Source organism: Phocoena phocoena, chromosome 1 (genome assembly GCF_963924675.1).
Source record: "Phocoena phocoena chromosome 1, mPhoPho1.1, whole genome shotgun sequence".
NCBI classification, from domain to species: Eukaryota; Metazoa; Chordata; class Mammalia; order Artiodactyla; family Phocoenidae; genus Phocoena; species Phocoena phocoena.
Window position 1 is genome coordinate 114,613,750 of NC_089219.1, and position 60,948 is coordinate 114,674,697.

Genomic DNA, 60,948 nt, shown 5'->3' on the forward strand with positions numbered 1-60,948 from the left:
GGCTAGAAGCAGGGAGGGGTGCAGAATATGGCACGTTCAAATTTCTATTTTTGAGCCATTTTCCAAGTTCTCCATTTTGAGTGTTAAATAAGTTAGAAGGAGAGTTCCAGCATCCTTTGCACACAGTACATGCACACCTAGATGTTGAATAAATGAACCAACACATAAATGTGGACTAGACACAAAGGCCTCACCTGTGGGGGTCGGCACCAGAACCTGCTCCTGTGAGGCAGAGAAGAACTAGTGTTTGCCAAGGGGAAGCTCTCTCTAGGATGGATTTGGCATAAAAGGAGTCCACTTATTTCACATATCAGTAGATGATGGTCTGGAAGGCCTCTTGCTGGGAAGTTTACAGTCAGAATAAGCATCCCACATTCTACGTGACCCCCTGCTCCTGGCATTGAATTAGTGCTTTATATATGTTAGTGGAATGAATAAAAAATGTGAAATGCCTGTCTTCCCAGGGGCAGACAGCAGGTGCTTTACACCTGGAACATTTAGAGATTTGGCTACTGGCTGTGTAACCTAAGTGAATCACTTAGCTTCTGTAGACCTTGGCGTGCTCTTTATGAGTATAGTGTAGTGCATTAAACATGAGCTCTGGGGCCGCACTTCTTCAGCCACCCTGTAGTTGGGTCACTTTAGGGTTAGTCATCATTCCTGTACCTCTTGTTTCCGTATTTGTGAAATGGGAAAAACAGTAATAATAATAATACCTCTCAAATGAAGATTAAATTAGTCAATGCATGCTAAAGTGATGGTAACAGCATTTGACCCACGGTGAAGATATTTGCTGCTATTGTTTTTATTAATATTATTTTGTTAGTTTTACGAATTAGCCTAAACCTGGCTGTGCTTTTGAGTTACTCAAGAAATTAAATAAATACCATTTCTTTTTTTTTTTTTTTTTTTTTTTGCGGTACGCGGGCCTCTCACTGTTGCGGCCTCTCCCGTTGTGGAGCACAGGCTCCGGAGGCGCAGGCTCAGTGGTCATGGCTCACGGGCCCAGCCGCTCCGCGGCACGTGGGATCTTCCCGGACCGGGGCACGAACCTGTGTCCCCTGCATCGGCAGGCGGACTCTCAACCACTGCGCCACCAGGGAAGCCCTAAATACCATTTCTTGATCCTCATTTCCAAAAATTCAGATTCAGTAAGTCTGGGCTGGGATCAGATATTTGTTGATTCTATGGCTGATTCTGTTGTGCAGCCAGACTTATTGACTCCAGCGCTGTGCTGCTTAATCCTATGGGATGCTGTCTCTGTAGACTACAATGTGAATGGCGTCCCCTGGAGTTGTACTGCGTGGTGACTCTGACCTGGTTTCTTCCAGTCTTAAGAGGCTGTGATGCTGTTCTGTGTCCCACATAGGCACAGTTCAGGGTAATCCTATAGCATATATTCAGGACATACTTGATTTTGAAATTAAAGGACCCACAATTTTGAATTCTTGAGGATTTTAATTATTTGGCCATCACTGATTTGCTTTGCACAAGTAATATACAGTCTTGCCTGGAAGGTTTAAAAAGTGAATATCTAAATGAAATAAACATGAACTTTAACAGGTACCCTTAGCCGGCAGGGTAGTCTTCATCCTGCTGGAGTCTATATTCTTCCTTCCTCTGTCCTGAAAATAAGGCACTTTAAAACACTCTAAATACCCTTCAATGCCATGGAGATCTGCAACCACTTGTTTGGTGTGTGCCAGGCTCCCTTCTGTCCCTCTGGTTAGTATCTTCATGGGGACATTTCGCTCTGAAGGTCTTCTGCAGTCTCTTGGCACAGGGCATTTTAATAGGCTCCTTTTGTGACTGGGGATATTAAGTGAGTGCCGGGGTCCTTTTCCTTCCCTGTGTTAGTTAGGATTTTCTCTACTTTTGACATTGTCTTTATGTGAGCTTGCTTGATATCTGGAGGGCTTCTAAGGATGAAAGTGCTGTCCTTGGCACCAATATGCTGGGCGTCCCTAATCCATCTAGTAAGTGCATTATGGCATAATATTACAAGAGCCTTTTTTTAAAAAGGTAAAAGTAGTGGAAAGACTCCCCAGAGAAAAACATCAAAAGTCTGTCCCGGGGGCTTCCCTGGTGGCGCAGTCGTTGAGGGTCCGCCTGCTGATGCAGGGGACACAGGTTCGTGCCCCGGTCCAGGAAGATCCCACATGCTGCAGAGTGGCTGGGCCCGTGAGCCATGGCCGCTGAGCCCGTGCGTCCAGAGCCTGTGCTCCGCAACGGGAGAGGCCACAACAGTGAGAGGCCCGTGTATCGAAAAAAAAAAAAAAAAAAGCCTCTCTTGGGATTAACAGCTCTTCTTAGGGCATAAGAATTGAAAAAGGTGATGGAAGGGGGCTGAATTGGGAGAGGAAATGTGATTATTCTATTGTGGGTAAAGGACCTAGCCTATATTAATTTTGGAACAAGTGACTTCTTGGAGTCAAGGTAGTGATATCTGATTGTCTATTGTCAAGATTTTAGCTGGCTTTGTGTATCCAATAAAGTCTTCTTTGAGGGGGGGCACCCCTCACCTATTAGATGACAATTGTGCTTGGTTCATGAGATTTGGGTGAGGTTGCCTCCTCCTTCCTTACTCCTGTGAAGGGTGGGACATGTGCCATTCATGCTCCAGGCTGGCTCGTCCCAAGTTCTCCTTGAGACTTCTGCAGGAGCCATCTGGATCCTGAGCATTAAACAAGAGGCAGGCTTGGAGCAGCCAGCACCCTCCTGCTACCAAGAGGGCAGCCTAGGACCTGTGTCTGTGTGAGTACAAGCTGAGGTAAGCAAGCTGTGGCTGACTTCCATCTATTTATGTTTTCCACGGGCTTGATTCTCTCTTTGACATTCTTCTCTAATTGTCAATGTTTTTGTCACAAGCTTTCTCAAGTCCTTCATGGGATGAATTAGAGGTAGAACTAAATGAGTAAATGAAGTAAGACATTTTATATAAAATGATTCTGTACTTCATGTTATCCTCAGAATGCCTCTATGAGGGCAAGGAGAGGATGCATTAATATCCCCATTTTCAGAGAAAGAAAATGGTCAGAGAGATAAAACCATTGTCTTGGTAGGTTTTTAATATATCCCACCCAGCAAGTGGCAGAACTGTGGCTACAACTCATCTCTTTACTTCCAATCCAAGGCTCTTTCTATTATATTATACATTATCATATATAAGTATGCATAATACAGTATATTATAATATATTATAATTAGTATGCCAGTTATACTGTACTTAATATACCCATTGTATTATATTCTATAGTACTTAGAATACTCAGATTATTTCTTTTCAAATCTAGTTCCCTGTTGTATTTCTCTTGTCTATGCATCTTCATGGAGATTGTTTCTAACCCCTAGCTATTTTGTCAGAGTTCTATTGAATAAACAAATGTAAATGGGCAATCAGTCTCACTTGAACTCACATATGTAAAGCACTTTCTTGGAGGGTTGAATTACTTTAACTGACAGCCTCACCCGCTGGGTGGTAGCTTCCAGACTACGTGCATGCCACCTGCTGCACCCAAGCAGTGTTTTTGGTGATAATCAGTGATAGAGCAACAAAGAGTAAAAGCAGAAGTTACAAACCTGACTTCCTCTGGAACCTTAGGTAAAAAACAGAGCAGCAGTTGTCAGGAAACCAAGCAGTGACTCCCCCCACCTCCCCGCCATCACTGCAGCCAGAAGGTGGCTCTTGTCCTCTGCAGGTTCTGAGGAGAGAGGCCTGGGACTCAAGCTGGACATCTGCGGATACTGCGGGGGAGGGGGTGTGAGGTCAGGGATGGGGCAGGGTTCCCAGTGAGTTTTGCCTTAGTTTGAAATGGATAAGTGGATGTTCAGTTATTTGTCCAATGACCTGGAGTGTAATCCACTCTTCTCAGGCTAGTGTGAGACTGGCTGCTAACTTTCACAATTTCTAGTAGTCTCTATTTCCAGTATGAGTCACTGAGGAACCCCAATTTTTTTTCTTTTGGCTGTGGCACATGGCTTGTGGGATCTCAGTTGCCTGACCAGGGACTGAACCTGGGCCATGGCAGTGAAAGTGTGGAGGCCTAACCACTGGACCACCAGGGAATTCCTGAGGAACCCCAATCTTAACCAAATGCCCTTTCTCGTCGACCGGCATGCTTACAGTCTTTCCTCTGGAAGGGAAGCGTGTAACCCAAGCTCAAGCAACACACAAATGACATTGAATAGCAGTGCCTCACTGCGCTGGGCCCCCAGGCCATTGACAGCCTCACATAGTAGTTTCCAGCATGTTCTGTGGTCAGAGAGAGAATGAAGGATGCTCCTCCTCCAAATGGGGCCAAGCTGGTCCCCAGGCTGACATCCTCATGATAAAACCAGTACAGGATCGGGGAGAGCCTCTCTGGGCCTCACAGAGAAGCTCCATCACGTTCCCCACCACAGCCTGGGCTCCGGGATCCCTGAGAGTGAGGACAGGGCAACACACAGGACCTGAGGGGGACCCCGGGCTGTCAGAGAGGGTCTCTTCCTCTTGACAGTTCACCATCTACCCCTGCCTCTGTTCCCACATTCCAGATTTAATCCTTAGATCAGGGCTGTCCAACAGAACGTCCTGCAATAGTGGGAATGCTCTATAGCCCTGCTGCTCAGTATGGCAGCCACTACACGCATATGGCTGTTGTGCACTTGAAATGTGACTAGTGTGAATAAAAGAGACAATTTTTAATTTTAATTAATTTAAATGTAAACAGCCAAATGTGACGAGCGGCCACTGTATTGAACAGCACAGCTGTAGAGGCATTTACCCCAGAGCTGTGAGGATGAATTCGAGGAAGCCTTTCTCCAGCTGGCTGACAGCAACAGTGTTCTTTCATCTCTTTCATCTTACTATCTTATTTTTTCTACCGAATTTGTAGTTCTCCTAAAGCAGCTATTTATTTTGGAAGGTCTGCCTCTATCAGAAAAGAATTAGCTCTTCATAGCTCTTGTCCTTATGATTACCTTAAAATGTTCTCATGACGCAAAAGTTCCCTGAGCCCACTTTGGGTACCTCTGACTGAACTGTGGGTGGATGGAACTCACTTCTCACAGTGATATTTACTGCCTCACTCTGGATGAAACCATAGCTGTTGTCAGCTGTAGAGTAGTATCCCTCAGCTTGGCCCTCCGTGATAACAAGGATTTCCAGCTCTGCTCCCTGGAAATGCCAAGTTTTGGTCCCCAGACTCTCCTTCACGTCCCCTCTGTGTCAGGAAAAGGTGATGTCACCTGCGCCTTCAGACACAGAGCAGACAAGGACCAGTGTCTTCCTTTCAATCACCTTCCCTCTGCGGGCAGAGTTTCCACGGAGACACAAGACACAGGGCTCCCTGTGTGAACAGGAGACAGCAGGTGAGGCTTGACTCTTGGGAACATCAGGGCTGAAGTGGTTGGTATCACCCTAAAAGTGACAGCAGATGGAGTTGGAAATTTTGAGTAAGATCAGAAAACAGAGATCTTTGTAGAGTACGAATTGGGGATGCTGGGTGTCAACCCTGAATATATTTCTGTGGGAGGCAAGATTCTCACTTCTCAGCCTTCGGTCACATGAGGTTCCTTATCTCATAATGTACTCACTTCAGGAGCTTATTTCCCCTAGGGGGCCAGGATGGGCAGCGCCAGGGGAAAATCTTTGGGCTTGTGCTTGGTGACAATAGGCAGAAGTCTTGTGTTGAGAGCTAGGAAGAATAATGGAAAATATTAGCCCTGCTTTAAAGGGACATCATGCAAGATGATAAACTGCTTCTATCCCTTCTTTTCAGACCTACCTCAAGACCCTCTGCTTCAATACTATCTTCTCTAATTGCTCCGATATAAAATGGGTCTCTCTGTTCTCTCAAATCCTATTGTGTTGGATTTGGTACTAGGCCACTCTCTAGCTGACTGTCAGCTCCCTGCAAAGCCTCTATAGCATAATAATAGGCACCCAGTATGTATCTGATTATATTACAATAAGAAAGGTGAAGTTAAAAGGACTGTGGAGGACATTCTGAAGTTTTATGACTTTTTTTTTTTTTTAGTCGTACGCGGGCCTCTCACTATCGTGGTCTCTCCCGTTGCGGAGCACAGGCTCCGGACGCGCAGGCTCAGCGGCCATGGCTCACGGGCCCAGCCGCTCCGCGACATGTGGGATCTTACCGGACTGGGACACAAACCCGTGTCCCCTGCATCGGCAGGCGGACTCTCAACCACTGTGCCACCAGGGAAGCCCATGAAGTTTTATGATTCTTGAAGCCTCTCGGTAACCATTCCAGTCCTAAAGCATTGTTAGAAATGAGAGGAGCTCAGGATAGCCTCAGGATCTCTCTGGAACAGATCCCCATCCCCATCTTATGGGAAAAGAAGGAACTAAGGTCTGAATAACGCCCTGCCCTACCTCCCTTTTTCCAGCCCCAGTGGCCCTTCTCACCAAAACTCACTGTGCACATAAATTTGGAATCTCTGGCTCAGTTTCCAGACACAGGAAGTAACTTCCGTACCTTGTACCAGGAAGACCCTGAGTCTTCTCTCCACCTGTCAGCTGTCTGGAGCTTTGGGGAGTTGCCCCAGCATGACCCCAGGTCCTAGACATCTCTGAAGAGGTGAAATTGAAGTTGGGCATCTGACTCTGTGGAGAGAGCAGAGTCTCACAGGTTAGGGTTACTAGACTCTCCTTGGTGGGCCAGACGGTGTTAGCTGTCAGCACAGGAGGTGGAAACAGCTCTAAAGAGAAGAACAAACATAATCCCAGGGCAGCGAGGCTCAGAGCACCTGGAGAGACTCATCTATGTTCTCAGCACTATCAAATAGGTCTTACAAAACCAAGCCAATAGAATCACCACCCAACTCCCTGGCACAACTGAAGTACCATAATTTCTACCCATGGCTTTCTAGGGAAGCTTGATGAGCACACCCTCCACCTCCCCGCTCCTTGACGAGCCTGGTTTGCACCCAACCCTGCTATACCTGGAGTGTAGTCGTTACCTTGAATTTTGACCCTTACAAGGTTTGAAGTTCTTTGCCACAGAGATACATAACCTTTCTCAGAAAGCAGCGCAATTATATAAGCCATCGTATCTGGAGACCGCTTTTGGTATGCTGAAGCTTGAGTTCCTTGTAAAAACAGCAAGTTTTTTCTTTTTTTTTTTTAACATCTTTATTGGTATAATTGTTTTACAATGGTGTGTTAGTTTCTGCTTTATAACAAACTGAATCAGCTATACATATATGTATACCCCCATATCTCCTCCCTCTTGAGCCTCCCTCCCACCCTCCCTATCCCACCCCTCTAGGTGGTCACAAAGCACTGAGCTGATCTCCCTGTGCTATGCGGCTGCTTCCCACTAGCTATCTATTTTACGTTTGGTAGTGTCTATATGTCCTTACCACTCTCTCACTTCGTCCCAGCTTACCCTTCCCCCTCCCCGCATCCTCAAGTCCATTCTCTACATCAAGCAACAAGTTTTTTCCCATCCTTGTAGTAACTAATTTCATTCAATTCCCCTCCCTCCCTTCCCCAGCAGCTCAGAATCACTCTATCTCCTTCAAAGATAGAGTGTGGGACCTGGAGAATCAGCCAGTCTGCAATAGACAGTAGACATTCAATTCACTCCTTGATATTCCATCCTCTGGGTGCCTGTTGATATCTTGCACTCACTTTCCCCACAAAACCTATCCATTCATAGTTTCTTCAATGACAGTTTTGCTTTTTCCTCATGAATTTTACCCTTCATTCAGGAGCAGATGATTTCTGAAGCCTGACCCTCCTCTCCCTCACCTGAAGAGACCACCAGGTACACAGGGTCACTGGGACTCAAGTTCAGGGTACAGCACTGGTGCTTTCCAGGATGTGTCTTAAATAGCATTTGAAATGAACTTGTAGTCCATATTCTTTCATAGGCTCATCATGCTCTCTCTGTTCCTGGGTAGAGGGATGCTTTGCATGTCATTGTTACCACTGTGCCTTGGAAGATGGTGGTCCTTGGAGGACGGAAGAGAGCACAGCTTTTGGTTGGGCAGCAGATGGAACGAACCTGTCATGAATCAAGTTTCCACTGGGTGCGAGGCACCTAGTTATACTCTTTACATGAGGTAACTGAATCCTCACGAATACCCATGGGGTCATTATCATCATGTCTAATTTGTAAACATGTAAGTCAGTGGGGGATCAGGCCATTTTGCCCATGGTCACAGAGCTAGAGTGTAGCAAAGATAGGATTTGAACCTCATTCGCTGAATTTTGAGGCCATAGTCTTTCTACTAAACCATGCTCTCTGCTTGAGAAAGAAAGAGAAAGAGAAAGAAGAGACCCTAAGTTTGGATTGGTTGCCAAAACCCTCAACCCTTGCTTGGCTGGTGCCAAGGAAGTAAGGAGTCCACATTGCTCTGGGGTAGTTATGGGACGTCCTCGTATGATTCTTTTTTTTTTTTTTAATTTTATTTATTTATTTATTTATTTATGGCTGTGTTGGGTCTTCGTTTCTGTGCGAAGGCTTTCTCTAGTTGCGGCGAGTGGGGTTCACTCTTCATGGCGGTGCGCGGGCCTCTCACTATCGTGGCCTCTCCTGTTGCGGAGCACAGGCTCCAGACGCGCAGGCTCAGCAATTGCAGCTCACGGGGCTAGTTGCTCCCCGGCATGTGGGATCTTCCTAGACCAGGGCTCGAACCCGTGTCCCCTGAATTGGCAGGCAGATTCTCAACCACTGCGCCACCAGGGAAGCCCCTTCGTATGATTCTTTATGAGTATCAGGGCCTGAAATGAATCAGACAAATGAGTGAACAGTTTCTCCTCCCACACCCCAAAACAGCTCTGACTGTTGCTCAGACCAGGAAATAACAAGTTGAAACAGGGTCAATATGAAATATCGAGTTTGTAGGTAAAAAGGATGGAAATGACAGGAGTTTGTTCTGAGCCTGGATCAAAGATTTCGGTGAGACAGTTCCTGTGAATATTTCTGGCAGAGCTGCCTCCCTGTTCCTAAAATGGATTTCCAGCTGGGGTGCTCCCAGGAGACTTCGTGCACCTGCAACCAGGTGAAGACACTGTCTCCTCACCTGTCTTTCCTTTGTCAGGTGCGTCCTCCTCCTTTTGCAGAAGAGGTCAGAAAGTCAACTCTTGAGCAGAGCAGAGCGGGAAGGTGCCAGGAACGGAGAGGTAGATAGGACTAGAATGACTGGGCCTAGGGGAAAGGGGGACCCTTCCCTGCAGCTGTGGGGAGAAGGATTGGTACAAGTTTCCCCAGGCTCCTGTGCCGGGCACTATAACTCCAAGGTGATGAAGAAGAAACAAAGAGGAACTTACAGGACTCTCCTCAGCCAGGAACTGCAAGAGAGAGAGACATGAGAGATTAGCCCAGTACAGGGATCCCGTCCTCAGCTGTACACTCACACTTTATCTGCCTTTCTTTGCCTTCGCTATGTTGCCCTGTCCCTACCCAAGCAGCTGATGGACACTTCTCCAGCTCATCATCAGGGCCTATTGGCTACTCAGCAGTTCTCTTGGTCCCAGACATTAGTGTGGAATAGCCCAGAGGCAAGAAGAACAGTGGAGAAAGACGTCTAGCCCTTCCCTTTTCTCGGCACTGGTCTCCCTCACCTGCTCTCTGTTTTGACTTTGGTGTCCAGAGAAGGGTTTAGCAGAAGTCTGATCTCACCAAGTTCTCATCTGGGGGATTGTCCCTTTATAAGGGCACTCAGTGGAAGCAACTTCCTTGTTCACGCACTCATTTATTCAACAAGCGTTTGGTAACTACTTACTGTGCCAGGAGTGGGTCTAAATATTAGAGTTACCAAGAACAAGACACTGCCCCTACCCTCAAGAAAATTACAGTCTAGTGGAGGAGATGCTAAGTTGATAAGAAATTACAATACAGTGTAATAAGGCTATGACAGTGGGAAGAGAGAGAATTGTTAAGAACACAGAAGTGGGTATCAAACTTCTTCTTTTTACTGGATAAAAGAAGACCATTTATGTAGTTTTGCAATGTAACAGGGACACATCAAAGTAAAAATGCTAAGCCTACTGTCAGAATTGAAGTTTGAAACTCTTATTTTTCAAATATTTTAAATATTATTTATATTAAAAAAATATAACTTCCCATGTATATTTTCAATTCCACAGCTCATCAGATTTCACTATTTCCTTCCAAACATTTCTCTTGTATGTGTATTACCTTAACCTAATTTTAGCGCTTGTTAAGATACAGTTTAGAATTCTGCTTTCATTTCTTTGATATTATCATATTATAATAAATACAGTGAACATCATGGTACATATTCTCTTCTCCATGCTCACCCCTTTATTTTAGATTCTCAGAACTGGGATTCCTAGGTCAACATACATGCCATTTTTTAACTGGCTTTCCAGATATGCTTTACCACTTCCACTGCCAGGAGCAATGTGACTGCATCTGCTTCACTCAATCTTCCTGCACTGGGAAACTAGCATGTGGCCTTCTGGGATTATTGTTGCTGTTGCAAATTTATTGACTGTAAACTGTACCGCCATGTTTTAATCTGTGTTTCTTGAATGGATTTACTCATTCATACAAGAAATATTAACTGAGTGCAGCTACGTGCCAGGCACTCTGCTAGGTTTTAGGGATAAACGATGGTTTTTGTGAAGCGGGGGATCCAGTAAGCAGCTGCTGCAGGAAGTGTCTTTTTGTAGATCATCATGATCTTTATCCATTTACCCAAAACATTTTCAAGTTTTTTTGCCAATTTATATGAATTCTTTGCATCATATCTCAGCTCTTTGCCTTATTAGCTGTAAATATTTTCCAAAGGTAATACTCATTTTTATTATAGTTGTATTATTATCATATTACAGACATATCAAATGTTTATTTTAGAAAATCTTCTCTGAATTTTCTACTACTTCAATATTTAGGAAGACATAATCTGTATAAAAATCCAATACAGTCTTAATGCATTTTCCATGTTTTTGAGAATTAAAAAAATACACTTATTTCTTAATTATCTGGTTTATTTTAAAATTTACAGTGGAATCTGTAAATATCTATTGTGTGATGATGTCTATTTACCATAAATTAAGCTAATATGTAATTGAATGTATTTCTAGATTTCTATTACTTTCCATTGATCTATATTTATATCTTGTACCCATAATATCATCTTTTTATATTTTTCTAGAATCTGTTTTTTAAATATATGAATTAGATTTCCGATGTTACTCTTTTTTTAAAAAAAAATCTATTCTTTGATACTCTCACCAATAGATTTTTCCAGATAAGTTTTTGAACATTTTATTGAGTTCCAAGGAAAATTCTTCAGGTAGTTTGATTGAAATTATATAGAATCTATAAATCAACGTGGGGAGAACTGACATCCTTATAACACTTCTACCTTAGTGTTCCTATCCAGACTAATGACATGTCTTCATTCATTGAAGTTTTCTTTGTACAGTTTTATAGATTTCCTTTTATAAGTCAAAAAACATTTTTATCACTCCTATTTTTTCACTTTTATGGCTATTTTAGATGGAATTCCTTTGCTATAATCTCAAACTAATATTTGATAATATTCAAGGAGGTCACTGTTTTGGTTGTTTATCTTGAATCTTCCTAATTAATTCATATTCATGTACTTCAAACTATACCACATAGGTGATATAATCAAGAATAGAGGCTGCATAGTTCATAACACAATAGCAAACAAGCAAGTGCCAAATAAGTGTGGTGGGAATGAGTAAAGAATGAATAATATATTTTAAATCTTGCCTTCCAATGTGTATGCTTCTTACTTTTGCTACTAATGTTAGCGTACTGGCAAAATTTAAAAACTATGACAAATGATAATGATAGCAAGACTCTTGGTTCTAGCTCCAATTTGAATGGCAATTTTAGTCTTGTTCTGTTATGTATAATATTGGCTGTCAATCTAGAACAGGTATTCTTTGTTATGTTAGGTAGGTAGTCTTCAGTTCTGTGATACTTATTTTAGGAATAGATATTGATTTTTTTATGCCTATTCTAATACCTTTGGCACCTGTTGTCACCATAATTTTTCTCCTATTTAGCATTTTGATGTGGTTAATTATATACTAACTGTTGATTTATCTATTCTTCAATTCTGACACAAATTCTACTCGGTAGTAGTTAGTGTAAGATGAAAATACTTAACACAAGCAAATTGCTAGAGAGCACTCAAAAAATATTAACATTTCTATTGTCATCATTTTTATTTTGACACACTGCTAAATTCTTATTTAAGATGATAGGGGCCCACATTCCAAGGAAAGCTTTCCCAGTCCATTTTACCCCTAGAGAATGCCTGAGGGCAGAGCCCAAGGGAATTTTTATGGGCATCTGAGACTAGTGCTCTGGGGAGGCTGAACAATCCATCCCATCCAGGTCCTGCTCTGTGGTGCCCACTCACCTAGAACCAGAAGCAAATCCACAGCAGCATGGAGTCTTGTTCCAGGAGACTCAGAAGCAGTTCCTCTTGGAAATTGATGGTTGCACTTGGATCTGAGGACAGAGGCTGTCCACAGTGGCACCAATAAGCGTGGCCCAGAGATTTTGAAAAGGGGAAGCCAAGGACACTGCTATTTGCTAATTGCCATTTCCTCTGTTGTAGGTCCTAAGAAAGTGAAATTGTTCTCTTGTTTATATATCTGCTTAAATATAGGTCAACAACGTAGCTAAAATAGTCAATGAGTCATCCAGGAACTGTAAGACTTGGTATCCCATTATAACAGTTCAAGTCTCCCTAGTTTCTGTGTCTGGGGGATTTCATTCATTCCTTTAACAATTATCTATTGTTTATTTACTGTGTCTTATGGGCTGAGTTATATAGGTGACCTATGCGGCGAGCCGCTTCTGACCAGCAGAAAGACGAGTCACCACACGCTAGATTCTTCTCGTATCACACTTTATTGGAGTGCAGCTTGGTTATAGACAGATGGAAGGAAGACCCCGAGCTTTGTTCACACTGGCTTTTTATAATGCACTAGAACCTGTGGCAACCTGTGGTTGGCTGTTTAACTCAACCTGTGGTTGGCTGGTTAACTCAACCTGTGGTTGGCTGGTTAACTCAACAAGATATGTGCTGTTCACAATTTATTGGTTGCAATTCTGAGCCTTTATTAGCATATTGGCTCGTCGTGGCGCATGTGTGGCACATAGCCTGGCACATAGCCTTGGGGCTACTCCCTGATAAGCATTATCTGCAACATGGCAGAACAACGGCTTCCACGTTATCTGCAGCATGGCAGAACAACGGCTTCCCACATCTCCCCCTTTTTGTTTTCTTAGACCCAGGAGCTGAACTCGAACAATGCCCGCACAAGCGCTCATCCCATGGGATGCTCGCTGAGCAAGAGTTAGTTCGAGAAGCTGGCTCATCACCCTCCCCGTCGTGCAATGTCCATACAGACCGCGGAGTGCAGGGGCTGATGTTGCCTCGTGATTCCCATCAAAAGTGCAATGGTCATAAACCTTTTTGTGCAAGGGCAATCACTACGGGTCGTTCAAGATGGAGATCCAGGCGCCAGGGGAGTCGCCTTTACTAATGGCCACCAATGCCTGCGTGAACAACATCTTATCTCGCTTTGTCCGAGTTCGCAAACGACATATCAACCACAGGCACACCACAAGTCCCGCCATGCAACACACTGCAAACATCCCTACACCGACCCACTCCTTAAAGAAGGTAAAGGCAGAAGACAGCCAGGTAGTAAAGTCCCCAAGCGTAACGGGGTAAAAATTGGAGGCGTATTGACAATGGCAGCGCAGTAAGGAGCAATCCTGGTCCGGTTAGACTCAGTGCAATTTTTTGTATTGTTCGGTAGGGGGACCACGCCCTCATGTTTCAAAAGTAAGGTGGTAACATTCACTGCATTCTGGCTAGAGTTCCCTGTACCAGAGCCAGAATGTTGACCCTGTGATATTTTGAGCAAGGCTTCATTTAGCATAGGCAGAGGAACCTGATTTCCCGTAAGTGGGTTATTCCAGGCAGTCAAGGTTTTTCGAGCTAAATGAATGCAGTCCACAGAGGCATTCCAACTAAAACAAAGGGTATTATTTAAAACAAAATTTGTAGCATTATATTGTACCCATTTATCGTCTAACAATACAGTGCAGGCTGTATTCATCTCACAACTGGTGGAATAAAATATTGGAAGCACTCTGCTATGGGAATGGACCGGTAGAGGAACTGGCCAGGATCGGCTAATTCCCCAAAACATCTTGTCCTCCGCCTTGAGTAGGGAAAGGCCCGTCAACACCATCCAGCCCAGCATCATCCCTTGAGCGCCCTGCATCGCCCTTGGGATCCTCTTCCACGACTCTTGTTAATCTTGTTGGGACCCAAATTGGATCTTGATCCTGCGGAAAAACACAAAGAGATCCCCTGGATCGCATGACAACGCGATCCGGGCCCTTCCATTGATTAGACAATACATCTTTCCACATCACTATACCATGTTCCTTTTGTTCATGCATAGTATGGTGTTCAGCAGAAGTTTCTTTCTCATCATGTAAATTCAAAAAATTAAGAGTAAATAAGGCAAGCGACAATTTCTGCTTCGGGGTGCAATTCTCCGCTATTCCCCCTTTTTGTTTTAAAAGCAATTCTTTAAGTGTGCGATGAGTTCGCTCTATTATACCTTGGCCTTGTGGATTGTAAGGCAGGCCCGTAACATGTTCTATTTGCATTTTTTGACAGAAGAGAGCAAAGCTCTTGGAACCATAAGCTGGGCCGTTATCTGTCTTTAGTTTAGCAGGCTTGCCCCAGACTGCCCAGGCTTCAAGGCAATGAGTAATAACATGTTGAACCCGTTCTCCAGAGAGAGGGGTAGCATGTACCACCCCGGAATAGGTATCCACAGACACATGAACATACTGGAGCTTCCCAAAGGAGGGAACATGAGCGACATCCATCTGCCACAGCTCGTTTGGGGACAAACCTCTGGGATTTACACCAGTCTTTTGGGCCGGCAAAAATTGGGCACAAGTGGAACAAGACTTAACAATATGTCTGGCCTCGGCTCTAGTAATGAAGAACTTCTTTCTCAACACTGCAGATGATACATGATATAGCTCATGAAATTCTTGTGCTTGTTGCTTTTGATCCAAGGATAAGAAAACACGCGTTGCCATATCAACTTGTTCATTGGCTTTTGCCATTGGACCAGGCAACAGGGAATGAGCCCGTATATGGGTAACATAAAAAGGGTGTTGGCGGCGCAATATCTGAAACCTTATCCCGGCCAACAAGGATGCCACTGTGCTGGATGATCGAGTATGGGGGGTCACTTCGAGATGTTTCACTGCATTAACCACGTACAATGAATCAGAGATCAAATTAAAAGGTTCTTGAAAGCGTTGAAAAACTTCCAAAACCACATGACATTCCACCACTTGAGGAGCATCAGGTCGATAGTCTATAACGACAGGATGCTGACCCTGAATCATATAAGCCCCTTTTCCGGATTTTGATCCGTCCGTATAAATAGTCAGGGCATCATTTAGTGGTCGCTCTACAGTGACCCTTGGAAAAATGACAGGTTGCTGGATAATGAATTTCAAAATTTCACTCTTGGGCAAATGGTTATCAATAATTCCAGAAAAGGTATACATAAGTATAGACCACTCAGAGGTAGTGGCAGTTAATATTGCTATTTGATCTTTAGTATAGGGAACTACAAGTTTTTCCGGCAACATTGCAAAGGCGGAAACACATTGTTTAATACCCAAGAAGGCAACCTCAGCAACCATAGATGGATAGTGAGACAGCGTCTTCATCCCCAGAGACTTGGTATGAATCCAAAGCAAAGGCCCATCTTGCCAAAGAACACCTGTTGGAAATCCTAAGGTTGGAAGAACACACATCCAAATAGGCAAGGCATTGTTATAACGCTGTAATTGTGCTTTCATAAGAGCCTGTTCCACCTTCTGAAGAGCTGTTTGGGCCTCGGGGGTCATCTGACGCGGGGAATTAAGATCAGGATTACCTTCCAATACAGCAAACAAAGGCTGTAATTCAAAGCGAGTCAGACTCAAATACGGTCGAAGCCAATTAATATCCCCGAGCAATTTCTGAAAATCATTCAAAGTTGTTAAATGATTAGTTCTAATTTCAATTTTCTGAGGTATTATTGTGGTCTTATTTATAACGACTCCCAAAAAACTAATAGAATCTCCCTTTTGAATTTTTTCAGGGGCCAAATATAAACCTCTAGTCTCCAAATTCATTGATAAATCTCCTAAAACCTGCTCAAGCAGTGTCATGCTAGGGGCTGACAGCAAAACATCATCCATATAATGAATGATTTTAACATCCGGGAACTTCTCCCGTACTGGCTGTAAGGCAGTGTCAACATAAAGCTGGCACATGGTGGGGCTATTGGCCATACCCTGAGGAAGCACGACCCATTGATACCTTTTATCCGGCCTTTCATGATTAATTGAGGGTAATGTAAAGGCAAACCTCTCCTTGTCTTTCTTATTCAATGGGATAGAGAAAAAACAATCTTTTATATCAACAGCTATAACAGGCCACCCTTGCGGGATGGCTGTCAAGGCCGGTAGACCGCGCTGTATGGGTCCCATAACTTGCATTTGTTGATTTATTGCTTTCAAATCATGGAGCAAGCGCCACTTCCCCGACTTCTTTTTAATAACAAAAATAGGAGTATTCCAGGGTGATTGAGAGGGTTCCAAGTGTCCCAATTGTAATTGTTCCTCCACAAGTTGCGACGCTGCTTCCAATTTCTCCTTAGACAATGGCCACTGAGGAATCCACACGGGCATCGTGGTCTTCCATGTAATAGGAATCATAAACTCAGTGACCCCTGAGAAAAACCCAACCCCCTGCGATTGGGGTTTCCCTGAGCTTCTATAGGAGCAGCAATACCTTGTAAATTTTTCTTTATCCCTCTGCCTGGTATAAAACCAGACCTAAGCAGCATTTGCTGTGCAGTCTTGGAATAATCATTAGTAAGTTTTAATTTCATCTGGCTTTGCACATCCCTTCCCCACAGATTAAGCGGCAATCCCTCAACCACAAAGGGTTGAAACTTCCCTTTCTGATCTTCAAAAATCCAGGTCAGTGTTTTAGAGCTAATTTGGGGTGCTTTGGCATATCCTAAACCCTGTAAGGTCTGAGAGGAGGTCTGTAAAGGCCAGGATTTTGGCCAGTAGGTGGCAGTAATAATACTGCGATCAGCTCCGGTATCAACCAGACCGGAAAATACCTTTCCTTCTATAATTAAATCCAGCATAGCTTCCAGATCCGCCTCCTCCTTGGGATTCAACTCATCCTGAGACAAATAAAGCGCTTTAAATTCATCTAAAAGTGGATACAATCCTGGCGTTGCATCCGATTTTTCTGTTTGTTTTTCTCTTGGATCCGATTTTTCTGTTTGTTTTTCTCTCCTTTTCCTAGGAGTCTTAGGCCTATCTACTGTAGTCCCTATATTTTCACTTTCCTAAACAAACATCTTACTAAAGTGAAAAAAACATACCTGGACTACTCACCGACGGTCCACTCCGTGTGTCGAGTTCTGAATCGGTCTCCCACGCGGGGTGCGAAGTTCCCGGGTTTCGGCACCACTTGCGGCGAGCCGCTTCTGACCAGCAGAAAGACGAGTCACCACACGCTAGATTCTTCTCGTATCACACTTTATTGGAGTGCAGCTTGGTTATAGACAGATGGAAGGAAGACCCCGAGCTTTGTTCACACTGGCTTTTTATAATGCACTAGAACCTGTGGCAACCTGTGGTTGGCTGTTTAACTCAACCTGTGGTTGGCTGGTTAACTCAACCTGTGGTTGGCTGGTTAACTCAACAAGATATGTGCTGTTCACAATTTATTGGTTGCAATTCTGAGCCTTTATTAGCATATTGGCTCGTCGTGGCGCATGTGTGGCACATAGCCTGGCACATAGCCTTGGGGCTACTCCCTGATAAGCATTATCTGCAACATGGCAGAACAACGGCTTCCACGTTATCTGCGGCATGGCAGAACAACGGCTTCCCACAGACCTATATCTCCCTGGCCATGTTGTGTTGAACGAAGCTAATGATCCCTGCCCTCATGTAGTTTCTAGTCTAATGAGGGGAGAAAGCCTTGATAGAGAATGACATATCATCTATTTTCCTGTTAGGATCAAAAAACTTACTTGATGTCTTTCAACAGAATGCTTCTCATCTATCACTTGTTTATACTTCATGTGGTTCCTTATACGTAGTTTCTACTCTGCTCACACCCTGCAAACACACTCATGTGCTCTAGGGCCTATTGGCTCTCACCTTGAGCAGAAATCTCAACTTCTCCATTAAATGTTACTATGTGAAAACACTTAAACTAGCACCTGACACATACAAGAAATAAACGAATGAAAGGGGAATATCTGTCTGTCCCATACTCGTTGTGCACCAAATTGTTTCAGTTCACCTCCAGAGTATATGTGTTACTGAATTAGGTCTGGCGGCTCTCCACTCAAAACTCAAACTCAAGAAAGACAAATGTTGGTAAAAAAGAAAGTTGCTTTTAATCAGAATGCCGGCAATCTGGGGAGATGGTAGACTCAGCTTCCCCAAAAAATTACCTTCGAAGACTCTGCTAGACCATGAACGTTTTAAAGGAAAAAAAGGAAATAATCTCAGTTAATCTTTGAGATGGGGGTCAGGGTCATGGCTATCCCCCATGGCATGCAGGCCCATTTACTTCTTGTGATCTTCCTCTAGATGTTATCTTGTTTACACAGTTTGGTCATAAAGTTTGTTCATGATATTACTGAAGACAAAGCTAAGGAAGAGATATGGTCATCTATTAATTATTTATTCTTTGTTTCTACTTCTTTGATCTAGGAAAGAACCAAAGAAGTATTGTGTGATCAAAAGATTTGAAAGGTCTGCTAGAGCCAGAGATGAGTAGAGCAAGGGGGTGCTTGGTTTAAAAGTTAGTAACAGGGCTTCCCTGGTGGCGCAGTGGTTGAGAGTCTGCCTGCCGATGCAGGGGACACGGGTTCGTGCCCTGGTCCGGGAAGATCCCACATGCTGCAGAGCCCGTGAGCCATGGCCACTGAGCCTGTGCATCCGGAGCCTGTGCTCCACAACGGGAGAGGCCACAACAGTGAGAGGCCCGTGTACCACAAAAAAAAAAAAAAAAAAAGTTAGTAAAAATATAGCTTTGCTAAAGTGACAAGAAAAGGGGTTTCCTGCTGAGGGCAGTTTACTGCAAAGAGCTGCTTACATATGCACTCCAACTCTTCCACCCAGTGGGTCTTAGTGATCACATAGATCTTACAAGTCCTTACAGTTCCACAGTAAGTGGTGTTCAGTACACTGAAGCCCGTGAGTGACAATGTTATCACTCATGTGGTAGGAGGGCTTCCTTGGAAAGAGTACCTCTGGGATGGGTCCTCTGTTTTAGCCACCACTGCTGGACACTTTCAAGATGTCCCTCCCAGTAGTAGAGCCTATAGTTGATTGACCCTGGGACTTCCTGGGACACAGACAGATCCTGAAAACAGTGTGAGGGGTGCCACTCAGGAGCTCCATCTGTTCAGGAGCAGATGACTACCTCTTTCCTGGACCCAAAGCCTCTGTTTCTTTTCCTTCCCCTTATTCTCATACCAGGTCTACAACTGCCTTTGCCTTTTGAACTCAAAGTATCCATTTCCTTCTTGAAAGTAAAAATTGAATTGTCTGTTAGAAAGGTCTTAGCCCACACAAACCCAGGAAGACCTGTTTATTCTTTCTGGGATTATGGAGGGTTTGGTACTTAGGAACCCGAAGGCCTGTTATCCTCCTGGGGGTGGAGGTCACTGTACCCGCCCCCTGTCCTTCCCCACACCCCTGTCCTGATGCACATTCACACAAACATACACAGCAAGTATGGACCAAGGATACTTCTTGTCACTTTCTTGCTAAAAACTGTAAAAAAATAATTGTCTAGGACTTCACTGGAATATAACTATATATAAAATGACTTAGCCACACAACAGCTGTTTGTACTGTTGACCTGAAAGAAATAGACTGCCAGGTATTTCTCCAGCAAAGGTGGGATTATTTGGGATCAGCAGAGAATTACAATTCAGGGTCTGCAACCACGGTTAGCCATATGCAAGTCCCCACACAGCGAGGGAAGGAGAATGCTTTTCTAGAGGGAAAAGGAAGCTGAGAGGGCTGCAGTAAAAAGAGTCCACGACTTCATTAACTGCTGAGTCCTTGCTAAAAGAGGTCTTTCTTCTTCCTGGTCGGCTGTGCTGCCATCACAGGGTGTGAGAGCTCCCCCTGCTGGTCTTCTGACTCTATTTAATGGCAGTTCCCGTTCATTAACTTTTTACAGTAGAGATCTAAGCTGGCTTCTTGAATTTGATAGCTGCTTTTTATAATAGATATGAATACAGTTATGGCTACTTCAAATGTCATCTCTATCCTTTTCTGACTCTGCTGATTGCGGTGTGCAGTGGTGAGGATGGGAAGAAGGAAAAAGGTTTTAAAAGTCTGAAAAGGCATTCTCTATGCAGTCTTGCTGAGATAATAAACAGAATCATCATCACCCCCATCATCCTCTGAGCTAATACTTACTAAGGACTTACTAAATACCATACATTGTGCCAGGTATCTCATGTTCTCCTCCCGAAACCTCTGTAAGTTAGATGATATTGTTACCCCCCATTTCAGGACATCGCCAAAGCCAATTATTGCACCTAACACCCCCTTATCACTAAAGAAGAGGCAAAATCCTTGGTAGATTTTCTTTTTTATTTTGGAGGCAACGTATTCCTCATTTAAGTGTACTGCTGTGACCCAATCACTGAGGAGGCCAGACGACTGTCAGTTTTGAGTGAGGTCCAGGGCAAAAGACGAGTCTGCAACAAGTCCACGTTGCCATGGAAGCTGCTCAACCATGGGAGGGGTACAGTCTTGCAAATCTGATGTTGCCTGAGATGACTGTGGCAAGTATGGATGTTGCATGGGGCATCCGAGGAGCCAGGAGAGGAGAATTACAGCATAGCGTCCTAAGATTTTAGACAAAAACTATGTAATCTCTTCTAGAGATAACTCCTGAGATAACTCTTCTTTTGAGAAGTAGCATCTGATTTCTTACTGAGTCTTACTGGAAATTGAATGCTTAACCGTGGGACATCAAGTGACCACAAAATAGTGAGATAGATTTTAGATAATCATACTGTATATGCACAGCAGCAATCCATCCTCAAGAGTAAAAACAAACAAAACAAAACCAAAACAAAACTAGGCTCAAACAGGCATAAGTAAGTTGTGTGACGTGTGAGCAGGTAGCTCAGGCTGCTATGGCACCAACTTTTGCCTCATTTCCTCCTCTCTCTCAGCCCACATGTAGAGTTCCTTATAACCGGTTAACTAAAGAAGAAAAACTAGGGCTTGTTTCATGACGATTTTGCACAAAATACTGAAATTAATTGGAAGTGAACTGCTACAACATTACCACTCCAACTAGGATTGTTCCTGAAAAAAAGTGATGAAGGGAATCTTTACAAGGGACAGAACTTCAAGCATTATAAATGGTCCTCTTCTCAGTCTGACTTGAAACCAAATGAATTCTGATTAATTCATCTTTAGAGTTGAGGCTCAAGGACCTCCCCTCCTTGGGGTAGGAAGTCCAGCATTTAGCTAGGGAGACAGAACCAGCCCTGGGGATGAGACACTGTTACAGTTTCCAGAGTACAAGTCTGGGTAAGAAACAAGCTGATAGTTCTCAGCACCAGCAAACAGGGCACACAGCAGGACACCCACTGTCCTTGAGGTTGTGAAGAAACTTACATACTAGCAGAGAAGGCAAATATACCAATAAACGATTATGTAAATGAGATAGTTTCAGATAGTGGGTCTTTCTATGAAAGAAACAAAATAGAAATCAAAATATGTGGTTAGATAAAATGAAGCAAGCAACAGCAATAGCAACAGCAACAACAGCTACTATTTGAGTGTTTAGTAAATTTCAGACATAGCTCTAAGCCCTTGGCACAAGTTAACTCATTTCATCCTCACAAAATATTGTTATTCTCATTTTAATATGAGAAAACTGAGGCATAAGGAAGTTGACTATTTGTCCAAGAACACATGGGGGCTGGTGGACGAGTCTGCCTGGTTTCAGGGGCAGGTTAGTGCTGAGGTTCCCACAGCATCCCACTTTCTGATTCCAATTTGTTTCTGACCTTTCTGATCAGTATTCTAAAAGCAGTTGTTTTTTAATAATAATTTCCCACTTCTATTTAAGGTCACATAAGTTGGTCCACATTCCCTGATACCAGAAGAGTCCTATCGATATTTTATGAGTAAAGAGCTATTTCCACTTTCAGTAGATTGAAACCTGTGTGGAGAGCAAGGTTCTCCTCTTTACCATATTAGTGTTAGGGGCCTTTCTTTCCATTAGGTACTGAGGGACCAAAAAAAAAAAAAGTTTGTATGAAGAACTAGTTGAGGCACCTGGTTAATGGGAAGCTAAAGCTAAATGGCTGGGTTGACTATTGAAAGCAGATGATAATCACAAGGATACTACTTTATTCTGGACATGGATCATGGATTTTTCTACAAGATTCCCTTTGTTTTCAGGATCCATCTCACCGAAGTCTGTCATTTGCCAAATCCCAAAGAGATTGATGGCACAGACATTTTTCCATCAATAGCCACTTGTAAAACCTGCCCTTCTCTTTGAAGAGGTCTTATCCCTCCCTCATTAGCATTCCTCAGCAGATAGGGTTACATTTTAGGGCAGGCCCTGCTCACACAGAATGACAGGCAGGAGACTGGGGTGCAGATGGGTGTAACCACAGAAGTCTCTTGGCCTCAAGTGATGGGAGCCTCACTCTTGTAGCTGTTAGAGAGAAGGGGCTTAGCTAGATATATATGAGTTTTCTGGGTGCTGATAAAGGGAGTGGACCTTGCCTGGAGACCATAAAGCAGGAACGGAAGTCACAGATTTTTTTTTTTTCCTTCTGCCTGGAACTGCCAAAGAAAAGAAACCAGACACTTGCACAGAATTTCTCATTTTCCAATCTTTTCAATCTGCAAATTTCTGAGAACTTTCTCAGCAACCTGCTAACCACTACTTCTTCCTTTTGTGCTTACTTCCCTCTATTCCTTTTTTACCCCTCACACCATATGTAAAGCAGCCCAGTCCTAGCTGAAAGGCTGAAGAAATTAGCAGTTGTTGAAGCAGAATCACATTAATTATCCATCGATAGAGAAGAGGGGAGAGATTTATTTTAAGAGTGGCTTGTGTAGATAGATCCATTCAACTTCCTTCAAACCAAGGAAGGGAGAGAGAAGAATTTACAGTTGTCAGAGAGAGTAATGTGTAAATATGATTTCATCTACTAGAAGGACAGTACTGGGAGGAAACTGAAATGTCAAAGGGACCTGTGAGAGGCTATTTCATTGTAAGTTATAATCCTTGATATAAATGTCTCTTTATTTACCAACAAGGCACTGTTTTTGGCTTGCATCTTAAGAGTATGTCCCCTGTAAGTGCGTAGCACAGACAAAAGTGGATGCTCCAATATATATTCCACCATACTTGCTTTTGGAAAAATGAAGCTGTTCTCTAGACTGAATGACCCAAGGATTATGGTTCTTTTAAGCAGTAACCCTAGTCCATGATTCTGAAATCATCCTTTGCTGTTAGGTTGTTTGCAGTTAGGGGGTTGTATCCTTAATTCTTTCTGTCTGACACCTAATTTTCAGAGATTTTTGAGCATCAAGATACCCTGCTTTGGAGAATGCAATTCAAGAAGTGGCATGTCTTCCACATTACACATGGGTATTTCCTCTCTTCAGACCAAGTTTTGAGAAATTTAGAGAAGTGTCAGCAGATGTCCTGTCTCTTCACCCATGGCTGGAAGAGGGCATTTTCATAAATGAATGTATCTTTATATTCTATTAGATAACTTTGGCATATTAAAATACCATGAACAAAAGTATAAGGCAAAAGACACACCATGAATATCTACATCACAGATAATAAGTAAAGGATTAGTATCATTAGTTCATAAAGTAATCACACAGTTCACTAGGAAAAGACAGTTCCAACTGCTAAAAAAAATATAAAAATATTATCACAAACTGACTATTGGTTTAAAAAAAAGAACACTACCCCACACACATAAAATGATATTCAACTTCGCTAATAACCAAATAAAATGTAAACCATCAAATATAGCTTCTGTTATCATATTTGTAAAAAAAAATAAATACACCAACCAGTGTTGGAACACATACATGTTTCTGGAACAATAAAATATAAAGTTGTACCCGATTAAGAGCTTTAACATTCTTTATACTCCATTTCCCAATAAGAATTTATTGTGAGAAAATAATCAGAGATACAGACAAAAGTTACACCTCAAAGTTTTTACAAAAGTAGAAAAAAAATGAAATATACTAAAATGGGAGAATCTATATCTATATCATGCTATATAGCTATTAAATTCATGTTTTAGAAGGATACTTAACAGCATGAAAAATGTCCAAATATATTGAGTACTGAAGGAAAATCATATCAGAGGGCAAATTGGATCTTCAGGAAAAGTTAAGAACATTGAAATATCTGGAGAAAGATAAAAGATTACAATTTTCTACTTAAGTTATTTAAAATATGTGTGACTACTTAAAATATAAATTACAACGACTTATGTGATTTTTTTACATGTATGTAAATTTAGTACCTATGACAAATATCACATAAAGAATTCAAGGAGCAGGGATATAAAGATACCTATATGGTTTCATTTCTCCATTTTCTAAGGAGAAGTAGAATACTAATTTCAAGCAGTTCAGGAAAGGTTAAGAATGTATATTGTAATCTCTAGATCAGTCTTTAAAAATAATTTAAAGACATATAGCTAAAAAGATAATAAAATTGCCATATTTAACACACTAAAATAGGCTACTAAAAATATTCAAATAATTAGAAAGAGGGAAAGGGAAAAACAAAGGAACAGAAAAACAGTAGAGAAAAATAGGAAGCAAAAACCAAAGTTAATAAGTCCAACCATATCAATAATTATCTGAAATGTTATTGGTCTAAACACTAATGAAATGAAAGAAATTATCTGAATACTTAAAAAAGTGAGACTCAACTATACACTGCTTACAAGAAACACACTTGGAATACAAAGACACTGATTGAAAGTAAATGGATAGACACATATACATTATTCAAACAATAGCATAAGAGAACTGGAGTGTTTACACTAATATTGGATAAAATAGATTTCAAGACAGATTATTATTAGAGATAAAATGGAATTTCATGATGAAAGAGACAACTTCAGGAATCCATAATTATTAATGTGAATACATCTAGTACCAGAACCTCAAATACATGACACAAAAATTGATGATAAAAAGGGAAAAATACATAATTCCACAATTGTAGTAGGAAATTTTTAACATTCTTCTCTCAGCTCTTGAAAGAACGTTAGACAAAAACTCAATAAAGACACAGAAAATTTGAACAACACTCTCAACTTCCTCGACTTAATTGATATTTATAGAATAGGACACTCCAAAATTGCAGAATATATATTATTTTCAAGTGCACATGGTATATTCATCGAGACAGATTATATACTGGGTCATAAAACTAGTCCCAATAGGTCTGAAATGACTGAAATAACAGAATGTTCTCCAATAATAATGTAATTAAATTAGAAATCAGTATTGAAATCATGTACATACCCCTGTGACCTTGTCATTTGAAGTAAAATGCTGACTCAAGAGTTAATGATTGGGAAATGTGAATATGTAGAAACAAGGAATAGCTGTTGGGCTGGGGAACTGGTAACGATTTAGACTATAAATCCACCACATCAAATTAAAAATGTTTGCTTTTGAAAGGTACAGTTAAGAAAATGTAAAGGCAAGTCATGTATTAGGAGAAAATATTTGCTAAGCATTTCTGACAAAGGTATACATATCCCAAATACATAAAGAACTCCAGTAACTCAGTAATAAGAAGACAAAGAACTCAAATTATAAAGAGGCAAAAGAAAGTTTACTCAGCAAATAGTGCTGGAACAACTGGATATTCACAAGAAAAAACTGAACATTTTTCCTCACACAATGCACACACAAAAATTTTCACTCTAAATGGCTCTTAGGTTTATATGTAAGAGTTAAACTATAAAATTTCTAGAAAACGAAATAGGAAAGAATCTTTTGACCTTGGGGTATACTTTCTTATATAAAAAACACAAAGCTTACCCATAAAATGAAAAAGTAGATAAATTGGATTTTATCAAAAATAAAAGAATATCTTCTCTTCAAAAGACACCATTAAGAAAATGAAGGGCAAGTTACAGACATGGAGAAAACACTTGCAACACATAAATCAGACCAGCATATATAAACAAACAAACAAAAAAACCTCTTGCAACTCAATCATAAAAAAGACTAACCAGTAGGGCTTCCCTGGTGGCGCAGTTGTTGAAAGTCTGCCTGCCGATGCAGGGGACGTGGGTTCGTGCCCTGGTCCAGGAAGATCCCACATGCCGTGGAGCAGCTGGGCCCGTGAGCCATGGCCACTGAGCCTGTGCATCCGGAGCCTGTGCTCCGCAACGGGAGAGGCCTCAACAGTGAGAGGCCCACATACTGCAAAAAAAAAAAAGACGCTCCAATAAAGAAGAGGTAAAATGTGTGAATAGACACTTCACAAAAGAAGACCTACAAAGTGCTAATAGGGAATTGAGAAGATAGTCAACATCATTGATTATCAGTGAAATCAAAACCACAATGAGATAACACTATACCACACTACAAACTCTTTAGAGTGACCAAAATTAAAAACTGAAAATGCCAAGTGTTGGCAAGGATGTGGAGCAACTGTAACTATCAAGCACTGTTTGTGGGAATGTAAAATGGTACAGCCATTTTGGAAAAGAGTATTGCAGCCTCTTAAAATGTGAAGCATCAATCTACTATGTGACCCAGCAATTATACTCCAGAGTGTTTACAAGGGAGCGAAGGAAACATATGTCCACACGAAGAATTGTCATGAATTTTCATAGCAGCTTTATTTTTAATAATGACAAATGAAACAATCCAAATGTCCATTAACAGGTAAATGGATAACAAAAGTGGTATATACATATAATGGTATATTTACTCAGCAATAAAAAGTATATATATACTATGGATTCATGAAGCAATGTGAATGAATCTCAAAATCTTTCTGCTTGGTGAAAGAAGTCAGGCACAAAAGAGTATATACTCTATGGTTCTATTTATATAAAATCTTACAGCATACACTGTAATCTACGGTGACAGAAAGCATATCAATGACTGCATAAGATAAAGGTGGAGGGAAAGAAGTATTACGTACAGGATAAGGAAACTTTGGGGGGTGATGGAGATATTTGGGATCTTGATTGTGGTAGTGTCTTCATGGATGCATATATTTGTCAAAATTCATCAAATTGTATACTTTAAATCCATGCAGTTTACTCTGCATAAATTATTCAATTATTTGTAAAAATAAAATAAAATAAATGTAAAGAAAGTAATTATAGTAATGTCTTGAATCTTAATGCCTCAACTGTTACCTTCCTGACTAGTTGGGAAAATAATTGCCTCATGAATCTTCTCTCAAATATTCCTTCGACTCTCCCTGACTGCTTACAGGTACTACTATTTGCCCTTAGTTTGAAGATCTGCATAAGGGGTTTGGGGAGCGCGGTCCTCCATACACTCGGAACTATTCTGTAGGCTGTACAGCCCCTCTGGTGTCCCCATTTCTTGCTGGCATTTCCTGATTCTGTCCCTCTTATAGGTTGCTGTCCTTGGTGCTGCTTGCACCTCTTGCATGCACTCCTGGAGAGTGGCTCTCACTGTCTGTGGGAAGCTACCTCAATCCTGTCTTTCTCCCTTAAGGATTTTTTTTCTCTCTGAAGTCAAGAGAGAAAACTTGCCTTTTGTCACAACTCTTTTAGATGGTTTTCCCACAGCTGGATCTAGTGTCATGTTCCCCTTCTCCTGTATACCTTATTCGTTCTGGAGCTCAAGGTGGGGAGGCATTTGGAGCAAAATTTAAGGACAGACACAGACTACACCTGGATTCCTTCCTCCCTCTAAAGGCCAGGCATACATTATGAATTGCATATTGTACCTACTAATATGGAAACTAGAATGGTAAGTCCCTCTTTCATAATAAAAATATGTATTTCCTCTTTAAGAAGGCAATCATTTTTTCCCTTGGCAAATGATCTTGTTAGTTGAATTCATTAGTCAAGGCTAAAAGCCTCAAATCAGATTGCATTTTGATATATGTTATACTTCCTGATGTCTAAGCTTCTGACACCCAAGGGGGAAAACATAAAATTTGAAATACAAAATACTTTTATGCTTGAGTTGTTTTCAAGGTTTGCAAAGCATCATTTCATTATTTACTTAATGTTATCAACAATGGCTGGTGTAAAATCAATGATGTCCATAAATTGTATCAGTTGAGGTGCATCAGTCCTCAGTGGACTTCTAGCTTCTTTCCTTAAGGTCTATTGTTTTCAAAGCTAAAAATGGTCAGTGTAACACTAGGTGATAGAGGCTAACAATTTCAATTATTCCTTTTCTGCCTCAGCAGAAATTATGAATAAAACTGCTTCTAACATTTTTGCTGGCATACTTAAAAAAATGTTTTTTCTTCATTGGTAGACACCCAATATCTGTCAGTCAATTGAGGAATTGATTAGGAGTCACTGAACAATGGAAGGGGATGTCTTCCTTTGAGCCTACTAATTGCCTTGCATCTCTACACCCACTGCCAGCTCAGGTCATGAGGGCTCCTGAGTGACACTAAGCTTTACCATCTGAGTCATGTAAATCATTGGCTCTACTGACCTTCCAAGATTGATGTTGATGCTTCTGTAGCCATCAAATAGTGGATATTGAATAATTAAACAGTAAAACTGAGCTGCAACTTGTAGGAGGAATGTTTGATCTTATGAAAGATGAAGTATCTTGAAGACTACAAACTCTGTGTGGGCTGGGGTGTGTATGTGTGTGTGTGTCATATACCTGCATCTATCTTTATCTATCTATCTATCTATCATCATCATCATCGTCATCAATCATTTGTCATCTATGTATCTATGTATAAATTTGTGTTAGTCTGCTCTGGCTGCCATAACAAAATACCACAGACTAGGTGGCTTAAACATCAGATATCTATTTTCTCACAGTTCTAGAAGTCCAAGATCAAGGTGCTGGCAGAGTTGGTTTCTGGCGAGACCTCTCTTCTTGCCACCTTCAGGCTTTGCAGATATCTTTCTTGCTGTGTCTTCACATGGCTTTTCCTCTGTGTGCATGAAGAAAGATACAGAGGGCTCTGGTGTCTCCTCTTCTTCTTAGAAAGACACCAGTCCAATTCAATTAGGGGCCACCCTTATGACCTCATTTAACCATAATTATCTCCTTAAAGGTCCTATCTCCAAGTATAGTCACATTGAATTTTGAGAGAATACAATTCAGTCCATTATACTATCTAATCAGACAATTTGGAAGCTCTCTCCCATTAAATAGAATGTGTTATTTTTAAAAATCTTAATACTGATGTATAGTTCATGAAGAAATAGTATATATGTGGATAGAACAAAGCTTTTTGGTTGTTTCCAATTTGGCAGCTGGAACAAAGCATGTACAACAGAACATCAGCCATGCCACTATCAACCCCACAAAAATGAAAACAAGATGTTTAGAACAAACTGTTTATGCAGAGATAGTATATAAAAAGATTTTGATCCCACTTAGATCAACTGGTCACGATTGCAACCTCGTGATCCTGGCTAGACCATTTCTCCTTTCTCATCAACAGGCCTGGGAACTGAAGGCCCAACTGCCCTGCCTTCACATGTGTCTCTACTGTGAAAAGAATGCAGAATTTACTCAAATGCTGCTCACTGTGTTCCTAGATAATACACAGACTCAGGCACAGAGGAAGTTGGCAGAACTTTCACCCAGCCTGATGTCCCCTATAGCCCAGCCTCTTGGGATGCTGAGCCCTGGGGGGAAGGAGGTAGCATGGCTGGAGATAACAGAGATAATGACACAGGCTGCTTCTCAGGGTCTCTGTGAGCCACTATGGGTACAGAGCTAGTTGTCTATGGCTGACAATGCACATGGGACATTCTCATAGTTTTCTGCAGCATCTTCAAGGTCCCTGTCTTGATTGATGGCCAGCCCTGCAGAATCATCTAGATGTGCCTTCTTCAACTCTGAATAGATGACTTCAGGCTCCTAGTGGAAAACAAAACAAAACAAAACACAAATAGTACCTAAATGTAGGTGAGGAAGAGCAGAGGGGAAAGAAAGCCAGGAAATATGACCCACCTTATGCTCCCAGTGTTTCTTTGGTGAATTTGCTATTGGATGGGAAGAGGAAAGAAAAGTATTAAACCGTGGGTAATACATTGTAACTTACAACCTACTCACAGTGCATTCCAAGCCAATCTTTCCTCTGCTGACTCATTTCCTGTCTCCTCTGCTGAATTCTTCCAAAGCCCTCACAGAGCAAGAATCTCATCCTCACACAAACAATAAAGCCTTTCCTCTGCCCATAAAATGCCCAGAATGACTTTCTTGAAAATATCTTCCTTTTTCCACAGCTCATCACAACCCCAGTAGAGCAACTCTGTTATTCCCACCTCCCTACTACTATTTAGGGTCTCTATGGCTACATTGATCATCTGGGAGAAGGAAGTAAATATGATTCACTTCACTTTGCACAGAGAAATTGGAGGAGGCAGCTCCAATAAGGACTTGGCATTCTAAGGCCAAACAGAAAATGCCCAGTAAGCCAAAGATATGCAGTGCTAACATTGAGAAAATTCAGTGTGTGTATTTCTCCTAACCTTCCAAGGGAGTCTTTGGATCTCTTTCATTTAGTTATTCAGCCAATAAGCATTCAGTGAACAATGACCTTCTATTAAGCATTGGTAAGCCATAAAGTGGGGGAAATGACATAAGCTCAGTCCATACAATTAAGAATCTTATCTTTTTAAGGAAAGAAATAGAGAAATAGACATGGAAACAAATGCAAGAAGTATTATGAGCACCAAGATAAAAATACATATTAAACTATGCTGTTGCCACAAAGGGTAATCAGTTCCTCCCAGGTTAGGAGATAGGGAGGGCTGGTGGGAATTACTGAGTTTTACGATGGTAACTGAATTATTTCTTGAAATGTGAGCAAGGGTCACAGACAAACTAGAGGCAAGAAGATTACAAGACAAATAAGAAGCACGAGCACCAAAGCACAAAACAACCCAGTTTGATGAAAGAAATGTTAAGAGTTCAATATGGTTAAAGTAAGGACATAAGGCAGAGCTTAGAGGAGGGACAAAATCACAGGGGAAGTCAAGGGTCATGCTTTAAAATGGAGAATCACTGAGGGCAGTTAACCTAGACAATGATGTGATCAATTGTGCATCTAAGAGGGATCACGCTGGAAACAGGTCGTTACAAGGTTTGAAGGAGAATGAGATTAGAAATAAAGAGACCAGTTAAGAGAATTACAATTGTCTACACATCAGATAATTAAAGGCTTAATTTATTATGCCTTTGTTCATTTATTATGTTCATTTATTGTTCATTTATTATGCCTATGTTCATTCATTCATTAAAGAAAAATTTGAGGGGGCCTAACATTTTCTAAGCATAACACTATATGCTACTGATATATTAGCAAAGAAATAAGGTGTCTGTCCTTAAAGAGTTTATGAGGTAATGGTGGCAGTGTAGACAGGTAAGAGGGAATGGATATGATTATAGGATTGGTAATATAAGAGGAGCAGTTAATGCCTCTCATGTTGGATTCATATTGAGATGACTCTTTGATCAAAAACCCCTTGCTGGATTTGATAAAACACTGCCACCTTACCTCTACTTGTGTCTCACCTGAATTTTCTTTTGTATCTTGGATGCTGCAGATCTGGGAATAAACCAGGTTACTCTCACCAAGATCCACTGCAAAACAATAGATCACAGTTGGCTGCAGTCAAGAGCTCACACTATAAACTCTTCTTCCCAGTCACCAAGTTTATAACCACCTTCTAACCTTGACATAGTGCCAGAAATGACATTTTTATATTGAATATGACTGAACCATGGACTGTTGCTCTATCTCTCTTCCCTCCCTGGTTCCTCCCTGGAGCCTTCTGTTCCTTAGGAAGTTCTCACCATTGCTGCACACTGGCTGCTGTTCCATTGGGTCTGGTGGTTCAGAGTAAGTGGGTTCTTGGGGGTCTGTGTTGGAGGTTCTAGAAGGTTCCTTAAACTCCCTGGGACTGTAACTGTGACAGAAGGGGAGAGAGACAAAAAGGAGAAAAGTATTTGTGGACTACACAGAATCTCAGGAAAATCAATATCCAGGAAGAGCTCAGCATGGTTCATGTGAAAATATCATGGCTGCTACTCTGAGTCTTCATGCTTCTTTTGAGAAAACGTCAGAAGTATGGCACAAGACAGAGCCAGGGCAGCATTACAGAGAAGGCCAGCTGAGGCAAGGTCAGAGGACAAAAGCTACATAGTTCAAGGTCCCTTTGATAGAGTAAACACTTGTGTTTGCCTATTTTTTATTGCTTTCAAAAGTTAAAATGTTTCAACATTGGTACACAAAGGCTTCTGCATTCCACAGAAGTTGACCTTTGTCATTTTTTAGGTTCCTTTCAGTTTTCTACCTCATATTACAATGATCTACCTTTCCTGTAAAATATTATGAAGGCTCTTCAGGAAAAGTATTTTTTTCCAATTTCATTTCCTTCTGCAGTTAATATTGTGAGTTGAACATTGCCAGCATTCAATAATTGTTTCCTGAATGAGTGTATGAGTGGAGAAATGAGCGATAAGGGAGTGAATAAATGTAGCCTTATGAAAGATGATATCATTAAGACATCAGTGATCAATTCTCTACTGGCGCACACTTAAGGAAGGAGATAAATTAACCATGGATAGTAAATAATATTAATTCTGAGTATAAGTAGGTATAAGTGAGTATTATTCACAACTATGATCGAAAGTGGCCTTCTTAATCACATTTTTTATTTCATAAGAATTTGAAATTTTAATAGGAAATGAGTAAAATATTTTTAATGTACATAATTCCATGTTCTATCTTGTGAGCATAAATAAAATGAAAATGCTGACAGCACAAGAAGAAGAGACCTCACCTAGGTGTTCCAGTGGTGGAAAGTCCTCCTGAAAAACAAAAAAAGGAACATTGATGATAAGTGATCTCTGTGGACAATGTGCTCTATGTTAGAATATCCTTTCCCAGAAATCAAATTCAGCCTAGATTTCAGCTATGGCAAATCTTTGAGAACATCTGGCTCCACCCCTTATGTCATGTTATAGATAAAGAAGGTGGGGTCTGGAGAGACATTTGCACAGAATCACACTTATTCTCAATCATTCAATCAGTAATAGCAGCATGAACTCTAAGTGGTTGTGACGAAGTAGCAGAAGAGAGACAACTTAATATTTAACTCTAGATCAAGTGCTTCCCATACTCCCACTTCTCTATTCTCACTGCAGCCCTATGAGGTAGAGACAAGGAGACTGAGGCCTAGAGGGGGGTTAAAATTAATACTTGTTACACAAGTATGACTCAATAGGACTACCAGAATAAGCCCAGACCTTTCTTTATCTCTGACCTTGCAAATCCATTTCAACAACATTGGGTGCATATTGTTTTCTCCATACCCCTTCTTTCCTTCGCTTTCACCTGGCTAATACCAATTTATCTTTCCTCCTCCAGAGCTTTCCATGATGCCAACAGGCTGGATTAAGTGACCTATATCCATGCACATAGAACCCTGCAATATTAAAATTACTATATTGTATTTTAATTATCTATTTCTGTGTTTGCCTCTAACTCTCTCCTTCATGAAAAGGTGTGTTACTTGAGGGTGTAAAACTTGTCTTAATTATTTTTCTATTTCCAGTGCCTAGAAGGTTGAAAATATTTAGTAAAGATTTGTTAAATGACTGAACAAATTAAACTGTGTACTATGAGGACTAAAAGAAAAACAAGTTGACGATTTTTTAATAGGTGACTACATGTAAACCTAATTTGGAAGCCTACTCCATCAGCCTTGAAAATATGCCAGCTTTCCATCAACACAAAAATATTGAAATCTTTCTGGCCTGCCCAGTACAGCCTCCTCCCAGTTTCCCATCTCTGCCCTTTGCCTACTTATCTGTGGCTCTATATCTGTCTCACTGGTCTTAGAGGACACAAGTTATTTCCCAAAGTAAACATATTCAGCCTTACCTCTCATGGAAAATGACTGATTAATGCCTACAAACCCCATCTTTGGGAACCAGGTGTCCTGAGTTAAACTAGAGGTGTGTAAGTGTGATCCTGGCCTGTATCTCTCTCCTCAGGGCCATTGTAACAATATCAATCAACAACTAATACCCTTACTTGTAAGCAGGTTAACTAAGTCCCAGGATGCATCTGAGAGTCAGATTATCTCTTCATCTGCATAAAGGAAAACAGACCCAGAAGGTGGCTATTTATAATATAAGCTAGTATTCACTAAAGATATATGGGCCAGGCACTGTGCTAAGTAGTTTACATAGATTGTCTCATAGCACCTAAAAGGTGTATACTATTATTATGACCACTATACAGCTAAGGAGACTGGAGTTTGGAGAGTTACATTACTGGAATTTAATTCCAAGCAGTTATAGAGTCAATAAATATATCACTCCCTTAGGTAACTTGGAGGAAACACTCAGGCTTAAGGAGCAGAGTCCTTCACTTTTAGATGAATTTGAATGGACTGAGCTCTCCCCTGAGAAGACTGGTCAATAATGAGAAGGAAGACTTTGCTATGAGGGAAGTACAGTAGACAAGATTTTGAGATGTGAAAGGCAGAGACCCTCTGATTGACACTGTCAGAATTCCTTAGTTGAGTTTGCTATTTAAAAAAACATTTCCCTTAGATATAGAGGACAGAATCTCCTGAGTTTCTGCCCTCATGGATCACATTAAATAATGATTGGTAATCTTTCCTTCCCTTGTGTTATTTGGTGTTGTACTGACTGAGCAACCTGTTTTTTTAATATTATCAACTGCGATACTGAGGTTCTAATGTCTGCACTTCTAGTATGTTACTGATTAATAAATGACATCCAGATAGGTAATGAGATAGAAAAGTAATTTTTAAAGTAGGAGGTACAACCAGCCTTTTACAAGTCCCCAAGATTTAATGGAGAGTATATGGACTCAAGGGCTAGGGAGACCCCAGTTAAGACCTAACTCTGACTCTTAGTAGATACACATGAATTTGGAAAGGTTTCTAACTTCTCCAAATCTTCATTTCTTCATCTTTAATATGGTTATAATGATATTGGTAGAATTGAAGTGAAATGTACATACTGAAAAACTGAGAGAATTAGACACTATAAAATTGCATATAATAGACTCTACATGAGTGACAGATTTTATGATGAGTACTATCAGGGTTAGTGCTACACACATAATTGTATATGTAATATTATTTAAGAAACTATTAAATAGCTTTAAATATCAGTCATAAAATGATGATGCCATTTTTTGTACAAAGAAGAGGAAGGATGGATGCTCATTGATTGACCTGAAAGTGGAAGTCAGAAGACAATGCTTAACCACTATCATTAAGGAAAGTATGTAAAGCCTTCATTAAATTGAGACCCAATTATTTGTTTATTTGCTTGATTTTCAATATGAGCCCTGAAAAAGGAAAACAGAACCATTTGGTATGACAGAAAAAGAGAGTTCATGTTACACCACAGAGTTCATGTTACACCACAGAGAAAGACAGAAAGTAAAGGATTAGTAATTCCAGATATAAAGTCTTGAAACCTTATAAGCACCCAAAGCACTGAATAAAACAGTCTATGCACTCAAAGATTTCTGATCCATGAAAAAACATTCAGAGAGAAAAATAAAAGCAATCACATAAGAAAGAGACAAGGATTATGGCAGATTTCTTGTTAGAAATCATGCACACAGGAAGACAGTACAGCATCTTAAAAATATTGAAAGAAAACAAAATTTTCAACCCAGAATTCTATGCCAGTAAAAATATATTTCACAAATGAATGCAAAACAGAGACTTTTACAGACATACAGAAGCTGAAATAATTCACAACCAGCAGACCCATACTACAAGAAATGTTAAAAGAAATCTTTTAGGTGGAAAGAAAATGATACCAGATGAACATATGGATATACAAAAAGGAATGAAGAACATTGGAAGTGGTAATTTTATGAGTAAATGTATAATATTTTAAAATTATATGTAAACTTCTTTAAAAGATAATTGTTTACAAAATTAATAGCAATGTAACAGGCAGGGGAGAAATGGAGTACACAATGGCAAGATTCTTATGCTATACATGAAGTGATATAATGTCACTTGTAAGTAGACTGTGATAAGTTAGATATGTATACCATACACTCTAAAATAACCACTAAAATAACAAAGCAATGAGTTATATAGATAATAAGCCAAAAAGGAAATAAAATGGAATCATAAAAAATACTCAAGTGGTCCAAAAGAGGGTAGAAAAAAAAAGGAAACGGAAAACAAAGAACAGATGAGACAAATAGAAAACAAATAGCAAAATAATAGATTTAGGGACCTAGCCCTATCAATAATCACATTAATCTAAATGGTCTAAATTTTTAAAATTAAAGGGTAGAGACTGCCATATTAGATTAAAAAAATCCAAGTTAACTATATGCTATCTATAAAAATACACTTTAAATATAGAGGCACAGGGCTTCCCTGGTGGCGCAGTGGTTGAGAGTCCACCTGCCGATGCAGGAGACACGGGTTCGTGCTCTGGTCTGGGAAGATCCCACATGCTGCGGAACGGCTGGGCCCATGAGCCATGGCCACTGAGCCTGCACATCCGGAGCCTGTGCTCCACAATGGGAGAGGCCACAACAGTGAGAGGCCCGAGTACCGCAAAAAAAAAAAAAAAAAATAGAGGCACAAATAAGTTAAAAGGGTAGAAAAAAGAAATATCATGCTAACATTATTTATATTAATATATTAATATCAAAGAATATTTCAGAGTAAATGATGCTACAGCAATAAAAAGGTCATAAGGATAATGTGGTCATTTCATCAAAAACACATAACAATGATAAATATTTGTGCACCTAGTAATAAAGTTTCAAAATACATGAAGCACATGTGATAGAATTGCAAGAAGAAATGAAAACATTTACAAATATTGTTGAAGATTTCAATACCCTGCTCTCAATAACTGATAGATCAAGTAAAAAGAAAATCAGAAAGGATATAGAAGACTTCAGTAACACTGTCAATCAAGTTCACAAACAAACCCATAGTACAAGAAATGTTAAAAAGAGGTCCTTCAAACTGAGAGAGAATGATACCATATGGATGTATGTATATACAAAAAGGAATGAAGAATTCTGGAAGTGATAACTAAGTGGGTATTACCTAGACATCAAGCCAGAAAAAGAAATGACAAGAAAATAAAACTACCAAATCAATATCCCTTATGAACATAGGTGCAAACGTTCTTAAAGATTTTAGCAAATCAAATTCAAAAATTATAAGCAAGTGAGGATGACCCCAGAAATGTAAAGCCAGTTCAACTTTCAAAATCCAAAATCTGTATCACTAGACTAGAAAATAAAATCATATGATCATCTCAATCAATGTAGAAAAAACATTTGTCATTTCTTCTGTAAAAACTGTCAGCAAATTACAATTAGTAGGGAGTTCTTCAGCCTAATAAACAGCAGCTACAAGAAATCCACAGCTAATATTATCATATGCAGTGGTGAAAGTCCAAATACTTTCCCCCCTTTAAGTTCAAGAACAAGACAAGTAGGTCTATTCTCAACACTTCTATTCAACATTGTACAGGAGGTTCTAGCCAGTCCATTAAGACAAGAAAAAGAAATAAAAGGAATCCAGATTGGAAAGCAAGGAGTAAAATTATCTTTATTCCCAGATGTCTTGATCATCTATACAGAAAAATCTGATGGAATCTACAAAACTAATACTAGAATTAATAAGTGTGTTTAGCAAGGTTGCAGGATATGAGATCAATGTACAAAAATCAACTGAATTTCTATATACTAGCAACAATCAGAAATTAAAATTTTAATTTCATTCTCAGAATATCTATTAATTTTATCTACTAATAAATATCACTGTCTTTACATGCTTTTCAAATATATCTCAGAGTTTATGGTTTGTACTTATGGCTATTGTCTATTTTTGCTGTTGTTACAAGTGGAGGACTTTGTTTTTCCTTCTTTTTGTTTTCAGTAAGCTTTGGACTGGGGTTGGAACAGTAAATACTTAACTTTCTAATTTTTAAATGGAAGATAAACTCTGTTCTCTGATTTAAGTCTCAAATTAAACACATGGAGTAGTAACTTCATTAAGAAATTTGTTGTACATTTTTGTCACTGCCACAGAGTGGCAGTGATTAGAACTGAGGGCTTAGTACTTGGAAAGGAATAATTGACCTTTATAGGATGTACTACACAAGTCCAAGTTATTACAGCAATGGCAAAAGTCAGAACATCAAAGAGTAAGATATAGTCACTCACCTGAATTCCTTTGGGTCCTGAAGTAACACACCAGAGCAGCAGTAGCAGCAAGGCCAAGGATGCTTAGCAGCCCTGCAGTGACCCCCTCGGTGATAAGCGTTATTTTGTTACTGGAAGGCCCTAAGTAAAGAGACCTATACTTGAGTTCAGGGCCAAATATTTTTTTATCTAGACAAAAAACATGTAGGTGGGGGCTAGCGATATATTAGGACAGGTTTTTGCCAGGTTCTGATTTCTCAATTTGAATCATTTACAGTATAATTCGTAATTTTCAAAATAATAGCACATGAGAGTGATTGCCAGAATCTAACATCAAAATGTATTCCTTTTCCCTCCCCCATCCCCATGAAATCAGTACCAGTCTCCAGAAGCTTCAAGCCTTGTTTTCATGTTAATAACTCTGACACTGGGAGAATTTCTACAGTCTATTGGAGAAATATTTTATTGCTTATAAATGTAACCTGTAGCCCAGGTACCACCAACTCACCTGTGACGCTGAGTGTCACCATCTCACTGCGCTGGACCCCCAGGCCATTGTCAGCCCCACAAGAGAAGTTCCCAGAATGCTCTGCCATCAGAGTGAGGTTGAAGGATGCTCCTCCTCCAAAGGGGTCCAAGATGCTCCCCAGGGTGACATTCTTGTGATAAAACCAGTACAAGATTGGGGGAGAGCCTCTTTGGGCCTCACAGCGAAGCTCTAACACATCTCCCACTATAGCCTGGGCCCCAGTAGGGTGGAAGGTGAAGACAGGATGAGACACTGGAACTGACGGAAGCAACATAATTCATGAGCAGCTTTAATTAAGTATGTGTACAAGATAAGTTAATAAAGGAAATATTTAGTTTAGTTTAGTAGTAGGAACAGAGACCTGGGATTCAGGAAAACCTGAGTTTAAATCCCATCTCTGCTCTTTATTAGCCCTGTGATCTTGATGTTTTAAAAACTTTTTACTAGCTCCAAGTCTCAGTTTATTCCTTCGTAAAATGGAGCTAATAATAATTATATCACAAGCTATGGTAATAAGAATCATGTATGTAAAATGCTCGATAAATGTTAGCTACTATTACTGATAGAAATAATAACTAAAAGCAAGGTTTGTTTCTCCATATCATTGATTGACTCCTGAGACTTAGCTTTAAACCTAGACTTCCACACCTATCTGAAGTAAGACCTCATTACCTTTTACCCAGTTACCTTGCTTTATTTTTCTGCATAGCATTAATACTAACATCTATCAATCTATGTATCTATGTATCTCTCTCTTATTTATCTATCTATCATTGTTGTATATCTGATTCCTCTAATAGAATGTACATTTCATAAGGATGAGGACTTATCTGTTTGTTCATTTTTGTATTTCCGGCTGCTGGAACTTTGCCTTGGCATGTGATAGTTCATCAACAATTCGTGAATGAGTGGATGACAAAATTGATCCAGATTGGCCCCAAAATATCCAGACACAGCAATAACAACATGATTTCCATTTTACTTTGTGATTATAGAAATAGGACAGCCAGGAAAAACAGAAAATCACTATGTTTTTAATTAATATATGGAACTATTAATCAATAATTAATTAATGTGAAATGTGAACTGTGAGATTGCTGATTCTGCTAAGTTGTGAGGGAACCTGGATGAGCCAATCTGTGTGCAGTGCTTTAGATATAAGCTGTGTGCTTCATTGGCAAGAGAAGTTTGGTAAGGATCTTAAGCTTTGCTTTGCATCTGAGATTGGCTAAAGGGGAGGGAGCATGGAGACAATCCATTGAATGGGAATAACTCACCCTTCTGTACATCCTTTACAATATATAGTGACCTGGGCCAAATGCGAAGGGTCTCAGAGGTAAGGCTTTATACATTTTTTGCACATCTCAGTGTGCCTTTCCACCCATGTCCCCACCTCATATATTTTTATCCAATTTTTATTGCTGTAAAATGCTCATAACATTTTCCATCATAAACTTTTTAAGTGTACAGTTAAGTGGTATTAAATAATTTCATGACATTGTGAAACCAATACCACCATCCATCTCCATAACTTTTTACCTTGTAAAAGTGAAATTCTATACCCGTTAAACAATAACTCCCTATACTCCATTTCCCCACCCCCTGACAAGCACCAGGCTACTTTCTGTTTCTATGATTTTGACTAACCTAAACATCTTATATAAGTGGGATCATACAGTATTTGTCTTTTTTTGACTGGTTTGTTTCACTTAGCATAATGACCTCAAGATTCATCCAGGTTGTAGCATGTAGCAGAATTTTCTTTCTTTTTAAGTCTGAGTAATATTTCATATTATGTGCATACCACACTTTGCTTATCCATTTATCTACTGATAATGGATATTGGATTATCAACAGATAAACGGACTGGGTTGTTTCCATGTTTTAGCTATTATGAATAATGTTGCTCTGTACACACGTGTACAAATATCTTTTTGAGAATATATTTTCAGCGTTGGGGGATGTATACCCAGAAGTGGAATTTCTGTATCATATGGTAGCTCTATTTTTAATTTTCCGAGGAGCCTCCATAGTGTTCTCAATAATGATTTCATCATTTTACATTCCTACCAACATTACACAAGGATTCCAATTTCTCCACATCCTAGCCAACACTTGTTATTTTCTATTATTTTTATAGTACCCATCCTAATGAGTATGAGGTGGTATTTCATTGTAGTTTTGGTTTGCATTTCCCTAATAATGAGTGATGTTGAGCATTTTTTTCATGTATCTAATAGCCATTTATATGTCTTCTTCGGAGAAATGTCTATTCAAGTCCTTTACTCATTTTTTTAATGAGTGCCCCATGACGCCAGCCCCTGCCCCTCAACCCACAGCGGCAGAGTCCACAAATCTTATGACATCAGAAAGGGTATAGGTGCCAGCCTGACCCTAGCTCCCACCCTACCCCCTTGCTTTGCCTGCATTAGTGGAGCCTATGACTCAAGGGATCCCAGACACGAGAGAACAGCCCACCATCCTGGGGCACCAGGTGATGATAACAGCAACACTTCAGGAGCAAAGCAGCAGTAACTCCGGAGGCACAGGAAGTGATAATAGAGCCACACTTCTTATAGAGAAAGGGGAGGATGGAAAGTGACTACTCTCAAACATAGCCAGAGACAGCTTAGGTAAGAGAAACCAAAAACTTATGCCATACGACCACCTACTGGAAAACAAAAGAAAGGCCTCTGATTTCTAACTGTCACCACATCAAGTGCACCAGCAGAGAAACCACCCATCAAGTACCATGAAGAATCACAGTAACACTGTACCACAAAAAGAAACTGGCAATTCTCCAGAAATCAAACTTACAGTCATGAAATATTGTGATCTAACTGAGAAAGAATTCAAAGAAAGTCAAAATAGTTGTCATTCAGAAACTCAACAAGCTACAAGAAAACTCAGAAAGTCAGATTAATGAGCTCAGAAATAAAATTAATGAACAAAAGAAATACTTTACCAGAGATATTAAAACTCTAAAAAAGAGCCAAACAGGAATTCTGGAATTGAAGAACTGAATAAATGTTGAGAAGAATGCCTTGGAAAGCACTAGAAATAGATCAGACTATATGAAAGAGAGAATTAGCAATCTCAAGATAGAAATCTAGACATGATACAAGTATAAGAGGAGAGATAAATAAGATAATTTAAAAATGAGGGAATTCTCCAAGAGCTATCTGACTCTTTTAGGAAAGGCAACATTAGTATAAGGGGTGTCCCAGGAGAAAACAGGGAGAGGGAAACAGAGAGTATATTTAAATAAATAATAGCTGAGAACTTCCCAAATCTAGGAAAGAAACTGGATATACAAATCCATGAAGCTAAGAGAACACTTAATTACTTCAATGCAAAAATACCTGTTATAAGACATGTTATATTAAAATTGTCAAAAGTCAATCACAAAGAAAGAATTTTAAGGCAGCCTGGGGGAAAAAAGGATGGTAACCTACAAAAGAATCTCCATGAGCCTATCATCAGGTTTCTCAACAGAAACTCTACAGGACAAGAGGGTATGGAATGACATTCTCAAAATACTGAGACATAAAAAGTGTCACCCAAGAATATTTTTTCCAGCAAAGTTATTATTCAGATATGAAGGAGAAACAAAGACCTTCCCATATGAATGAAAGCTGAGGGAATACATCAACACTGGTTCTGCTTGCAAGAAATGTTGAAAGAAGCTCTTCTACAAAAAACAAAAAGGCAAAAGTATACAAAACTTTGAGGAAACTGAAATAGACAGAATCAGAAAATTGCAGCTCTTTATCAGAATAGGTTTTAAACACTTTATTATAGCATAAAGGTAAAAAGGGGGAAGCCAGAAAAATAACCATAGCTACTTCAATTTGGTAAAAAACTCACAATACAAAAAGAGATAATTTGAGACAATAAAAACATAAAAGGGGAAGAGGAAAAGGATGGAACCCATATAGGTAAATGAAGATAAGATTCTATCAGCAGAAAACAGACTATTTTATCTAGGAGAGGTCTTATGCAAACCTCAGTGTAACCACAAAATAAAAGTCTAGAACAGAGACACAAAACATGAAAAAACGGAAACTGAGAAAAATATCATAAAAAACCACAAAACCAAAATGGCAGGCAGAAACTTAAGGGGAAGAAAACAATGGAGATATAGAGCAACCTGAAAATGAAAGGTAAAATGGCAATACTAAATTCTCCTTTATCAATAATAACCTTAAATGTAAATGGGTTGAATTCACCAATCAAAAGACATAGAGTGGCTCGATGGAGTAAAAAATAAGACCCAATTCTATGCTGCCTCCAAGAAACTCACATTACCTTTAAAGACAAACATAGGCTCAGAGTGAAAGGATGGAAGATGATACTCCATGCATATGGCAGCCAAAAAAAAAAAAAAAATTGGGTATAGCCATGCTCATATCAGAAGAAATAGACCTCAAGCCAAAAAAGATAACAAAGGACAAAAATGGACATTAATTGTGATAAAGGGGACAATTCATCAAGAAGATGTAATAGTGATAAATATATATGCATGTAACATAGGAGCACCAAAATATACAAAGCAATTATTAACAGACCTAAAGGGAGAAATTGACAGCAACAGAACTGTAACACCCCACTATTAATGGATAGATCGTACAGAAAGAAAGTCAACAAGGAAACAGCAGCCTTAAAAGATACATTAGACCAGATGGACTTGATAAATTTATACAGAACATTCCATCCAAATGCAGTAAAATACACATACTTCTTAAGGGCTCATGAAACTTTCTCAAGAATAGACCATATGTTGGAATACAAAACAAGTCTCAATGAATTTAAGAAGATTGAAATCATATCAACCATCTTGCCTGATCACAATGGTATGAAACTAGAGATCAACCACAAGAAGAAAGCTGGAAAATCACAAATATGTAGAGACTAAACAACAAGCTGCTAAACAACTATTGGGTCAAACAAGAAATCAAAGGTGAATTGAAAAAATACCTGACGACAAATGAAAATGAAAATATGACATACCAAAATTTAACTTTGCACATAAAGGAACTAGAAAAAGAAGAACAAATGAAGCCAGAAGTCAGTAGGAGGAAGGAAATGATAAAGATTCAAAGAGAAATGAAATATACACTAAAAAGAAAATAGAAAATATTGATAAATATTGATAAAAACTAAGACCATCTTTTAAAAGATGGACAAAATTGCCAAACCTTTAGCTAGACTCACTAAGAAAAATGAGAGAAGGCTCTGATAAATAAAATCAGAAAGAGGAGCTATAACAATGAATGCCCAGAAATACAAAGGATTATACAAGAATATTGTGGACAGTTATATGCCAACAAATTGAGCAACCTAGAATAAATGGACAAATTCTTAGAATCACAGAACCTTCTGAGACTGAATCATAAAAAAATAAAATCTGAATGACCAATCACTAGGAAAGAGACTGAAATAGAAATCAAAAACCTCCCAAGAATAAAAGTACAGGACCAGATGACTTCACAGGTGAATTCTACCAAACATTCAAAGGTGCTGTAAATCCTATCTTTCTCAAAATATTCAAAAATACTGAAGAGAAGGGAATACTTCCTAACTTATTTTACAAGGCTAACATCACCCTGATACCAAAACCAAAGACAACACACAAAAAAGAAAATTACAGGCCAATATATCAGGTAACATAGATGCAAAAATCCTCAACAGAATATTAACAAACCGAATAAAACAGTACTTTTAAAGGATCATACACCATGATCACGTGGGATTTACTCCATGTATGCAAGAGTAGTTCAACATTTGCAAATCAATCAACATGATACATCACATCAATAAAGTAAAAAATAAAAATCATATGATCATCTTGATAAATGCAGAAAAACCATTAGGAATGGCCTAAGTTCCTGAATGTAGAGTCAGAAGAAAGGATCCCAGGACTCTCAGGTAGAGGAAGAAAAAGTGGGGAGTCTGCTGGAATGTCACACCAGCAAGTAGCCCAAAAGAGAAGACACAGTCTGTTCTGGGCTGTAATTGCTGCAGGCATCCCTACTAACCTGTGACACTGAGAGTCACTCTGTCACTAAGCTGGACCCCCAGGCCATTGTCAGCCTCACAGGAGTAGTTTCCAGAATGTTCTGCAGTCAGAGAGAATTTGAAGAATGCTCTTCCAGAGGGAACTGAGCTGCTCCCCAGGCTGACACCATCATGATAAAATCGGTACAGGATCGGGGGAGAGCCTCTCCGGGCCTCACAGTGAAGCTCCATCATGTCCCCCACCACAACCTGGGCCCCAGGAGCCCTGAGAGTGAGGACAGGGCGAGACACTGGAACTGAAAGAGATAGTAGACTGTCAGAGGACTCTGATGCTGTGACAGACTCATAACCCCACTCAAGAAACTTAAATATAGATATATCTCTTGAACCATGAAGAGTAATCCTAGATAATTTTGTTTTCATCACTACGGTCCTCTCCACAAGTAAAATATCTTCAACTTTTGTCAGCTTTGCCATTCCTTGGTTAGCTTCTAAATCTTCACAACTCTGTTCCTTTGCCTTCTTCCAAAGAGCCTCATGGCTGACAGAAAGCCTAAGCCCTGGCTTGTGAACTGAGGCTGAATAGAAGGAATCGGGAACTTACTTCTCAGTGTGACTCTAATCAGTTTACTGACGATGGGACCGTGAATGTTGTCAGCTGCACAGTAATATCTCCCAGCATCATGCTCCTTCACAGTGAGTATCTGCAGCTCTGCCGACAAGGAACGCTGGGTCTTTGTTCCCAAACTTCTCACTGTGCCCTCTCTGTGCCAGGAGAATGTGACAGTCCCTGTACCGTTGGCTACTGAGCAGATAAGGAGCAGATTTTCTCCTTCAATCAGCTGCCCCTCGGGGGGTTGGATCTCTAGATTTACATCAGACACAGGGATTCCTGGGAGGACACAAGATGACACATGAGGGTTCTCATGGCAGAAACTTCAGGGTCAAGAAGGCTGGTTCTGTCACGAACAAGCCCATAGCAGCAGGTACAATAAGCAGGAGTCCAAAGTGGGCAATAAGGAATTAATTGTGCATGTTATTATAAAGGCAGAAACACCCCTCCCACCACATACAACAGTTCCCATTCTTGGGGAATGTGGGGACTAGGCTCCTGATCTTCTTAAACCTAATGCTGACTGCAGGCACATTTTATTTACGTTTATATCTAAGGAATCTTTGGTGCACTGATGGATCACAAAATAAGAGTGAACCCTGAGAATATTACTTCTATCCTGAAATTCAAACCCCTTTCCTATCCTTCAAGACTCTTCTCCAGTCTCACCTCCATCTTCTCACATTCTTTTCTGATTATTCCAGTTCATGTTTATCTTCCACTTTTATTTTGGAATATGTTTAGGTCAACAAATGGAAGCAGCATAGGGACCTCTAAAGACTGCATGTGGTCATCTGTGTCTGTTGACTTTTTTTTTTTTTTTTGCGCTACGCGGGCCTCTCACTGTTGTGGCCTCTCCCGTCGTGGAGCACAGGCTCCGGACGCGCAGGCTCAGCGGCCATGGCTCACGGGCCCAGCCGCTCCGCGGCATGTGGGATCTTCCTGGACCGGGGCACGAACCCGTGTCCCCTGCACTGGCAGGCGGACTCTCAACCACTGTGCCACCAGGGAAGCTCTATCTGTTGACTCTTGAGAGAACATATCCTGTAAGGCTCTGTCACCCCCCACAGGGTTGGGGACCCAGTAACTGATCAATAACTGTTATTAACTGAGTTAGATGGAAGAGAATGTTCTAGGGACATTAGGCCAGTGTTGAACCTGAAGAGAGAAGGATACCAGGACAGCTGGAATTCTCCTCTCTGTTATGTTCAGTGTCCTAGGGAGCAGGAAATGTCATTGCTCTCCTCTCCTCTCCCCGGCTCTGACTCTGGAAGTGCAGCCCCACAGACACTCACTCTGCACATGTATCTGGGATCTCAAGCTTCTTTTCCTGACATGGTGAGTCACTGTCTCTGCCTGGCACCAGTAAGACCCTGAGTTTTCACTCCACATGTTAGGTAAATTGAGCTCTGGGGAGCTGCTCCAGCCTGATCCCAAGGCCTGGTCTTCTCTGAAGAAGCAGAATTGAAGCTGAATGTATGACCGCTGTGGAGGGAGCCAAGTCTCACATTTCAGGGTCACTGGTCTCCCCTCTATGGGCTGGGAGGGTCTGGCTGTCAGCACAGGAGGGGGAAACAGCTCTAGAGAGAAGAACAAACACAGTTCCCAAGGTAGTGAGGCTCAGGGCTCCTGGAAAGATGCACGTGTGCTTTCAGCACCAGCTATCAGAACACAGAGACCCAAGTAGGTGGAATCACTTCCCATCTCCCTCCCATGACTGGAGGATTTTCATGAAATCCCCACTGATGAGCCCCTCCCTAAATCCTCACACAGTTTCCCTGTCAAGTCCTATTACCCACAGGAGGGCAGCCATTACCTTGAACTTGAATTGTTAGAGGTTTTGAAATGTCTCTCCTTACTCCCCAAAAGCCTTTCCTAGAAGCAGTACAATAATATTTGTCATTGTCCCTGGAGACTGAATTTAGTGTGAAGTTTGATATATAACTCTTCCTAATTTCTTTTTTATTTTTGTAGAAAACTGTTTCACTTGTTGCTTCTCTCCCCCGGCATCTCAGAACAACATCATCTCCTTCAAAGACAGGGTGTGGAGCCTGGATGATCAGTCTGTCTGCAAAGAGTGGAGGAATGCAATCAATTTATTTCCTGATGCTTGTTTCTTCAAACTCTCATTTCTGCCCATGAAGAAAGAGCTGCAATCCTATACATACCTGCAATTGTCCTCCATCAACATTTCCACATAATCCCAAAACCCAGTTTTCCCTTGTCCTAGGATAATGAACTAACTTCCAGAAAATATCCTTAAGAAATCCTCATACATATTGTTAAAAGAGAAGTTTTATACCATACATTTCTTCAGACCCAAGTCCCTTTTTCCTGGTGACTTCCCCCATACTTACCAATACTTACCAATACTTCTTACCAATACTTACCAATACTTCTCTGGATGGAGAGGATGGACAAGGCAGCATCCTGTTGCTGTCCTATCTCCTTATTTTCCCCACTGGGGTCAATACATCAAATATCCTCATGCCTGTTTACAGCCCTGCCTAGGCTCCCTGCATTAGCCTAGCCCTTAGACATCCTGCCCGGTGGTTTAATTTCAGAGGCTCCCTCCTTTCTTTCCTCACCAGGTAAAAAATCCATATGTACGGGGTCACTGGGAGAAGATCTTTGAGTCTTGCATTTGTAATATCCAGTCTTGTGTATTTGGATCTCTTCAGATTTATTATCCAACAAATGATCATTATGATACCAAGATATGTCTCCTTGGGCTGGAGAAAGGGAATCTCTGCATGTGAGAGTCACTCTGTCGTTGTTGAAGTTTGTGGACCATGGAGGATTGAGGAGAAGAAAAGCTTTTGGGGTTACTCCTGAATAGGAAATGGAAAGACAAAGGCAGGTAAAGGTGAATGAGAGGTGGGTGGAGAGTAAGGAAGGGCCCAGCTGCAACTAGGAGTTTTTCTGGGCTAATTCCTATTAGGACCAGGGCTGGAAATGGAGCAGACACAACTTGGGGAACTGCCTGGGACAGAATCTGTTCTTTGTCATTTTTTGCCTAGTAGCAGTGGGTGGGTAGGTGTCATGCGGGATAGGTCTCAGGTTCCTTGTATGGGCTCAGAAAAGTTCAGGAGACATGATTCGTAGTTGGGCAAACACTGTGAGGGCCTCTGAAGGTGGGCTGATTCTGAAATGCTCTTGTCCTATACATTCCTGTCAAGGTAAAAGTCAGCCTGGGATGTATATACCTCAGAAGCAGTTTCTAGACTCTGAAAAACCAGTACCTACTTGGTTATTAATATCTAATGAACAAGATTTGTTTCACTTACAATTCTTTTAAACTTTGCTTAATTTGAGAGTCTATGGGGAAGGCAACATTTTTCTACTCTCCGCCTAAGGTGAGTATAATCAGTAATTGATACAGGATATAAAAAATTTGAACAAAGGGGCATGGACTGCTTGCATAATCATATTTGTATATATAATTGCAACTAACCAATGGGACCAGAAATTGAAACAGTGTAGTGACATGAGCTTCTTTTGGAGATGTATAAAGATTTGGCTTTAGCATTTTCCACTGTGAATAGGATATATTTCTATGTTCTTTGATAGTGGCACCAGCTTGGACATACAGAGGGGTCTTAGGGAATAGAGGAGATCAGATCTGAGTTTCTTTCAATATCAGCCTCCTGCCTCTGCCTTTCCTTCTGCAAATATTTCCTTCCCCTCCGCACTGTGGCATTCGGTAATAGGGAAAGAACTGAAGACTGGAGAAGTCAGAGGAGGGTCTGCTCACCCACTAATGCAACAGGTGTGACCTCGGAGTAGCAATACCACTGATGTTGGCACATCACCACAGGCCTCATTTATGGGTCCAGGCAGTGCTGGCTGGGAGGACCAATGCCCAGAGACCAGGAGGAACAGAGAAAAGGGAAAACTGACCTGATTGATCTCTTCCAGGAGCTGTGAGGGAGCCAAGATTTAAAGGTTAGCACAGAGCAATGTTTTTCAAACCTTTTCACTTACACAATTTGAGAAGTGTTCCAACAACCCAGCCACAACCACTTCTTCGGTTTTTCCTCCCATTTCGTTGCCCCCACTCTATGATACCCATAGTCCCCAAACAAAGAAACAAAAAAGAATAGCTTATAATTTATTGTATAAACATGAATGACTTGTACCCACAATCCTGACTCTTCTCTTTGCTATTTAATACTTAGCAGCTTCATAGTTCATTCCCCCCGTCTTCCCTAGCCTGAACTCAGCCATGTAGAGACAGAAAAGGCCTTGGAGAAATGGTTTCTCCTCCCCTCATTACTTGGGTACTGTTCCTCCTACATTTTCAATCTCTGGCTAAATACTGGCTTAAAGTCTCAGGAAGCAGGGTCATATTTCTCAGTAGATCTTCCCTTACTCAACTGAATTTTGAAAATAATTGTTTATGTGAGGGATTTAGAAGGGGTTTGGTGGAAAGAAACATCCAAGCTTCCTATGAGATGAAAAAGAAATGGTTGAAGAATCAAGGGTAATATACTTGGTTTGCTCTGTTGGCTTTGGTTTTCCTGGGACCCAGCTCTGCTCATTCTTCATCTCTTGTGTAAAGAAAAAAGTGTTGCCTGCCATTCCAGTTCTACAGTGATCAAGCTATTAGCCATTGTAGTTGCCCACAGACAGTGTACTCTGAGGAATTCAGGATGAAGAAAGACAGGAAACATTCTGGGCTTTGGATATATTGGCCCTTAGATAGTTAAGATGCATATCTAAGGGAAAGTTTCAAATGACCCCAGATTCTTGCATCTTCCCATACAGAGAAAAGCACTAAAATCGGTGAGATTTCTCTTCTTTGTGATTAGCAGTAATCTTTTGATACTTGACTACATGTTTTACCAGCAAAAAGTTTATATATATCCTGGCTCCTCCCTTACCTCTTCAGAGCAGTTCCTCAGAGCTATCTGAGAGGCTGTCTTCTGGGCTATAGTCTTCAATAATTTCCCCAAATAAAACTTAACTCAGATTTCACATTGTGCAGTTTTCTTTCAGTCAATAGTTTTGGTGACCACAAAGGGACCCAGAGCAGACTTCACTCCTTTGCCTGAGGATCAGGAGCCTTGGTACCAGCAAGAGCCTCTTGTGCCCATTTGCCTCTTCCATGAGTTTAGAGAAATTTGGGTGAGTCTCTCCTGGTTCTCGGATCTCACAATTATTATTATTATTATTTTGGTTCAAGGCCCATGTTCATCATGTCCTTTATTATATCATCCATGCATATTAAGACTACAAATGACTTTCAGCTACTTAAACATATAATCATGATATAATGTCCATGGCTTTATAGAGTCCCAGCATAATGTTTCATATATTCTTTTTTTAACATCTTTATTAGAGTATAATTGCTTTACAGTGGTGTGTTAGTTTCTGCTTTATAACAAAGTGAATCAGTTATACATATCCATATGTCCCCATATCTCTTCCCTCTTGCATCTCCCTCCCACCCTCCTTATCTCACCCCTCTAGGTGGTCACAAAGCACTGAGCTGATCTCCCTGTGCTATGCGGCTGCTTCCCACTAGCTATCTATTTTACGTTTGCTAGTGTATATATGTCCATGCCACTCTCTCACTTTGTCCCAGCTTACCCTTCCCCCTCTCCGTATCCTCAAGTCCATTCTCTAGTAGGTCTGCATCTTTATTCTTGTCTTGCCCCTAAGTTCTTCTATTTTTTTCTTTTTTTTTTTAGATTCCGTATATATGTGTTAGCATACAGTATTTGTTTTTCTCTTTCTGACTTACTTCACTCTGTATGACAGTCTCTAGGTCCATCCACCTCACTACAAATAACTCAGCTTTGTTCCTTTTTATGGCTGAGTAATATTCCATTGTATATATGTGCCACATCTTCTTTATCCATTCAACTGTTGATGGGCACTTAGGTTGTTTCCATGCCCTGGCTATTGTAAATAGAGCTGCAATGAACATTTTTGGTACATGACTCTTTTTGAATTATGGTTTTCTCAGGGTATATGCCCAGTAGTGGGATTGCTGGGTCATATGGTAGTTCTATTTGTAGTTTTTTAAGGAACCTCCATACTGTTCTCCATAGTGGCTGTATCAATTTACATTCCCACCAACAGTGCAAGAGTGTTCCCTTTTCTCCACACCCTCTCCAGCATTTATTGTTTGCAGGATCTCCCAATTATTGGTTGATGATCCTGAGTTAGTTCTATTTTGTGGTGTATAATAGGGATTTGTCCCCCTCTCCCCCTGAGGCAGGAGATAGATGGGCCCCAGGTTAAACATTTACAACTGGCCTCCCATTTACATTTCATGAGGCAGGAAAACATGGGCTTCGGGCTGGACACTTACAGCTAGACTCCCGTTTGCATTTCCTGGGACAGGAGATAGATGGCCTCCAGGTTAGACATTGAAAATCAGTCTCCTGTTTGCTCTCCGAAATGGAAGCAATGACAGAGACAGTGTAAATAGCCAGGCTTCATCTCCTGTGGACACCTTCAAAAGCTGAGGGGTGATCTGACAAGCCCAACCACATGCCGCCCGGGCTGGGAGTCTCCACTCTGTGTTCAGTTCTGTTCATGTGTACATGTGTGCAAGTGTGTTTGTGTGTGTACGTGTATGCATGCAGGGTGTGTACAGCTGAATAACAGGAGAGGATCTGCTGGGTTCCAGCATCCTGTGTCCCCCTCCCTGGCTGCCCTTGCTCGGGGTCACCTTAAGATAACAGTCATGGCTGAAACAGAGAGGGGCTAAACCTTGTTTGAGTAAAGGGTCAAGAGGTCACACATTTCCCCTTCTTGGGGCAAGGGACACATTGCACATGGGCAGAAAGTCTCCTTTAGGGTCAAAAAGGAGGGCTCGCCACCCCATAATATGTGATGCTAAGGCCACCCCATAGGCCTTTGGGCTGAAATCCAACTTGGAAAAAAGTTGCACACACATGTTGGGGAGGGTCCTAGGGCAGGTCAGGTGTGGAAAAAGAAGCCAGATAATTGGCCAAAAGTAAACAAAGACCCGGAAGAACTGCCCTATATAAATGACTTAACTGCCTCTTTATCTTCTCCTTAGGGAGGATGCCCACACCTTTTCTCTCGGGGCGTGCATCTCTGCCTTGCTAAACAAACTGTTTCTCTGTGTTGTCTCCCACTTGTGCTATGTCTCTAATAATAAACTTTGTACCTGTTTTTACAGTTTTTACCTCCATGAGAAATGCATTTTTCACTGGGGGCAAGAGCCATGGGGTGTGGTGGCTATGATTCCTGGTTTTCATCCAGGCTACCCGGGTTCAATTCCTGGACAGGGAATTAAGATCTCGCTTCATGCCACCACTCACTTCTGCCTCTCCAATATCACCTCCACCCCAGTTTAAAGATACTGGGGGAGCCTGGTTAAAAGATACAAGGATTTATTCAGTTGAAAGACACTGAGCCTCTGGGCTGGGTAAAATGAAGGGCATCAGAAAGCCAGCCTCCAACTAACACTCCAGCCATGTTTATGTACATATGGAATTTATACTTACAAATATTGAATACTTGTTTAATTGGGAATTAAAGGAAATCTTGCCCTAAAATGGCCAAGATAGGGTTCTTTTGACATTCTAAAAATGATTAGAAGAAAGCCAGCTTGATAAAACATCTTTTCAAAATTTTGACCTTAAAGGAACAAAAGCCCTTCTAGGAGGAACTTGCATTTCTCTCCCTGTGCTTTTGAGATGTAAATGTTATATCTGATCTTCTTAGGCATTTTATTCCGTGTTTCGAGAGCTTGGTCTTTGCCATCCAGAAGGTACACATATGGTGTACATTTGGCAGCCAGCTGAATAGATTGGGATTCCAAGCAGTCATCTTGTCTGGCTATGCCAGCTCTCAGGAAAATTTGTTATAAGGAGTCCCAGCCCATAAGGGGCCTTGTCATCTCAACCTTTGTTGTGTCTACCTGCACAAAAAAGACCTTTAGTTTCTTAGACTATTATGGGGAGTAAACTTTCTGTATTTTAAGAAGGCTGCATTCTTTGCGCTCTCTTGTGGGGTTGCCTCTTGCGTCTTATTGGTTTGAGTTGTTATTAAGATACTATTCATCAATGGCCAGACATTGGATTCTTTAAATTGGAGAAACTTCTAAATTGCTAAATTTTTAGAGACCTCTCATTTTAAACAGCTGTTTTATTGGTGCCTATGAAAATACCAAATTATAAGGTAGATGCAAAATATATATATACATACATAAGTAAAACAGGTAACCTTAAAAACTCCCTTAGTTTAAGGGCTTCCCTGGTGGCGCAGTGGTTGCGAGTCCACCTGCCGATGCAGGGGACAAGGGTTCGTGCCCCGGTCCGGGAAGATCCTGGCTGGGCCCGTGAGCCATGGTGGCTGAGCCTGCGCGCCCAGAGCCTGTGCTCCGCAACGGGAGAGGCCACAACAGTGAGAGGCCAGCGTACTGCAAAAAAAAAAAAAAAACAACAATACAAAACAAAAAAAACCCTCCCTTAGTTTAAAACTAACAAATAAAAACTGTTTTAGGAAGACTTATTTGTGGTCTCAGCTTCCCTTCAATGGTTCTTGCAGATGCTAATAAAAACATTAGCTTAATTAATGTTAATTAGGTTGATTAACAGGAGAATAAGAAGAAACTGAGGGGAAAGTCAAGAGACTTCTTCCTAACGAAGTGAAAATTTTAAAGGGACTTATCCCAACAGAATGGAAATCTTTAGATGATTATTAGGAAATGGGATAAATAAAATGGATTTTGATAGGATTAAAACAAAAGTTTTGACTACCTGGGGTTGGATAGACCAAAGGGACCCCCCAATTAGTCCCCCCAACATTAAAGTGCACTCTATTAACCCCTATTTTGAAACAAAATTTAAAGGCTGGAAGAAAATTACACTGAGATACCTGACTAGCATTTGCTTGGGACAACAGTGAGATCAATTAATGAAGTTAAGATTAACAAAAGGGCCTGTGTCCCTTGGTTTGACCCCTCACTGGGAACCCCAAAGCTTTTTATACAAAAATGGATAAAATGGCCAGGGGATAAAAAGGAAAGTTTCTGGACTCCTTGTAAGACCAAGACTTGTTGATGGGGTCCTAATGGAGGCTTAAGTTAAAGGTACAAGAGTTATAAATTTGAAATAAAATCTTATAAAAACTGATGTATTTGAATGGGATTTATATAAGATGGTTACATCTCTTTTGTCTAATTGTACTGTGGGATAGACATTACATCTCTATGAGGAGTGCTTCCCCTGACTGGTATTATAAGACAGGGCATATAAATCTGCCCCATAGGCAGTATTAATTAAACATACTAAAAGAAACCAATAGGGACTTCCCAGGTGGCACAGTGGTTAAGAATCCGCCTTCCAATGCAGGGGAAATGGGTTCGATCCCTGGTCAGGGAACTAGATCCCACGTGCATGCTGCAACTAAGAGTTTGCATGCCACAACTAAGGACCTGGAGAGCTGCAACTAAGACTTGGTGCAACCAAAATAAATAATTAATTTAATTAAAAGTTGATTTTTTTAAAAAAGAAAGAAACTATATAGTTACCTGTGCCCACACAGCATAAAGTAAAAACGGGGCCCCAACATTCAGGGACTAATAAAAGCAATAATAAATATTTTTTGTCCCTAGGGTAAATTGCTCTGTTTAATTTGTGCATGCACAAAGAGGGTCTTTGTAGAATACCTTGTGCATAAATTTTTGAAGGCATGATAAATTGAATCTCAAAGTTCTAGAACATAGAACTCTTGATTTCCAGTTTAGTGGAAAATCTTGCTGATATTAAAAAAGCAAATGAAAGAAAATGTAATTGGGCAAATCAATCTTTTAATATCATTTAAGCAGCAGACCAGTTCTTTGGGGAATTAAAAGCAACTGTCTTTGTCTTGCCAATCTACAAATCAGAAATGTAAATACAGCCCACAGTGACCTGAGACTGAGCCTAATTAGCTCAATCAGGTTGAACCTGAAGCTGAAGAGGGAAAAAAGGAAAAAAGAGGCCTTTTATCAATAAAACTCAAACTGTTGGTGCTCTTGCCTTCTGAGATGGCCCACATTCTGTCTGTGGTGTGTGTTTCTCCCAGGGCCGTCTTGCCTTTTGAGACGCGAATAGCATTCTGCCTATGGAAAGTGTATCTCTCTAAATAAACTCAGCCATAAAAAGGAATGAAACTGGGTCATTTGTAGACACGTGGATGGACCTAGAGAGTGTCATACACAGTGAAGTAAGTGAAAAAGAGAAAAACAAATACCGTATATTAATGCATATATGTGGGATCTAGAAAAATTGTATAGATTATCTTATTTGCCAAGCAGAGAGACGTAGAGAACAAATGTATGGATACCAAGGGGGAAAGGGGTGGGGGTGGGAGGAATTGGGAGATTGGGATTGACACATATACACTACTGACGCTATGTATAAAATAGACAACTAATGAGAACATACTGTATAGCACAGGGACTCTACTTAATGCACTGTGGTGACCTAAATGGGAAGGAAATCCAAAAAAGAGGGGATATATGTATGTGTATAGCTGATTCACTTTGCTGTACAATAGAAACTAACACAACATTGTAAAGCAACTACACTCCAATAAAAATTAATCAAAAAAATTAAAAGTAAATAAATAAATCCACTTCTTACCTATCTAAAAAATAAATAAATAAATAAAAACTAAACAAGGAATGAGGGGAAGATGGCGGAAGAGTAAGACGCGGAGATCACCTTCCTCCCCACAGATACACCAGAAATACATCTACATGTGGAACAACTCCTACAGAACACCTACTGAACGCTGGCAGAAGACCTCAGACCTCCCAAAAGGCAAGAAAGTCCCCACGTACCTGGGTAGGGCAAAAGAAAAAAGAATAAACAGAGACAAAAGGATAGGGACGGGACCTGCGCCAGTGGGAGGGAGCTGTGAGGGAGGAAAGGTTTCCACACACTAGGAAGCCCTTTCGCGGACGGAGACTGCGGGTGACGGAGGGGGAAAGCTTCGGAGCCATGGAGGAGAGCGCAGCAACAGGGGTGTGGAGGGCAAAGCGGAGATTCCCACACAGAGGATCGGTGCCGACCAGCACTCATCAGCTCGAGAGGCTTGTCTTGTCTGCTCAACGGCCGGGGCGGGCGGGGCTGCGAGCTGAGGCTCGGGCTTTGGTCGAAGCGCAGGGAGAGGACTGGGGTTGGCGGTGTGAACACAGCCTGCAGGGGGTTAGTGCACCACGGCTAGCCGGGAGGGAGTCTGGGGAAAAGTCTGGACCTGCCGAAGAGGCAAGAAACTTTTCCTTCCCTCTTTGTTTCCTGGTGCGTGAGGAGAGGGGATTAAGAGCTCTGCTTAAAGGAGCTCCAGAGACTGGCCCGGGCCTTGGCTAAAAGCACGGAACCCAGAGACGGGCATGAGACGCTAACGCTGCTTCTGCCGCTACCAAGAAGCCTGTGTGCGAGCACAGGTCACTATCCACACCCCCCTTCTGGGGAGCCTGTGCAGCTCGCCACTGCCAGGGTCCCGTGATCCAGGGACAACTTCCCCGGGAGAACGCACGCGCGCCTCAGGCTGGTGCAATGTCATGCCGGCCTCTGACGCCGCAGGCTCGCCCCGCACTCCGTGCCCCTCCCTCCCCCCGGCCTGAGTGAGCCAGAGCCCCCGAATCAGTGGCTCCTTTAACCCCGTCCTGTCTGAGCGAAAAAGAGACGCCCTCCAGCGACCTACACGCAGAGGCGGGGCCAAATCCAAAGCTGAGCCCCTGGGAGCTGTGAGAACAAAGAAGAGAAAGGGAAATCTCTCCAAGCAGTCTCAGAAGCAGCGGATTAAAGCTCCACAACCAACTTGATGTACCCTGCATCTGTGGAATACATGAATAGACAACGAATCATCTCAAATTGAGGAGGTGGACTTTGAGAGCAAAATTTATTATTTTTTCCCTTTTCCTATTTTTGTGAGTGTGCATGTGTATGCTTCTGTGTGAGATTTTGTCTGTATAGCTTTGCTTCCACCATTTGTCCTAAGTTTCTATCCGACCATTTTTTTTTCTTCTTCTTGTGTTTAAAAAAGAAAAATTTTTTTCTTAATAATTATTTTTTATTTTAATAACTATTTTATCTTACTTTATTTTATTTTATCTTCTTCTTTTCTTCGTCCCCTCCTTCTCTACTTCCTTCTTTCCTCCTTCCCTCCCTTCCTCCTTTCTTTCTATTTTCTTTCTTCCTTCCTTCCTTCCTTCCTTCCTTCCTTCCTTCCTTCCTTTCTTTCTTTCTTTCTTTCTTCCTTTCTTTCTACTTTTTCTCCTTTTTATTCTGAGCTGTGTGGATGAAAGTCTCTTGGTGCTGCAGCCAGGAGTCAGTGCTGTGCCTCAGAGGTGGGAGAGCCAACTTCAGGACACTAGTCCACAAGAGACCTCCAAGCTCCACAAAATACCAAACAGCAAAAATCTCCCAGAGATCTCCATCTCAACACCAGCACCCAGCTTCACTCAACAACGAGCAAGCTACAATGCTGGACACCCTATGATAAACAACCAGCAAAACAGGAACACAACCTCACCCATTAGCAGAGAGACTGCCTAAAATCATAATAAGTCCACAGACACCCCAAAACACACCACCAGACATGGACCTGCCCACCAGAAAGACAAGATCCAACCTCATCCACAAGAACACAGGCATTAGTCCCCTCCATGAGGAAGCTTACACAACCCACTGAACCAACCTTAGCCACTGGGGACAGACACCAAAAAAAAAACGGGAACTACGAACCTGCGGCCTACAAAAAGGAGACCCCAAACACAGTAAGATAAGCAAAATGAGAAGACAGAAAAACACACAGCAGATGAAGGAGCAAGATAAAACCCATCAGACCTAACAAATGAAGAGGAAATAGGCAGTCTACCTGAAAAAGAATTCAGAATAATGATAGTAAAGATGATCCAAAATCTTGGAAATAGAATGGACAAAATGCAAGAAACATTTAACAAGGACCTAGAAGAACTAAAGAGCAAACAAACAACGATGAACAACACAATAAATGAAATTAAAAATACTCTAGGTGGGTGCTCGCTTCGGCAGCACATATACTAAAAATACTCTAGGTGGGATCAATAGCAGAATAACTGAGGCAGAAGAACGGATAAGTGACCTGGAAGATAAAATAGTGGAAATAACTACTGCAGAGCAGAATAAAGAAAAAAGAATGAAAAGAACTGAGGACAGTCTCAGAGACCTCTGGGACAACACTAAACACACCAACATTCGAATTATACGGGTTCCAGAAGAAGAGGAGAAAAAGAAAGGGACTGAGAAAATATTTGAAGAGATTACAGTTGAAAATTCCCTAATATGGAAAAGGAGATAGTTAATCAAATCCAGGAAACACAGAGAGTCCCATACAGGATAAATCCAAGGAGAAATATGCCAAGACACATATTAATCAAACTGTCAAAAATTAAATACAAAGAAAACATATTAAAAGTAGTAAGGGAAAAGCAACAAATAACACACAAGGGAATCCTCATAAGGTTAACAGCTGATCTTTCAGCAGAAAATCTGCAAGTCAGAAGGGACTGGCAGGACATACTTAAAGTGATGAAGGAGAAAAACCTGCAACCAAGATTACTCTACCCAGCAAAGATCTCATTCAGATTTGATGGAGAAATAAAAACCTTTACAGACAAGCAAAAGCTGAGAGAGTTCAGCACCACCAAACCAGCTTTGCAACAAATGAGAAAGGAACTTTTCTAGGCAAGAAACACAAGAGAAGGAAAGACCTACAATAACAAACCCAAAACAATTAAGAAAATGGGAATAGGGACATACATATTTATAATTACCTTAAATGTAAATTGACTAAATGCTCCCACTAAAAGACACAGATTGGCTGAATGGATACAAAAACAAGACCCATATATATGCTGTCTACAAGAGACCCACTTCAGACCCAGAGACACATACAGACTGAAAGTAAGGGGATGGAAAAATATATTTCATACAAATGGAAACCAAAAGAAAGCTGGAGTAGGAATTCTCATATCAGACAAAATAGACTTTAAAATAAAGACTATTAGAAGAGACAAAGAGAGACACTACATAATGATCAAGGGGTCAATCCAAGAAGAAGATATAACAATTGTAAATATTTATGCACCCAACATAGGAGCACCTCAATACATAAGGCAAATACTAACAGCCATAAAAGGGGAAATCGACAGTAACACATTCATAGTAGGGAACTTAAACACCCCACTTTCACCAATGAACAGATCATCCAAAATGAAAATAAATAAGGAAACACAAGCTTTAAATTATACATTATCCAAGATGGACTTAACATATTTATAGGACATTCCATCCAAAAACAACAGAATACACATTTTTCTCAAGTGCTAATTGAACATTCTCCAGGACTCATCATATCTTGGGTCACAAATCAAGCCTTGGTAAATTTAAGAAAATTGAAATTGTATCAAGTGTCTTTTCCGACAACAACACTATGAGACTAGATATCAATTACAGGAAAAGATCTGTAAAAAATACAAACACATGGAGGCTAAACAATACACTACTTAATAACGAAGTGATCACTGAAGAAATCAAAGAGGAAATATAAAACATGACAATGGAGACACGACAACCAAAAACCTATGAGATGCAGTAAAAGCAGTTCTAAGAGGGAATTTTATAGCAATACAATCCTACCTTAAGAAACAGGAAACATCTAGAATAAACAACCTACCCTTGCACCTAAAGCAATTAGGAAGGACAAAAAAAACCCCAAAGTTAGCAGAAGAAAAGAAGTCATAAAAATCAGATCAGAAATAAATGAAAAAGAAATGAAGGAAATGATAACAAAGAACAATAAAACTAAAAGCTGGTTCTTTGAGAAGATAAACAAAATTGATAAACCATTAGCCAGACTCATCAAGAAAAAAAGGGAGAAGATTCAAATCAATAGAATTAGAAATGAAAAAGGAGAAGTAACAACTGACACTGCAGAAATACAAAAGATCATGAGAGATTACTACTAGCAACTCTATGCCAATAAAATGGACAACCTGATAGAAATGGACAAATTCTTAGAAATGCACAACCTGCCAAGACTGAATCAGGAGGAAATAGAAAATATGAACAGACCAATCACAAGCACTGAAATTGAGATTAAAAATCTTCCAACAGGGCTTCCCTGGTGGTGCAGTGGTTGGGAGTCCGCCTGCTGATGCAGGGGATGCAGGTTCGTGCCCCAGTCCGGGAGGATCCCACATGCCGCGGAGCAGCTG

General features: G+C 40.7%; 1 protein-coding gene across 1 annotated transcript; it reads right to left on the reverse strand.

Annotated features, from left to right (window-relative positions):
• Nucleotides 1–30,077: 30,077 nt before the first annotated feature.
• Nucleotides 30,078–58,477, reverse strand: LOC136121056 (Fc receptor-like protein 3; the record flags this gene model as incomplete). Its single annotated transcript, XM_065874855.1, has 14 exons — nucleotides 30,078–30,221; nucleotides 30,315–30,346; nucleotides 31,881–31,949; nucleotides 32,163–32,275; nucleotides 33,152–33,179; nucleotides 38,575–38,694; nucleotides 39,062–39,340; nucleotides 45,121–45,396; nucleotides 45,705–45,992; nucleotides 47,009–47,293; nucleotides 47,530–47,781; nucleotides 48,302–48,544; nucleotides 49,614–49,634; nucleotides 58,465–58,477. Coding segments are annotated over 14 exons (2,163 nt in total), but the record flags the coding sequence as incomplete, so codon positions are not given.
• Nucleotides 58,478–60,948: the final 2,471 nt, after the last annotated feature.